At 40.5% G+C, this 72,089-nt stretch overlaps 1 long non-coding RNA gene across 1 annotated transcript; it reads right to left on the bottom strand.

The window, feature by feature from the left end:
- Nucleotides 1-26,937: 26,937 nt before the first annotated feature.
- On the bottom strand, nt 26,938-55,159 carry LOC138852750 (uncharacterized). The gene is made up of 3 exons (XR_011392052.1): nt 55,113-55,159; nt 34,576-34,723; nt 26,938-27,619 (listed from the first exon to the last, which is right to left on the bottom strand). It is a non-coding gene; the product is annotated as an uncharacterized lncRNA (long non-coding RNA).
- Nucleotides 55,160-72,089: the final 16,930 nt, after the last annotated feature.

Genomic DNA, 72,089 nt, shown 5'->3' with positions numbered 1-72,089 from the left:
ATATCTTTAAACACATTTTCAGTGACGAGATTCCACTGCTGCTAACCGGAGCTCAACAACTGTCTTACTCTTCAGCAGTTCGAAAGTTCTGATAAAGTCATTTACTTCATTCTGACTTACATGTGCAGCTTATAAATCTAGTTATGAGCATATTCAGAGTTTAGTGAAGTTGAAGACTCAAATTTTCCAGTTTTTTTCATCCTCCTCGGCCCCTAACTGAAGGGAGAATGAGTCTGAGGGCTCCGGAATGGGTTGTTCTTCGCGGTAAATTATGGGCATATAACAGAGGTTTTATTACGGTATAGTGCAGTCCAGTTTGTTCCTTGCAAATACCTTCCCCGACTGCAGGCATCATGCAGAAGTACTGCTTTGAAGATATCTTGGTTCCCTCCACAACACTGGCGCTGCAAAAGCCATGTATTTCCTTTTCTGTTTCAACTACTAGCAAAGGTTTGTTGCACAAGTATTGCAACATATGTATGCTGCCTAGCTATTGGACTGACCTCCAGTCTTACAGACAAAATAAATGTTATATGATTTTCTAATCAGGTCAGTTCCAGCGGTGAAAATGTTAATTTTCAACAAGCACAAAAATATTATTTGCAGTGTTGACACATGTGCAACATCTGGGCATCTTTATTGTAGACGTTTCGCCATCCAGTGGCTTTATCAATACAAATTCCAGGATATAACTTGAAGACAGTAGAACTATGTACAGAAAACGAGGTAATCAGTCCCTCAACCTTGGAGTTGGTGTGAAGAGCACCGTAGTCGTGGAGATTCTGAAGCAGAAGCAAGGAGCCTGGCGTTTTTATAGTAACGTCAGGTGAAAAGGGGACGTGTAGCAGACGAGGGCATAGTCACTGGTAGGCGGGATTCCCCAGTGGAAGTAGGTCCTACCCAAAGAGATGGGTTAGTTGTAGTAGTAGTTGTCGTAGTCGTGAAGGTTATGTACATGTCCTCAGAATCAAGACACTGCAACATCATGGAGTCTTGATTCTGAGGACATGTACATAACCTTCACGACTACGACAACTACTACTACAACTAACCCATCTCTTTGGGAAGGACCTACATCCACTGGAGAATCCCGCCTACCAGTGACTATGCCCTCGTCTGCTACACGTCCCCTTTTCACCTGACGTTAGTATAGAAACGCCAGGCTCCTTGCTTCTGCTTCATGTCTCCACGACTACGGTGCTCTTCACGCCAACTCCAAGGTTGAGGGACTAATTACCTCATTTTCTGTATATAGTTCTACTGTCTTCAAGTTATGTCCTGTTGAACGCCAACAAAGCAGATGGAATCTGAGCTAAACTCGGTCCACCGCCACTTGACCTTATTACTCGCGGATTATTAGGAAAACATTAAGTAGTATTATCAGCACCATTATGAGCAAGGAAACGGAGTGAGAAGCCTTGGATGAATGAGCGTCAGATGAATCACACGTTAACTTGTCGAGAATTAATTCACGAAGGTGTGCATCAGTTAAAGTACGAAGATATTCAATGCCAGTAGAACGAGCAATCCACCAACAGTGCCGTAGACATAGTCTGCGCTAGGACTACAAAGTATATGTCGTCATCAAACGCCTAACAAGCGCTGAGGGCATTAACAGGCCAGCACTAAACGCAACAAGCGCCACCTGGTAGCTCTATACATTATGCATGGCAGCAGCCATGTAAGCAGTGCAAACAGAGCGCAAGGTAACTTAACCAAATAACACAAATGTTTCCGGACTCTCTCCGATATTATGAAAAAGATAAAAATTAACAACTTATAGCGACTGCCTGTAAATTAAGTCACCAGTTAAGGAAAGTACCAGGAGTAATAAAGGCCAAGACAAATACCAAGGGTAGTTTGTAAAGATAAGATTTGCTTGGATTTTTAATCCAGAGGGTTAGCCACCCAGGATAACCAAGAAAGCCGGTGCGTCATCAAAGACTCTTATTTCCACTAAGGTTTTTTAATTTTGTTCCCCAGCATGCTACCCACACCAGTCGACTAATACCCAGGTACCTACTTCTAGGTCAACAGGGACAGCAGGTGTAAGGAAACATGCCCAACGTTTCCACCCGGACGGCGATTGAACCACAGACACTCGGCATGTGAGGCAAGAGCGCTGTCAAGCAAGCCATGGGACCTGATCCGATAGTTCCACCACCAATATTTAAAACATGTATAGAGTACAACAGAGCATATATATATATAATGTCGTGCCGAATATGTAAAACTGGTCAATTAGCAAGAACTCATTTAAAATTAAATCCTTTCTAAAAATGTCTCTTATACGTTTAAGACTAGATTTTTTTCATTATTGTTGGTGTAAAAATTTTTAATTTTGCAACAAAAGAATCTTAGAAAACTTACCTTACCTTATTATAACAGCAATTTATTTTAGCCTAACCCAACTAAATATTTTTTAGTTTTGTTTACAATAATTTAATACTAAACAAACACAGTGAAATATGTTTTTTTCGTTAGGCTCAGAATGATTTTGGCTTGTCCTATATGGCAAGATGAGCGTTGCTATTTAAGCCAAGTTCGCAAGTTCTGCCTATTCGGCACTATATATATATATATATATATATATATATATATATATATATATATATATATATATATATATATATATATATATATATATATATATATATATATAACAACCACTCTGAAAAAATAGAGAAATTCCAAGCGCTTTCGTGATTACTCACGTGACTACTCCTTGATAATGTGAGAAGTCACGAAAGCGCTTGGAATTTCTCTATTCTTTCAGAGTGGTTGTTTTGCATATTCTGAAATCACCTGTTTACTGTGATCTTATTGCATATATATATATATATATATATATATATATATATATATATATATATATATATATATATATATATATATATATATATATATATATATTTATATTATCACACTGGCCGATTCCCACCAAGGCAGGGTGGCCCGAAAAAGAAAAACTTTCACCATCATTCACTCCATCACTGTCTTGCCAGAAGGGTGCTTTACACTACAGTTTTTAAACTGCAACATTAACACCCCTCCTTCAGAGTGCAGGCACTGTACTTCCCATCTCCAGGACTCAAGTCCGGCCTGCCGGTTTCCCTGAACCCCTTCATAAATGTTACTTTGCTCACACTCCAACAGCACGTCAAGTATTAAAAACCATTTGTCTCCATTCACTCCTATCAAACACGCTCACGCATGCCTGGTGAAAGTCCAAGCCCCTCGCACACAAAACCTCCTTTACCCCCTCCCTCCAACCTTTCCTAGGCCGACCCCTACCCCGCCTTCCTTCCACTACAGACTGATACACTCTTGAAGTTATTCTGTTTCGCTCCATTCTCTCCACATGTCCGAACCACCTCAACAACCCTTCCTCAGCCCTCTGGACAACAGTTTTGGTAATCCCGCACCTCCTCCTAACTTCCAAACTACGAATTCTCTGCATTATATTCACACCACACATTGCTCTCAGACATGACATCTCAACTGCCTCCAGCCTTCTCCTAGCTGCAACATTCATCACCCATGCTTCACACCCATATAAGAGCGTTGGTAAAACTATACTCTCATACATTCCCCTCTTTGCCTCCAAGGACAAAGTTCTTTGTCTCCACAGACTCCTAAGTGCACCACTCACCCTTTTCCCCTCATCAATTCTATGATTCACCTCATCTTTCATAGACCCATCCGCTGACACGTCCACTCCTAAATATCTGAATACATTCACCTCCTCCATACTCTCTCCCTCCAATCTGATATCCAATCTTTCATCACCTAATCTTTTTGTTATCCTCATAACCTTACTCTTTCCTGTATTCACTTTCAATTTTCTTCTTTTGCACACCCTACCAAATTCATCCACCAATCTCTGCAACTTCTCTTCAGAATCTCCCAAGAGCACAGTGTCATCAGCAAAGAGCAACTGTGACAACTCCCACTTTATGTGTGCTTTTTTATCTTTTAACTCCACGCCTTTTGCCAAGACCCTCGCATTTACTTCTCTTACAACCCCATCTATAAATATATTAAACAACCACGGTGACATCACACATCCTTGTCTAAGGCCTACTTTTACTGGGAAATAATTTCCCTCTTTCCTACATACTCTAACTTGAGCCTCACTATCCTCGTAAAAACTCTTCACTGCTTTCAGTAACCTACCTCCTACACCATACACCTGCAACATCTGCCACATTGCCCCCCTATCCACCCTGTCATACGCCTTTTCCAAATACATAAATGCCACAAAGACCTCTTTAGCTTTATCTAAATACTGTTCACTTATATGTTTCACTGTAAACACTTGGTCTACACATCCCCTACCTTTCCTAAAGCCTCCTTGTTCATCTGCTATCCTATTCTCCGTCTTACTCTTAATTCTTTCAATAATAACTCTACCATACACTTTGCCAGGTATACTCAACAGACTTATCCCCCTATAATTTTTGCACTCTCTTTTATCCCCTTTGCCTTTATACAAAGGAACCATGCATGCTCTCTGCCAATCCCTAGGTACCTTACCCTCTTCCATACATTTATTAAATAATTGCACCAACCACTCCAAAACTATATCCCCACCTGCTTTTAACATTTCTATCTTTATCCCATCAATCCCGGCTGCCTTACCCCCTTTCATTTTACCTACTGCCTCACGAACTTCCCCCACAAATCACAACTGGCTCTTCCTCACCCCTACAAGATGTTGTTACTCCTTGCCCTATACAAGAAATCACAGTTTCCCTATCTTCATCAACATTTAACAATTCCTCAAAATATTCCCTCCATCTTCCCAATACCTCTAACTCTCCATTTAATAACTCTCCTCTCCTATTTTTAACTGACAAATCCATTTGTTCTCTAGGCTTTCTTAACTTGTTAATCTCACTCCAAAACTTTTTCTTATTTTCAACAAAATTTGTTGATAACATCTCACCCACTCTCTCATTTGCTCTCTTTTTACATTGCTTCACCACTCTCTTAACCTCTCTCTTTTTCTCCATATACTCTTCCCTCCTTGCATCACTTCTACTTTGTAAAAACTTCTCATATGCTAACTTTTTCTCCCTTACTACTCTCTTCACATCATCATTCCACCAATCGCTCCTCTTCCCTCCCGCACCCACTTTCCTGTAACCACAAACTTCTGCTGAACACTAACACTACATTTTTAAACCTACCCCATACCTCTTTGACCTCATATATATATATATATATATATATATATATATATATATATATATATATATATATATATATATATATATATATATATATATATATATATATATATATATATATATATATATATATATATATATATATATATATATATCTAGAACTTTACTGAGGACCCTCATCCTCAGAGAAGACAATAAACATACCTCAGGGAAAACTCAAGGTTCTCCCCGGAGCTGTTTGAATATTTTCTTCTCCTACCACCCCCTATAATTTATATGTTATATATGTACTTTATTAATAGACAGAATACATTGATAGAAAACACAAACATGAATACATTAGTACAATATATCAAAGATTATGAATCTCCTCCAGCTCCTCCAAAGCCGGACGCGAGCCCAATATGCAGCATGCATTTACCCTCTGGATGGCCACGCTGAGGCGTTGGAACATGAAAGTGGCTGCCCTTGGGTCCCTGGTGGTGTCGATGAGTCTGGAACCCAGTTCTTTAAGGAAACGTGTGGCATGTTTTCCCCATGATTCCAAGGTCTCTGATCCCACTAGGACAAATTGATACTCTTGGCTTATGTCCCTGTACTTGCTGATCTTGCACTCCTCCCTGTCGCCCGACACTGTGATGGATATAGGTGTCAGCCAGAGTGGACACACAGGTATAGTCCCATGCTAAGAGCTTGCCATTCTTCCAAGGATAGATGGTGATCCCATCGGGGCAATTTGCTAGGTTGTGGGTATTGTTGGCTGCTAGTGGTCGGGGCTCCCTCTCGGCTATGAATCCAGCAGTAGCAAGGGTTCTCTTTATGATGTCGTTGACCTCACTGTCTTGCATGCCAGCCCTTTGTTTTGGAACAGTTAAGACCATGCAGACCATGTTGGTCGGCTTGGGCCTCGCCGCAAATACACGTATATTCCGTGTGAATTGGAGCAGCAAGGCGCAGAGCCACTGCAATACAGAGGGTCTTAGGGTCGAGGCGCATTCCCATTGCCGATATGGTAACTGTTTGGACGAAGTCCCCGGAGTGAAGTGCGCTCAAAGCCTGGAGACGGGCAGTCTCCCTGTCTGATGTTACAGCCCTGAGCATGTTGGCAAGCACCTTTTCAGCGATCGGGCCATCCCAACTTGACTGTTTGTGAGCCAGTGCTGCACTAGGGTTTGGTGCTGGAGCAGCAAGTCTCCCATTCAGTGATGACACTGGCATAGTTAGCGTCCTGTATTCCTGCCGAGTCACTGAGGTTATCAGGAAGAATTTGTCTTGTTAACTCGTTTGATGCTATGGAAGAGAACAGGAAAGCTGGTAGAGCAATCTGGGAGGATCTACATACTCCCAGCCCCTCAAGCCTGACTTGAAGTGAGGCTTGCAACCACTGTCCATCGTCAAGGGAAAGATTCAATACACTCTCTAGCATGGTCTTAAGGAGAGAGTCATATTCCTTGAGTTTTGGACTGCTGAAGGTTGGGGAGCATCTCAGAAAGTAGGTAAGTTTTGGGATTGACAGGCACCTGGTGAGTAGGTAGAAGGCATCATGTGTGTCAATGTCTTTCATCCTGCCTTCCATCGTCCAGAGGTCTGAGACTTTTTTTCTAGGATCAGAACGATGGCATTGAACCCAAGAGGAGCGCCAAGGAACGTGCTATTGGCTGGATCAATGGCTCGTGCTCCTGGTAAAACAACACTAATATTCTGGATCATCTGTCGATTGGGAGAAACTATTTCACATTTTGTGGGTTTAAAGATAGGCCCAGGCTTTCTCCCATGTCTTTAATTTTTCTGATGTCCTCTAGGAGAGATTCTGTTGTGCCAGTTAGGGTACCATCATCCAAGAACCAGATATTGAGCTCAATGGAGAGTGCTTCTGTGACTTACTTGATGACTAAACGGAATAGAAAGGGGGGCGAGAGGGTCCCCCTGTTGCACACCCTCACACGAGTCAATTTCATGGTTCCCAAACAATAGTTTGGAAGTCACACTAACACGATTCTATGAAGGAATATATATATATATATATATATATATATATATATATATATATATATATATATATATATATATATATATAGAGAGAGAGAGAGAGAGAGAGAGAGACAGAGAGAGAGAGAGAGAGAGAGAGAGCAATGAAATCACGAAACAAGTGATTTTAAGTCATTTGCCAAACTGCAGCAGGCCAGGACTCGACCCTACGAACCTTGTACAGCCTCCAGAGACACAACAATGCACGCATCACCTTATCACTATCGGTGGCGTAGTGGTAAGGTGATGAGTACATTGTTCTGTCTCTGGAGGCGGTACAAGGTTCTTAGGGTCGAGTCCTGTCCTGCTGCAGTTTGGTAAATTATATATATAATATATATATATAATATATATATATAAACATATATATATATATATATATATATATATATATATATATATATATATACACCACGAACGAATGGTATTGATCAATAACAACACTGCACTAGCCAAGGACTCGAACCCATGCTGCTTTGGCCTGCCTCATGGTGGACGAAAACACATGACGCCCTAATCCACTGGACCATAGGATCATATGGTCCAGTGGATTAGGGCGTCATGTGTTTTCGCCCACTATGAGGCAGGCCAAACCAGCATGGGTTCGAGTCCTTGGCTAGTGCAGTGTTGTTATTGATATATATATATATATATATATATATATATATATATATATATATATATATATATATATATATATAATTATTATTATATATTTAATTATTATTGTTACAAAAATAATCTTTATTTGTGCAAAATACATGATATAACAAATACAGGCTTAGTAGACATTGCTGGCAGACATAATAGTAAGTCTCTAACTAAACAGAAAATTTTAGGTAGCGTAAGTAAATCTTGTCCCCCAGGATGACAACCACAACAGCTGGCTAACATCCAGGTACCTACTTAATGGTAGGTGACCAGGCTGCAGCAGCAGTTTAATGTAACACCCAGATACCTGTTTAATTCAAAGTGAGGAGGAGCAGCAGCAAGTGTAAGGTGACCAGCACCTAGTCGCTGATAGCTGCAGGATACTTCATCTATCAGTAGGGTGATCGAGGCAAGGACTTTGGGCAGCTTTAAAAAGAGATTGGACAAATATATGAGTGGGAGGGGCTGGGTTTGATTTGTCATTGGGTACGGGAGTAAATTCTTGGGTGACTTTGGGTAGAGGTCATTTTGATAAGGACTTGCCTTGTTTAGGCCAGTAGGCCTTCTGCAGTGTTCCTCCATTCTTATGTTCTTATTTATGGTGTGTGACTTGAAAAAGCCCACTGTGTGGGTGAAACGTTGTCAATAAAGGATCACATTATACTGCATTTGTGTTTATATTTCCATTGTGTCGGTATTTTATACCATTTATTTCCAATGTTCTTATCTAATTGAAATTTAGTAATGGTATGACACGTTGCAGAGAACATAGCAACTATGTACAATAATACTTATTTAGAATTCGATCCAAGACAAAGGTTACACGACACACAACAAAGGCACCACTAGTTGCAGTGTCAGTGGAGGTGGCTGGGGTGTCAGTGGAGGTGGCTGGGGTGTCAGTGGTGGTGGCTCGGGTGTCAGTGGTGGTGGCTGGGGTGTCAGTGGTGGTGGCTGGGGTGTCAGTGGTGGTGGCTGGGGTGCCAGTGGTGGTGGCTGGGGTGTCAGTGGTGGTGGCTGGGGTGTCAGTGGTGGTGGCTGGGGTGTCAGTGGAGGTGGCTGGGGTGTCAGTCGTGGTGGCTGGGGTGTCAGTCGTGGTGGCTGGGGTGTCACTCGTGGTGGCTGGGGTGTCACTCGTGGTGGCTGGGGTGTCACTCGTGGTCGCTGGGGTGTCAGTGGAGGAGGCTGGGGTGTCAGTGGAGGAGGCTGGGGTGTCAGTGGAGGAGGCTGGGGTGTCAGTGGTGGTGGCTGGGGTGTCAGTGGAGGTGGCTGAGGTGTCAGTGGAGGTGGCTGGGGTGTCAGTGGGGGTGGCTGGGGTGTCAGTGGTGATGGCTGGGGAGTCAGTGGTGGTGGCTGGGGAGTCAGTGGTGGTGGCTGGGGTGTCAGCGGTGGTGGCTGGGGAGTCAGTGGTGATCGCTGGGGAGTCAGTGGTGGTGGCTGGGAGTCAGTGGTGGTGGCTGGGGTGTCAGTGGAGGTGGCTGGGGTGTCAGTGGTGGTGGCTGGGGTGTCAGTGGAGGTGGCTGGGGTCAGTGGTCGTGCTGTGGAGTCAGTGGTGGCTGGGGTGTCAGTGGTGGTGGCTGGTGTGACAGTGGTGGTGGCTGGGGTGTCAGTGGTGGTGGCTGGGGTGTCAATGGAGGTGGCTGGGGTGTCAGTGGTGGGGGCTGGGGTGTCAGTGGTGGTGGCTGGGGTGTCAGTGGAGGTGGCTGGGGTGTCAGTGGTGATGGCTGGGGTGTCAGTGGTGTTGGCTGGGGTGTCAGTGGTGCTGGCTGGGGTGTCAGTGGTGATGGCTGGGGTGTCAGTGGTGATGGCTGGGGTGTCAGTCGTGGTGGCTGGGGTGTCAGTCGTGGTGGCTGGGGTGTCAATCGTTGTGGCTGGGGTGTCAATCGTGGTGGCTGGGGTGTCAGTCGTGGTGGCTGGGGTGTCAGTGGAGGAGGCTGGGGTGTCAGTGGAGGAGGCTGGGGTGTCAGTGGAGGAGGCTGGAGTGTCAGTGGAGGAGGCTGGGGAGTCAGTGGTGGTGGCTAGGGTGTTAGTTGAGGTGGCTGGGGTGTCAGTGGTGGTTGCTGGGGTGTCAGTGGAGGTGGCTGGGGTGTCAGTGGAGGTGGCTGGGGTGTCAGTGGAGGTGGCTGAGGTGTCAGTGGAGGTGGCTGGGGTGTCAGTGGAGGTGGCTGGGGTGTCAGTGGTGGTGGCTGGGGTGTCAGTGGAGGTGGCTGGGGTCAGTGGTCGTGCTGGGGAGTCAGTGGTGGCTGGGATGTCAGTGGTGATCGCTGGGGAGTCAGTGGTGGTGGCTGGGAGTCACTGGTGGTGGCTGGGGTGTCAGTGGAGGTGGCTGGGGTGTCAGTGGTGGTGGCTGGGGTGTCAGCGGTGGTGGCTGGGGAGTCAGTGGTGATCGCTGGGGAGTCAATGGTGGTGGCTGGGAGTCACTGGTGGTGGCTGGGGTGTCAGTGGAGGTGGCTGGGGTGTCAGTGGTGGTGGCTGGGGTGTCAGTGGAGGTGGCTGGGGTGTCAGTGGTCGTGCTGGGGAGTCAGTGGTGGCTGGGGTGTCAGTGGATGTGGCTGGGGTGTCAGCGGTGGTGGCTGGGGTGTCAGCGGTGGTGGCTGGGGAGTCAGTGGTGATCGCTGGGGAGTCAGTGGTGGTGGCTGGGAGTCACTGGTGGTGGCTGGGGTGTCAGTGGAGGTGGCTGGGGTGTCAGTGGTGGTGGCTGGGGTGTCAGTGGAGGTGGCTGGGGTGTCAGTGGTCGTGCTGGGGAGTCAGTGGTGGCTGGGGTGTCAGTGGTGGTGGCTGGTGGAACAGTGGTGGTGGCTGGGGTGTCAGTGGTGGTGGCTGGGGTATCAGTGGTGGTGGCTGGGGTGTCAGTGGTGGTGGCTGAGGTGTCAGTGGTGGTGGCTGAGGTGTCAGTGGTGGTGGCTGGGGTGTCAGTGGTGGTGGCTGGGGTGTCAGTGGTGGTGGCTGGGGTGTCAGTGGTGGTGGCTGGGGTGTCAGTGGTGGTGGCTGGGGTGTCAGTGGTGGTGGCTGGGGTGCCAGTGGTGGTGGCTGAGGTGTCAGTGGTGTGGCTGGGGTGTCAGTGGTGGTGGCTGGGGTGTCAGTGGTGGTGGCTGGGGTGCCAGTGGTGGTGGCTGGGGTGACATTGGTGGTGGCTGGGGTGTCAGTGGAGGTGGCTGGGGTCAGTGGTCGTGCTGGGGAGTCAGTGGTGGCTGGGGTGTCAGGGGTGGTGGCTGGTGTGACAGTGGTGGTGGCTGGGGTGTCAGTGGTGGTGGCTGGGGTGTCAATGGTGGTGGCTGGGGTGTCAGTGGAGGTGGCTGGGGTGTCAGTGGTGGGGGCTGGGGTGTCAGTGGTGGTGGCTGGGGTGTCAGTGGAGGTGGCTGGGGTGTCAGTGGTGATGGCTGGGGTGTCAGTGGTGATGGCTGGGGTGTCAGTGGTGATGGCTGGGGTGTCAGTGGTGATGGCTGGGGTGTTAGTCGTGGTGGCTGGGGTGTCAGTCGTGGTGGCTGGGGTGTCAATCGTGGTGGCTGGGGTGTCAATCGTGGTGGCTGGGGTGTCAGTCGTGGTGGCTGGGGTGTCAGTGGAGGAGGCTGGGGTGTCAGTGGAGGAGACTGGGGTGTCAGTGGAGGAGGCTGGAGTGTCAGTGGAGGAGGCTGGGGTGTCAGTGGAGGAGGCTGGGGTGTCAGTGGTGGTGGCTAGGGTGTTAGTTGAGGTGGCTGGGGTGTCAGTGGTGGTGGCTGGGGTGTCAGTGGAGGTGGCTGGGGTGTCAGTGGAGGTGGCTGGGGTGTCAGTGGAGGTGGCTGAGGTGTCAGTGGAGGTGGCTGGGGTGTGAGTGGAGGTGGCTGGGGTGTCAGTGGTGGTGGCTGGGGTGTCAGTGGAGGTGGCTGGGGTCAGTGGTCGTGCTGGGGAGTCAGTGGTGGCTGGGGTGTCAGTGGTGGTGGCTGGTGTGACAGTGGTGGTGGCTGGGGTGTCAGTGGTGGTGGCTGGGGTGTCAGCGGTGGTGGCTGGGGAGTCAGTGGTGATCGCTGGGGAGTCAGTGGTGGTGGCTGGGAGTCACTGGTGGTGGCTGGGGTGTCAGTGGAGGTGGCTGGGGTGTCAGTGGTGGTGGCTGGGGTGTCAGTGGAGGTGGCTGGGGTGTCAGTGGTCGTGCTGGGGAGTCAGTGGTGGCTGGGGTGTCAGTGGTGGTGGCTGGTGTGTCAGTGGTGGTGGCTGGGGTGTCAGTGGTGGTGGCTGGGGTATCAGTGGTGGTGGCTGGGGTGTCAGTGGTGGTGGCTGAGGTGTCAGTGGTGGTGGCTGAGGTGTCAGTGGTGGTGGCTGGTGTGACAGTGGTGGTGGCTGGGGTGTCAGTGGTGGTGGCTGGGGTGTCAGTGGTGGTGGCTGGGGTGTCAGTGGTGGTGGCTGGGGTGCCAGTGGTGGTGGCTGAGGTGTCAGTGGTGTGGCTGGGGTGTCAGTGGTGGTGGCTGGGGTGTCAGTGGTGGTGACTGGGGTGCCAGTGGTGGTGGCTGGGGTGCCAGTGGTGGTGGCTGGGGTGTCAGTGGTGGTGGCTGGGGTGCCAGTGGTGGTGGCTGAGGTGTCAGTGGTGGTGGCTGGGGTGTCAGTGGTGGTGGCTGGGGTGTCAGTAATGTGGTGGGAGCGACATAAGGCAATTAACTATGACTCAAGTAACATTTATACGCCTTATCAAGTTTTTTTTTTTTTTTTTTTTATATAAGCTGCAGCAAATTTTGACGAAAAGGAAAATTTCCCAATTGGCTAGGAGGAGGACGCTGAGTTCTTTGTCAGACAAACCCTCTCAGACATCACCACCATTGTAAGATGACCAAGCATCGGGGGTACAGGAAGGCAAGTTGTGAGTGAGAGGACAGGGAGGGGAAGCAAAGGGCAGGGAAGAGAGCAGAGTGAAAGGATAGAGGATTTTTTTCATTACATCATTAGGTACCTGCCGGCAGGTACAAGCGATTTCTTACGCAGAATTGAAGTGTTTCCTTACAATTAGAAATGATATTTCACAAAGACTGGAGATTTTCTAACATATATTTTCCCACTAGATATGATCCACAGTAGTCGGCTAACACATGGGTGTCTATATTCACTGCTAGGTGGGCAGAGGCAGGATGGTGTAAGGAAGCTTACCCTTTTGTGTCGTCTCTTTGACATGGAGTCGAACCTGAGACCAAGGGAAGAAAGTGAAAGGAAAGGGAGGTGAGCAATAGCAAAGAAATGGAAGTAACGGGAAAGAGAGAGGTTAGAGGAGAATGGTGTGTCTAAGAGGACACAGAGAGGAGTGAGGGAACTGAAAGAGAAGTAGAAGGAAAGAGAGTGAAGTGTGAGATGAGGGAAGAGAGGGAGATACAGGAAGGGAAGGGAACAGGGAGAATGATGGGTCAGGTAGAAAGTGGGAGGAAACGGAGGGGAGAGAGGGAAGAGGGATAAGAGTGATGGATTATGGAGTGGGAGGAGAGGGAAAGGATTGAAGGGAACACGGAGGGGAGTGATGAAGAGGGAAAAGTAGGAGGAAAGGGACAGGGGTAAGAGGACTGGGAGGGAGTGAGATGACAGAATAGAGCGAGAGGACAAGGGGGTAAGAGAATAAAGTGAAAGTATAGCTAAGGTTTGGGGAGCTTTATAGAAGTCATGTTATTGGTCATATTTAGGAAAACCAGTGTACAGTAACCCTATTTCATTGTTAATTACGTTGTAGGAACACAGGTCACCTATTTCCCTGTCATATTTCACCACACAGGATAGGTTTAATTCAAGAAATAATAGAATCTGTCAGCCTGAGCCTGGAGAATTTAGTAAGGGGATGATGGTATTGTCATGCATTTCATAATATATTCTGTATCTACGGCAGCTTTCAAAATTTCCTTCCAGAAGAATTGAAGTGAAATTTACTTGGAATTAATATGCTTCAAGACGGCCCTACACAAACAGGGAAGCGAAGCTTCTGAGAATATCTTCATTTACAGACACAAATACATGAGTGATGACAGAGTGGAAGAAGTGAACAGGAGGCGAAAGTGAGGAGTCAGTAGGAGTAGAAGAGGCAGGAGAGAAGTGATGGATATGGAGTAAAAAGAAGGGAATAAGTGGATAGGAGTGAGAGGTTAGGAATGAAGAGAAGGGAGGTAGGAAGAAGTGACCAGTAAGAAGAAGTGAGGGGTTGGGAAGAGAAGTGAAGGGTCATTAATAGTGACAGGACGAGGTTAGAAAGAGAAAATGAGAGATAAGGAATAATGAGAGGAAGAGATAAAAGGAGTGAAATGAATTCAAAGATAAGTCAAACGTATTCAGCAACAAAACCTCCAAAGCTAAACGTACAACTGATATTAGAATTTATATCAGCAAGAAACGAAAAAAAATAATTGCAATACTAATTGCAACATTAAATACATTCTTTCTTGCACTATATTCTGCAACATTGTCAGTAGGTTGAGCCCTGGCACTAGTTACTACCCAGTGACTAGTTTACTAAGTCTTCCCAAATTCATGTATCAACTTATATAATAAAAAGGCATAATACCGTGACTGGAAAAATACATAAATAACCCGCACATGGGAGGAAAAATACTTATGACGACGTTTTGGTCCGACTTGGACCATTGACTAGTCCAAATCGGACCGAAATGTAGTCATAAGTTTCAACTACGTGCGGGTAATTTGTGCAATGTATCAACTTCTTCCTTTCAGTCACCTTCATAGTCAGAATCAATGTAATCTACACCAACCCTTACAGGTCTAGCTCTTTCTGCAAGCCTTTTCCTATTTTCCAAAATTCTCTTTATTTCCAGCCTATCTTTACTTGAAGTCTCATTCACCATAAGTCTCCTTTTCACTTTTGTTACTTTCACTTCCAGTCTTCTCTCCCACACTATTCTTCACTTGCAATCAAATCTTCATTCCTAATCTCGTCATCAATTCCAGTCGAGTATTCATTTCCAATTTGCTCAATACTTCCTGTTCATTTTTCACTTCAGAATTTTTTCATTTTCCACAACTTTCCTTGACTCATTCAGCCTTTCCTCACCTTGCATCCTTTCTCCTTTCAGCATCTCTTCCAGATTCATCTCACTCAGCCATCTACTCGCATCCTCCCGTCCCCATCTCCGATCTTTTCCCATTCAACGCGTCACCATAGTAACGTCAAGCAGGAGCCGCAGTAGCGCCAGTACAAAACCATACATCAAAACTTTCAGCTTCTGGACAAAAAAATGTCTGGAGAAGTTTGTGCTTCCCACACAGTGTTGCCAAACGTCTTATTACCAGTGTTGCCAAGTGTTTGCGACAGTGGTGCCAAGTAAATATTCCAAGTGAATGTTGTCAACGAGAAAAAGTAAGAACAAAAGAGAGAGTTCATGAAAAAAATATATACACAAACAGCATTCACAGTAACAGTAAAACTTGAAAGGAAATGAGAACACTGAAGCATTACTACACTAAACACACACACACACACACACACACACACACACACACACACACACACACACACACACACACTCACACAAGAAATTAGATTATTATTATTATAATCAAGGGGGAAGCGCTAAACCCGGAGGATTATACAGCGCCTGGGGGGGGGATGTGGAAGGCATTCAGGCTTAATTCGGGGAACTGGAGCACAGATCCAATTCCCTAAATCAAGAGCCCCTCACCAACATCAAGGAACCTTCCTTGAGGGGACAAGAAATTAGAGAAAGTGCAAAGGTTTGCAACAAGGCTAGTTCCGGAGCTCAGGGGTATGTCCTACGAAGAAAGGTTGAGGGAAATCGGACTGACGTCATTGAAGAATTGGAGGGTCAGGGGAGACATGATAACGACATACAAAATACTGCGTGGAATGGATAAGGTGGGCAGAGACAGGTTTTTCCAGAGATGGGACACAGAAATAAGTGGTCACAATTGGAAGTTGAAGACTCAGACGAGTGACAGGAATGTTAGGAAGTATTTCTTCAGTCATAGAGTCGTCAGGAAATGGAATAGCCTAGCAAGTGACGTAGTGAAGGCAGGAACCATACATAGCTTTAAGACGAGGTATGACAAAGCTCTGGAAGCAGAGAGAGAGGAACTAGTAGCGATCAGTGAAGAGGCGGAGCCAGGAGCTGAGTCTCGACCCCTGCAACCACAATTAGGTGAGTACACACACACACACACACACACACACACACACACACACACACACACACACACACACTGATCAGAAGCGCCTGGGGATCAGTTCTCAATTGAAAATTATAAAAAAACATGTCTTCTAACATGTTATTTTAGGGAGTAGAAATTATCTAAATGATATCCATAAATGTACAAAGAAATTTTTTGTAAAGTAAAAGGACACAAGTGCAACTAATGTGACATTTTCATTGTGACAACGTTTCGCTCTCCAGGAGCTTTATCAAGCCGTTACAAACACTACATTATTATTATTATTATTAAAGATTCGCCGGTATTCTCCCTGCCCGGGCCTTTTCCAAGCGGTGGCCCGGCACTGGTTCCCTGTCTTGAGAGTTTCTGAGACCTAAGTCTCTCATGGGAAGAGGCACAAGTACCCCTTCATCTTGTGAGCTACAAGGTCGAGCTCAGGCACCAACCCTGCCCTAGAAGGGCTGGGCATGGTGTCGACCGTACCCCCTCATCTTCGGGACCAACTGTCCCCAGGCCTAGCCACAATCCCCAACCTCATGGAGCTCATAGGGAGAAGCTAGGCCTCTCTGGTCTGCCATCCCCGCCCCAAGGGGGCTAATGGGAATGATAGTCTTGTGAGCTGAAAGCTCTGGCTCAGGCACCTACACAAACAGTACATGGACACAGAGGGTATATATAGGCTCAGAGTGAGGTGCAATACTAGTGGTAGTAGTAGTAGTGAGATATGTTGTAGTAGTAGCAGTATAAGTAATACGATATGTTAGAACAATTGACTCGCACAAGAGTAAAAGGATATAAAAGCTATAACTTGGGTAACATAAAAATAGGTTAGACAAATATTTCAATTGGAGGCTGGATAGAGAAGGCCTGTTTCAATGTAATGTACTTTGTGTAGTATTAACAGGATGGCAGGGTTTACTGTTTTCAGGAGGATTCTTGCTAAGACTTCAGAGATGGTGAAGCTGCCTTTGTTTTGTTTAATTGTATTAGAAACAGCTATTATTGAAGATTCAAGACACTTGCATTTGCGGAAATTGGTTTCTTTGATCACTAATTAGGCGTCCCTGAATTCCATGAGATGATTGGTGGAATTTCGGTGTTTTACACAGGCGTTGTTCAAGTTATCGTTCCTACATACGTAAATGTGTTCATTGAGACGGGTGTCGAGGTTTCTTGCTGTTTCACCTACATAAATCTTGTCGCAGCCTCCACAGGGTATAGTGTAAACCCCTGTGTTGACTGGTTCGTGGTGCTTGGATTTTGTTCTGGTTAGATCCTTTACTCAAGTGTTGGAAGCGATGGCGACTCTGGTGTTAGCTTGTGAAAGTGCTTTAGAAACATTCAGTGCAACCTGGCTGTTGGGAAGAATTATAACTTTGTTAGGAGTGGTGTTGGTGCGTGGAGAATTAATGATCTGAAGATCTCTTTTCTTGCAGTCTTTGATGAAAAAGGAAGGAAAATGTAAATCAGTGAAGGTTTGGTGAATGTATGTACATTCCTCGTCAAGAAACTCGGGACTACAAATTCGGTATTATGCTCTTAGGAAAAACCCGATGATGATGCCACTTTTGGTGTTAGTATCTTGACTGGAATAGAAGTGTGTGAGATTTTTATTTGTAGGTTTCCTATAAACTTGAAATCTTAGGGTGTTGTCTATTTTGTGGATGAGGACGTCGAGGAAAGGTAGCTTGTCATTGGACTCTTCTTCTAGTGTAAACTGGATCGCCGGTTCAACTGCGTTGAGCCTTGCCTGAAGATTCCGTACATCAAAACGTTTGGGAATTATTACGAGAACGTCGTCCACGTAACGTAACCAAGTGACGCTTGAAGGGATGATGTTGCCAAATTTCGGACTCTAGGTGTTTCATGTTCAAGTTGGCTAGGACGGCACTGATGGGGGACCCCATTCCCATGCCGTAGGTTTGTTTGTAGAGCTTGTTATTGAAAGAAAAACAGTTAAAATTAACACAGAGTTCAATCAAGTCAACAAAATCTCCGGGAGGTAGAGGAAGATTAAGGTCCTGATTGATTTTACGCCGTAGAACCTCGATGGCTTTTGTGGTAGGTACTTTTGTGAAGAAGGAAGTCACGTCCAAACTGCTTAGTTTCTTGTTACGGATGGAGAGGTTTCGGATGCGGTTGAGAAGGTCGCCTGAATGTTTAAAGTGAGCGGGGCTGATGGTCCCCAGAAGGTAGGAAAGATGTTTGACAAGAAATCCGGCAAGTTTGTGTGGTGCACCGCCTATACCTGACGTGTTTGGTCTGAGAGGAATATTATGTTTATGGGTCCTGGGTAAACCATACATGTGTGCTGGTTTACGGTTGCTGGGTAACAAATACTGAAGTTTCTTCCCTTCTTTAGTGCGTTTGAGTACTTGCCTGGTTTTATATAGAAAATCCTTGGTGACTCCCACTGTTGAGTGCTGATGGGTTCGTATGTAGATTGATCATTTTAAAGGTCCATCATTTTGGTGTTGTAGTCACTGGTGTTGAGTATGACGACTCCACGACTCTGTGTTAATTACAACTGTTTTTCTTTCAATAACAAGCTCTACAAACAAACCTACGGCATGGGAATGGGGTCCCCCATCAGTGCCGTCCTAGCCAACTTGTACATGGAACACCTAGAGTCCGAACACTTCGCCAGCATCATCTCTTCAAGCGTCACTTGGTTACGTTACGTGGACGACGTCCTCGTAATAACTCCCAAACGTTTTGATATACGGAATCTTCAGGCAAGGCTCAACGCAGTTGAACCGGCGATCCAGTTTACACTAGAAGAAGAGTCCAATGACAAGCTACCTTTCCTCGACGTCCTCATCCACAAAGTAGACAACACCCTAAGATTTCAAGTTTATCGGAAACCTACAAATAAAAATGATCTCACATATTTCTATTCCAGTCAAGATACTAACATCAAAAGAGGCATCATCATCGGGTTTTTCCTAAGAACATAATACCGAATTTGTAGTCCTGAGTTTCTTGACGAGGAATGTACATACATTCACCAAACCTTCACTGATTTACATTTTCCTTCCTTTTTCATTAAAGACAGCAAGAAAAGAGCTCTTCAGATCATTAATTCTCCACGCACCAACACCTCCTAACAAAGTTATAATTCTTCCCAACAGCCAGGTTGCACTGAATGTTTCTGAAGTACTTTCACAAGCTAACACCAGAGTCGCCACCGCTTCCAACACTTCAGTAAAGGATCTAACCAGAACAAAATCCAAGCACCACGAACCAGTCAACGCAGGGGTTTATATTATACACTGTGGAGGCTGCGACAAGATTTATGTAGGTGAAACAGGAAGAAACCTCGACACCCGTCTCAATGAACACATTTACGTATGTAGGAACGATGACTTGAACAACGCCTGTGTACAACACCGAAATTCCACCAATCATCTCATGGAATTCAGGGACGCCCAATTAGTGAACAAAGAAACCAATTTCCGCAAATGCAAGTGTCTTGAATCTTCACTAATAGCTGTTTCTAATACAAATAAACAAAACAAAGGCAGCTTCACCATCTTTGAAGTCTTAGCAAGAATCCTCAGATATTCCTTATAAGGATAATATTGAGAAGGAAACTTAAGGGGAAGATAGTTACGCAGGAGTAACTAAGCGTACGTCATAATTAGAAGAGCAGGTGCAGCTAGCACAGGATATTTCTGAATGTGTCAATAAAAGCTTAGAGAAGGAAAGATCTGGAAGGATATTAATTTATGACTGAAGATATGTTTGCAGAATTTACTATAGAGAAGATAGAGATTAAACAATAGGTGGTATTAGCTGACGAATTCACTGCTAGAGCCAATATTAGTCAAGAAATTAAACAGAAGGATGAAGATAACTAAGTTATTGAGTCTCTCTCATGATAGTGACAAAATAGTTACTGTTTTTTGGTATGTTCATTAGGAACTATAATTATGAAGAGAAAAAATCAAACAAGAACATACAAATTTGATGACAAAATGCAATCTGGATTTCGGATTTCAAGTACATATTATAGCATATCGGTCTATTGGAAAATATGAAGGAATTAAAAAAAACGTTTTTCACTGAAAATAACATATACTAATAATACGTATTAGGATATTAGGTATTTTAAGGATATACTCATTAAATAAGATCTCTCGAAGGATGGTTGGGTGACAATAAGAAATATAATAAACACTGTTAGAGGTTCACTTAGGGAAGAAATGTGGAGGGAAAGAAAAATTTTCGAGGAGAGTCACAATTTCATATAGACCCATCAAATATTTGTTTTTGTTTTTTTTAAGAAACAAGAGATGAGTGAAAATCAGATTGAAACAAGTGTGGAAAGTGCATCAATGATAATAACACTTTTATGAAGATTTTTCTACACTAATACAGATAATCTCAAAACGATCGGAACTTAGGGATATTATAAATGAAAAGAAACCTGATATATTCTGTCTGACTGAAAGTAAACTGGAAAAACATATAATATCTGACGTTTTATTTCGCACTAATTATTTAGCTAGACGGAAAAGAAATTCATAAGTATTAATGATTAGATCGTAAGGCAGAGAACTAAAACGTTTTAAAATAGCATTTTAGATAAACTAAGAGGAACGTGGGGTTAATATAAATAATATGAACAGATTTTTGTTATATATATGAAAATTAAATTAATCATCATATTCCAAATAAGAATATAAGAAGGAACAAAAAAGAAGGATTTAATGGAAGGTTCTGGGGAGTTACGAAAAAAAGTGCTTGGAATTATTACATTGGCCAACATTCATTTTCTGGAAATTATGTGATACCGATTTCAGGGTAAATTTGTGGTGCTGATTCCGAATATATCATCGATTTGACTCTAGCTTTTGATAAATTTGGTATCCCATTGAAAAACATAAAAGTTGTGAAAAATGTATTTATCAGGCGGGACTACCTTACAAATCGCATCCAAATTATTTTTTTGATCACGCAAGTAAGCAAGAAGTTTACCATCTTCAGATTAACACTAATAGACATCTTATGATCATGAGAGAAAAGCTTCTACAAGGCCTTTATGTTATTTTCGTATTCTTTACGTTTTGTTAAGTGGACAATTGGAAGAGTTGCATATTGGTTACCACCACTCACGAAATCTTAATGACACGATTACAAACAAACCATACCACGAGTAGGGATAGAACCCGCGATGACTCTCTGATCGCGGGTTCTATCCCCGCTCTTGGTATGGTTTATTGGTTACCATTCTGCAATAAGACACATTTTAAGCTTCTAATGGAGCTGTCTATAAACAGCCGCTTATCACCTGGTCGATATTCAAGTCCTGTTCGAAGAAGTCCAGGGATGTTATTGCAGTATATAAATTCTTCATCTTGGCTGAAGGCTACCTAAGGAAGTAAGGAAAGAGTTCAACCTCTCTTGTCCATTAAGCTGTTATTTTAACTTTTTGTTTTAGACTGTTATTTTATTTTAGTCTGGAAGCTAAAAATTCATAAGTTTCTGTTGACAGACTTTAGTCACGTATCAGATCACCGAGTTCTTCTTGGGAGAACTACTGGTTAGTTGAAATGCTATCACCTGTGTTACATCCTAGACCTTGAATTTCTTTAACATCTGACAACAGAAGGTCAGTCAGTGTTTACAACACTGCTTGAGTTTCCGTTATCAGATAGTATGGGAACGTCGTCGCTGTGTGACACAGGTCTCCTTGCTGACTCCAAATCAAGATATTTTCATTTGACTTTCTTGTATCGATTGAAGCCTTTTACAGTCACCATACAGAAATAACAATTGTCGTGGTGTTTTATCTGACCTCTCCACACCATAAACACGCCAAAATTTCAACTTTTCCTTTGCCTATTTTTCCAGTGTCGTAAGCATTTTACAAAGGTTTTGTAAACCTATGGGGAGCCCAAGACTTGTCTTGTTCTCCAAGCGCCACTCCAAAATAAGGAAGATAAGCTTGTTTTACCAAATGTGTGATTTTTCTTTATTTTTGCAAAGAGTATTCGCCACAAATGTAGCAAAATGCATGGGGATTGTTTAAGCAGACTCTTCGTGAAGAACTCATGTTTCTCTGGAGAAAGACAAAATAAAGGTTAAAATATTGTCACGTGGTCGTTGTTGATACAACTCCTTTCGTTAAATGTTAAATAATTTAAAAATAAAATTCTAATCTTTATTAAAACTTTCTGTATATACAAATTGTCACAACATATACATAAACACGCGTTATGGCTAAGTTCCCTGTTAATTGAGAGTAGGTATGCAATATTTCACAAACAAGCGCCAATTTGTAAAACCTACTGCCTTTTTCGAATTCAGCCACCCCAAAATACCCTAATTACGCTTAAATATCTTCGATAACTAATTTTTTTTTGTTTACAAGTGATTTTACGAAGCGGGACAATCAAGAAACTTATGAAATACTCGAAGAAGTTAGAAATGAATATGCATATATAAAGAGAGAGGAGGAAAGAAATTTTGAAAAGGAAATGGAAAGTAACATGAAACCGAACCTGTTATTTAAGCTAGCAAAATGTAAACTAAATGTTAAAGATGGAATACAGAGAATGGATGACGACGGGAAAATCACAGAGAAAGTGGAGGAAATGTGCGAAGTTTGGAATAGAAAGTTACAGTGTCTTCACAAAAGAAGATATTTTCCATATAGGAAATTTCAGTCCTTGACAGACAGCTGAATTAGATAACAATAACAGCTATAGAAGAAGTACAAGAATGGTACATATACAATATCGACAAGATGGAAACTGAGACACATGTGCAACATCTGGGTGTCTTTATTGCAGACGTTTCGCCATCCAGTGGCTTTATCAGTACAGATTCTAGGACATAACTTGAAGACGAGAACTATATACAAAAGATGAGGCATTCAGTCCTTGGAATTGGTGTGAATAGCACCGTAGTCGTGAAGATTATATAAGCGCCAGTCTCCTTGCCAGTGCTTTAGAATCTTCACGACTACGGTGCTCTATACACCAAATGCAAGGACTCAATGCCTCATCTTTTGTATATAGTTCTACTGTCTTCAAATTATGTCCTACAATCTGTATTGATAAAGCCACTTAATGGCGAAACGTCTACAATAAAGATACCCAGATGTTGCACATGTGTCTCAGTTTTCAACTGCAGAAGAAGGAAATAAATTGTTACTAGATGCTGATAAGAAAAAAAAATCTATAGAACCAGACGGGATAGCATCTTCTGATCTTAAAGGGATGTGCTGAATCTTATCCAATCTTTCATTTTTTTTTCTTTAGGATTTCACTACAGAAGGGATTTTCAACTTTTCCTCCATAATTAACCACCTCGGCTTCATGTATTTTTTCATTTATCCCCTTACTTCCATACAAGAAATTTGTTGCCACCATAAAGGGAGAGAAAAATTAATTGAATTATTATTCAGTTATCAGGTACATCAAATATTTACCCCTTGATACATTATCATTTATGTTCCTATATTTAAAAAAAAAAGTGAAGGGGAAAACACTGCAAATTACAGTCCGGTTTCATTGACAAGTGTTTATTAAAAATTATTGAGAAAAACATTAGTGAACACTGGATTTAATACTCACAGAAAAATAACACACTAACTGGTAAACAATTTGGTTTCCAGTCTCTACATGAAATATGTTAATCAACTATGACGGAGTTACAAAAACTGTTCGAGAAATAAATGGGCTAAATGCATTTATCTAGACTTGAAGAAAGCTTTTGATATAGTTTCCCATAAAAGATTAATTTGAAAACGGCAAACTTAAATGATGAAATAAAGATAAATTATTACAATAGCTAAGAGACATTTTGTCTGAGAGGAAAATGCGAAATGTTATAAAAGGAAAAACCGCTTGTATGGGAGACTGTGACACGTGGGGTGCCAAAAGTGTCTGTACTTGCCCCAATAATGTTTCTAATTTATATAAATGATTTACCATAAGGAATTAAAAATTATATGTATATGTTTGCAGGTGATGCAAAAATATTTTGAAAAGATAATAATGATAATAACTGTAAATCCTTACAAGAGAATCTGATTACATAGATTATATGCAAAAATAGTTGTATGATGGAAATTAATGAAGATGAATGCCATGTTATAGAAATGAGAGAAAGAACAATCAGGCGACATAAAAAAAAACGCAGAATGTGTGACAAAATATTGAAAGAATCATATACAAAAAATGGCTTAGAAGTTATTAATAAAAAATTGTCTCGGAAAATTAATACTATTATTAAAATTGTAAGAGACTCCTGCGCTGCTCTGACAAAATATGAAACACCTGACAAAAATATGAATGGCGAAATGTTAAGAAAGTTGCTGATAATTATATTAAGCCAAAATTGGAATTTGCAGCTGTTGTGTGGTGCTCTCACACACACAAAAAAAAAAAAATTAGAAAATGTTCATAGAAGAACCACAAAATCGTTGCCAGAGTTGAGCAATGAAAGGTTGACAACATTGAACGTTTCTCATGTTGGCTGATACGAGGGAAAAGAGGAAATATGATAAGTAAAGAGTAGACAAAGAAGATTTCTTGGTTGCTACAACAGGGATAACAAGAACCCATCTTGCAAATTGGGGAAAAAAATGGAGTGGAAGGGATAGCAGATTTTTTTTGTTATCAGATTGAGTGGTTGATCACTGGCATGCATTAAAGGAGAATTAGTAAGTGCTGCAACCACTGGAAATTTTTATAAATCGTATGATGAACGTGAGTATACAAGACAGAACAAGAACAACAACTCTGCTCCTGTACATGAATGGTTCAGAGAACCGAAAAGTTGATAAATTAGACACATGTGCAACAAATTGGTATCTTAATGAGGAAACGTTCCCCCACACAGTGGCTTCATCTGTCCATACAAAGGAGAATGGTGAAGAACAGGAGGAGTTGAGGTAATCAGTCCCTCAGCCTTGAATTGATGTAATCAGTCCATCAATCTTGAAAAGAATACAGCATATTTAGTGGAACAGTCTACCTAGTTAGTGGAACAGTCTACCTAGTTTAGTGGAACAGTCTACCTAGTTGGGTTATTGAGGCTGGGACTTTGGGTAGTTTCAAATTTAGGTTGGATAAGTACATGAGTGGGAGGGGATGGATTTGAGTGGGACTTGCACATCAGAGCTTATTTCTTGGGTAGCATTGAAAATTGGGTTGGTCAAATGCTTGTTAGTGGGATGAATTGTAAAGGACCTGCCTAGTATGGGCCAACAGGCCTGCTGCAGTGTTCCTCCTTTCTTATGTTCTTATATAAAGATACCCAAGTGTTGCACGTGTGTCTAATTTGCCATCTTCATTCCTGTTAAGCACAGCAATATTTTGGGATCTTAATACAGGGATTTCTTCACTTGCCTAACCTTCAGGCATGACCTGCTTCCACATTTGTCATGTGAGAGAGTTTAAACATCCAATTGGTTTTCAAAAGACTGAGAAAGTTGTATCAGGCAAGTCCATGGTTGACAGGAATATAATAGAATCATGTTTCATAAAAATCAGTTTTGAAAATGAAACGAATATTTGCATTAATGTTGATAGAATTACTGACAATATGTAAAGTAAAAGGACACTAGTGAAACTAATGTGACATTTTATTGTGGTAACGTTTCGCTCTCCAGGAGCTTTTTCAAGTCACTGATCTACATTTTTCTTTCTTTTTCATCAAAGATTGCAAGAAAAGAGCTCTTCAGCTCAAATTCTCCACGCACTAACACCACTCCTAACAAAGTTCCCAACAGCCAGTTTCATTGAACGTTTCCAAGGTGCTCGCACAAACTAACACTAGAGTCGTTATCGCATCCAGCACTTCCATAATGGAACCAGGACAAAATCGAACCACCATGAACCAGTCAATGCAGGAGTTTACACTGTACCTTGTGAAGGCTGTGACAAGATATATGTAGGGGAAACAGCTAGGAACCTCGAAACACATCTCAATGAACACAACGCATGTAGGAATGATAACTTGAACAACGCCTGTGTACAACACCGGAATTCCACCAATCACCTCATGAAATTAAATGACGCCCTACTAGTAATCAGAGAGCCAAATTTCCGCAGACGTAGATGCCTTGAATTATCATTAATTAATCGCTGTTTCTAACACAATCAAGCAAAATAAAGGCAGCTTCAGCATCTCTGAAGTATTAGCAAAAATCCTCTTCAAAACAGTAAACCCTGCCATCACACATCTGCTACACAAGAACACAACAGATGAACACTGAAACAGACCTTCTCAGATCCAACCACCAACAGATATACTTGTCAATCCTATTATGTTACCCAAGAAATAGCTTTTAATATCTTTTACCCATGTGCAAGTTGATTGTTTTACTACATTGTATTGCTACTACTACCACAACTTACATTACTACTACTACTACCCCCACTAGTATTACGCCTCACTCTAATCCTATATATACCCTCTGTGTCCATATATTGTTTGTAACGGCTTGATGAAGTTCCTGGAGAACGAAACGTTGCCACAATAAAATGTCAAATTAGTTGCACGTGTGTCCTTTTACTTTAAATACGAATATTTCTTGTGGTTTATTTAAACTCGGCTCATTTATAATTAGTGAAATTTGCGAGGAATTTAATGATGCATTAGACAAGTAAAAAATCTTAATGCTTTGGCAGAGAATCAGGTGTGTTTCACAGAGTTGGGTGTTGTCACGCGACTGTGAGGTGTAGTTTTGTTGTTGTGACGTGACTGTGAGGTGTAGTCTTGCTCCTCTATATGCCTTCTTGTTGACGTTTTGTTTTTGTAGTTCCTTGATAATGTGAGAAATCATGAAAGCGATTCGGAATTTCACTATTTTTCACAGTGTTTGTTCTGTATATATATATATATATATATATATATATATATATATATATATATATATATATATATATATATATATATAAAGGAGAATGAAACAGCGAATAGGCAATCTTGACACCCACGATGCCTTGTACCTTCTCATAATTTGCTTGAGTCTACCCAGGTTGACATATTTCCTAAGATGTGCACCTTCATATAACCCTATACTGCACGAATATGACAGTATCCTAAGGCAGATTTTAACAATAATACTTAACCTTACTCTAGATGGGGAGTGGGACCAAGCTACTCTTCCAGTCAGACTAGGAGTGGTGTCCTCAAGTCATCACAGATTGCACTACCTGCTTTTCTCTCCTCATGAGCTGCATCCAGAGGGCTTGTAGCAGCGATTCTCCTTGAACAACTTAGGGACAAGACTGGAGTCCAGGACCAGAAGTTCATTGACGGAGACATGATCTGGGGTAATCTAATGGGCGCTGAAACGAGACCTGCTCTCCCCAACAACTACAAACAGTCGCACTGGGATGGCCCAGTAGTGGAGAATATAGCCTCAACAATGCTTCAGTGTGTGTCAGAGAAGGATAGAGCCCGTCTCCTGGTAGTGAGAGCTCCTCATGCAGGGGACTTTCTGTTGACTGTTCCCAAATGCAGCCTTGGCACACGGCTCGACCCACAGACCATCCGCATTGGTGTTGCCCTTCGACTTGCCGCCCCTATTCTCGCCGAACACAGGTGTATTTGTGGCAGTGAAGCAGCAGACCGATTCAGGTATCACGGTCTCGTGTGCCGTAAATCTGAGGGAAAGATTGCAAGACATGAGGAGGTTAATGACATTATCAAGCTGAGCCTCACAACAGCTGGATGCCCAGCAGTTAGGGAGCCACCCCAGTTATGCAGATCTGATGGCAGCCAAGATGGTATCCTTCAAGCCTGGACAGACAGTAAGCAGGTGGTGGAGGACTACACATGTGCATCTACCTTGGCTGATACCTATCTCTAATACACCAGGGAGGAAGGAGGGGCAGCCGATAGCTTCATGGAGTCCCAAAAGTCTAGAAAATATGGAGAACTTGCCCATCATTATATGTTTGTTCCCATAGGCTTGGAGACCCTTGGCTCATGGGGAAAGAGCGCAACTAAGTTCCTTAAGGATTATTATTATTATTACAATCAAGGGGGAAGCGCTAAACCCGGAGGATTATACAGCGCCTCATTCAGGGTGGAGCATAGATCCAATTCCCTAAATCAAGAGCCCCTCACCAACATCAAGGAACCTTCCTTGAGGGGAGTTCCTTAAGGAGCTAAGCAAAAGACTCATCAGGGTAACTCGGGATCCCAGGGCAGCTAGTTTTCTGTTCCAGCGACGTAGTGCGGCTGTTCAGAGGGGTAATGCCTGCTGTATTTTGGGTACGCGTCCCAGCTCTGAGCAGCTGGATGAAATTTTCGCATTATAGTCAGTGACAAACTCTTAACAATATGTACTAGTCAGGTATCTCTCACACCTCATGTACTTTATATGCCATCTTTGTACCAACGATGTATCTCTTAAATATTTTGTATCGTATTACGTAACAAAATAAATCTATTAGTAAAAAAAGAAGCCTTTTTGAAGCCGAATATGTAAAACTGGTCAATTAGCAAGAACTCATTTAAAATTAAGTCCGTTCTAAAATTTTCTCTTTTACGTTTAAAGATATATTTTTTCATTTATATTAATATAAAAATTAATAATTTTGCACCAAAAGTACCTTAGAAAACTTGCCTAATTATAACAAGCGCAATTTCATTTAGTCTAATTCAACTAAATATATTTTAGATAAGTTTACAATAACTTAATAATAAACAAACGCAATGAAATAATTGTTTTTGGTTCAGTTTACAATGATTTTTGCGAAATTATTGCGTACATAAATTTTCTCTTGCCTTATTCGGCAAGAAGACCGTTAATCCAAAATCACAAAGTTTACCTACTCGGCTATTATATATATATATATATATATATATATATATATATATATATATATATATATATATATATATATATATATATATATATATATATATATATATACAGAGAGAGAGAGAGAGAGAGAGAGAGAGAGAGAGAGAGAGAGACAGAGAGACAGAGAGACAGAGAGAGAGACAGACAGAGACAGAGACAGAGAGAGAGAGAGAGAGAGAGAGAGAGAGAGAGAGAGACAGAGAGACAGAGACAGAGACAGAGAGAGAGAGAGAGAGAGAGACAGAGACAGACAGAGAGAGAGAGACAGAGAGAGACAGAGAGAGAGGCAGACAGAGTGTCTGGCTACATTCCAATACTTCACCGTCCGTCATTCATATTTCACACACATTTCTAGAGGTCGGTGGTCCGCGTAAGACAATATAAACTGGTTCTTCCCATTTCTCTTGTCTCCTTTTATGTTATCCTTCACTTTCTTTTTCATCCTATCCCCATGGTCACCTATATCTTACCTTCCTTTCCATACCTCCGTCTTTCTTACTCCTCTAGCTTCATGGAGGAAGTGAGGAAGACGCAGAAAACCAGAGGAGCAGCATTTCAGAGTACGTCTCCAGGATTACAGTGGGAACTTACGTATTTAACACGCTGCGAACCCCTTGTCGTGTCGAAGGCCTTCTCCATGTCCTTGGCAACGGAGACAGTCGCACATCCTTGCACCTCGTTGACTTGGATGATGTTCAGGATGATGTGAAGGTCTTACCTGGGTCGAGCGTATTTACTGAAATCCAAATTATCTTTCATTAAGTGTTACTTGAAAGTGTTGCTCACTAAAGTGCTTTTCTTCTCTTTTTTAAAATGACAGAATTCTCAAAATGAGGATCCATTCACAATGCCAGAATTATCGATCAACACGCAGGCTTAGCTAAATATTTTAATGAATGCTTAACTAGTAAGTTGACACTACGAGTTAGTAGTTAAAGGGGCAATGTTATGCTCGGGGAGTTCCGTCTTCATAATCGTTTGACCTTTACCCAGGATGCGACCCACAACAATCGACTAACATTCAGGTACTTAATTATTGCTAGGTGAACAAGGGCAGCAGGTATAAGGAGACTTACCCATACGTCTCGCCTTGTACGGAATTCGAAGCCTCGTGCAAGCGCTCGCGCATATATATATATATATATATATATATATATATATATATATATATATATATATATATATATATATATATATATATATATATAATGTCGTGCCGAATATGTAAAACTGGTCAATTAGCAAGAACTCATTTAAAATTAAGTCCTTTCTGAAAATTTCTCTTATACGTTTAAAGATATATTATTTTCATTAATGTTGATGTAAAAAATTTTAATTTTGCACCAAAAGAATCTTAGAAAACTTACCTAACCTTATTATAACAAGAACAATTTATTTTAGCCTAACCCAACTAAATATATTTTAGATTTGTTTAAAATAATTTAATACTAAACAAACACAGTGAAATATATTTTTTTCGTTAGGTTCAGAATGATTTTGGCGAAATTATTACATAAACAAATTTTCGCTTGTCCTATATGGCAAGATGAACGTTGCTATTTAAGCCAAGATCTTAAGTTCTGCCTATTCGGCACGACATAATATATATATATATATATATATATATATATATATATATATATATATATATATATATATATATATATATATATCGTGCCGAATAGGTAAAACTTGTTATTTTGACTTAAGTAGGAACGCTCTTCTTGTTGAATAAGGCAAGCGAAAATTTGAGTTTGCAATAATTTCGCAAAAATCATTCTGAACCTTACGTAAAAAAAAATATTTCATTGTGTTTATTTTTAAATTTTTATAAATTTATATAAAATATATTTAGATGGATTAGGCTAAATTAAATTGCGCTTGGTACAAAATAATTAATTTTTATAATAACTCATTACTTGTTACACTTGTCGCCAGTAATACTCGTCAGTCACTCCAACAGCCACTGGAACCACCTAGGATTCTTTTCCCTCTCCTAAATTACTTTGAAAAGTGCGACAGTTCGAATTACATAACGGGAGCGCATTACTTCTCCAGGAGAATGAAATAATTATTCAGAATTATTCAGCAAATTCATTTCCCCCTCAAGGATTTATACACTACGTGCTTAATTATTTACGTCATTCTTCTGATATTTCATGAGAATTAAAAAATGAATTCATAACATTAACTCAATGAACGAGCATTAAATTTATTGTGCTGTTAACAAATAATTAGAATAATGGCTAAATTTCCTGGTTTGTGGAGTAATTAGATGATTTACAGTTAATTGAAAGCAAAATAAAAATCAGTATGAAATCTGCTGCAATCTCTCTCTCTCTCTCTCTCTCTCTCTCTCTCTCTCAAGTGTCCGTAACTTCTTTCAGTTGTTGTTCCCTCATTTATTAAGGTTCTTCCTTTCTTCCACTCTTTCCACTATTATTGCCCATGTACTAGTAAGGTAACAGCGGTATCTAACAATGGCATGGTGTGGTGCACCAAACGGAATAATGTGGTCGAGTAGGACGTAGATTGAGGTTAATCAAAGTGCAATGTTTGGTCGGTCAAGGGCCTGGCGTGTAGATCAGTATTGTGAAGTCGATCAGGTTTCATGGTGTGGTCGATCACACAGTACAATAACGTGGATCAGGTGACAAGTTGTGGTCGATGAAAAGCCATGGTGTAGTCGATCAGGAGTTACAGGGTTGTCGATCAGGAGGCATAGTGGTCGAGCACAGCGTGTCCAGCAACAGGCATAGTGAGATGGATCAAGAGTTAAGTGTGGTGGACTCGTGGATTTACTGTAGTCGAACCTGAGATAAATTATGGCTGATAGTGTGCATGATGTGGTCCATCAGGAGTCATAGTGTGGTCCATCAAAAGGCGAGGCATGGTGAGGTTGATCAGGAGGCATGGTGAGATCCATCAGGAGGCATGGTGAGGTCCATCAGGAGGCATGGTGAGGGTGATCAGGAGGCATGGTGAGGGTGATCAGGAGGCATGGTGAGGTCCATCAGGAGGCATGGTGAGATCCATCAGGAGGCATGGTGAGGTCCATCAGGAAGCATGGTGAGGGTGATCAGGAGGTATGGTGAGGTTAATCAGGAGGCATGGTGAGGTCGATCAGGAGGCATGGTGGGGTCGATCAGGAGGCATGGTGAGGTCGATCAGGATGCATGGTGAGGTTGATCAGAAGGCATGGTGGGGTCGATCAGTAGGCATGGTGAGGTCGATCAGGATGCATGGTGAGGTCGATCAGGAGGCATAGTTGTAATATCTAATATCTTGATACTGGGTACCAGGTTTATCTGTGACCGTAGTATGGAGCGCTATTTCTCCCCTACCTTCACAGTCGCACCGTAGTATAGATAGGGGATTCGTTGTATGAAGACAGTATATTCTAGTAGCTAGTGAGCTAGAGTTCGCAACAGCCACGCTGGCGGGAGATTCATCTGTAAAAACTAACATTTATGATCACAATGGGGCCAATGCCAACTCGCTATGTATAGAAATATACCTAGTTAGATGAATCTTATTCTATCGCTAGCTAGCCCAGTGGATTACGCCGGCCTGGAGTTTTACGATTCACTCGTCATTGGTTTAAACCCCACCCGTTCTGTGGTTAGTAGTGTAGTATGCTGTAAAGTTTTTTTTATATGTATAAATATCTGCCCTATCTCAAATTTCTGATTTTGAAGGGTTGGGGTAGAACTGTTTGAGAAAAATCATGCAGTGGTTCCCAAACTTTTTCAGCTTGTTACCCAATTTAACATGCCACATAAAGCATGTTACCCCTTTCACAAAATGTTGTTATTATTGATATATATGGCTAAACGTGAACGTATACAGCCTCGCATACTCTGCTAATCCTAGCAAAACCATTGAAAACGTAAGAACCACACATACATTATATATAAAATTAATAATAGCTACAAATTCACAGTAACAGTGGGTAAATACTAACTATATACTGCACAGGGCAGTACACATACATACCAGCTTATGTCTACCTCGGCTGATGCTCACAGATAAACTGACAGTGTGAAATAGAGGCAGCCTCAGGAAGTGAGTGACGCGTACTGGACAGGTCGATCTGGGCTACTGAGTGACTTTTGTCCTGAAGCATACTTGTCAAAATACTTTTGGGTTTCCACACACTTAGCTATATATTTCTTCTTTTCTAATACTGTATATTAGTTTTTGATGTTTATTGTTATTTGGTTTAACTTTATTACTTACTTATAATAGGTTTACTTTACAACTTTATATACTAAGACAAAGTTAACAATAATCCTCATACCGGGTACCGCATTGTTTTCTTGATTTTCAGAATTCATAACTTTTTTTCTGTCACCCCTCCATTACCCCCCAAAAATGGTTAAATTACCCCCAGGGGGTAATTTACCCCCAGTTTGGGAACCACTGATCTAGGGGATGACAAAGTCCAGTTGCGAGTACTGGAATGAATGTGACCCTTTGGAGCTGTTGTCAACTATCGTAGAACTCAAGGAAAAGGTTTGACTCAGTAGTTAATTTCCAGAAATGAATAGTGGAACTATTTTTGTATTCCTTATTAAGAATGGGAGAGCACTGAAGCCAGAAGTAAGTTTTGAGGAGAAATGAGTGAAAAGGAGAGTTTATACCGAAGAGTTAATCTTGTTCTGTCCCACTGAGAATGTTTGCTAATTATGCTGCTCTTTTGATAGTTGAAAAATTTTTGAGAAATCTCTTTTAGTGTGTTTAGGTATTGAAAAGTATTTTTTTTTTGTGATTAGAAAATTAAGTAAAAAGTAAAATGACAATTTTGATATGAGAGAAAAATAAAATAGAAATCTCTTTTGCTTTGAAAAATTTTATTATTCTTTTAAGTATTACAATACCTTGGATGTTTAATTTTGAACGTTGTTTTACTTGAGTTAGTATTTTTTGGTGTATTGTAATTTTGCGATAAAGTTAATAAGGGTTAGGATAAAACTTTCTCAGAACTTAAGACACCTAAAAAGTGCTCTAGTTATCAATTGTTTTAAAAAGGGGAGAAAGGAGGATGTGTTACATTAAGACCAGGTCTCAGGTTGCTATCTCTGTGACAGTAGTATCTTGTGCTATTTCCCAGATACCTTCACACCCCAGTTTTGCCAAGGACTCGAGCCCTATGGAGATCACGTGGTGAATTTTCCCGCTGGAGCTGACTTATTGCCGGAGGTTAGGGAGGGGGGAATTATGGATTACTTTTCCAGCTAAGCCCTCGTAGATTAGAGGAGGACTTGGTGAGGAGCCTTAGTTGGGCGCAGAGATGGAGTTCGATTTGAGGATTCGGTGGCTAGAGTTTGTCGGGGAGATACCTGAGACACCGTGTGATGTCTTGGGACCTGGTGGTAGTAATATGTCAGGTTTTCTAGGGGTGATCTACTAAGGACTCCATTTGATATGGTAAGGGAATATTCATTTAGATTCAGTTTACTGTATTCTCCTATCTCAATTATTTTATGCATCTTCCCCAGTTAACGTAATGTCAGATCTCTTTCTCATTAACAAATTATAGTATTGTAATAAATAATAAAGCAATAATACATTAATATTAAATGGAATAATATATTTAGCTAATTTCCTTATCTATATTTTATTGTTGCATATAATACTCATTTGTGAGTAATTTAATGAAAGTGAGTAAAATCCCAGTAGTGATTAGTGTCTGCGCTGGCTCTACTCATTACTTACTATACTGAGGGTAAGAAGGGTCTGTCTTACTTGCAACTGATATGGCAGTGTGGTCACTGAGGAAGTATACTGTGGTCTAGCAGGAGGCACTGTGTAGACGAGGTGATATTATGTAGTTGATCAGGATTACCACTTATCAGCAGGCATGATGTGGTCGATCATGAAGCATATGGTTGATCTGGTGGTAGTGTGTGTAGAGAGGGATATATAACTATACATAACTATATATGTCGTGCCAAATAGGTAAAACTGTCAATCAGCAAGAATTTATTTATATATACATATATATATATATATATATATATATATATATATATATATATATATATATATATATATATATATATATATATGTCGTGCCGAATATGTAAAACTGGTCAATTAGCAAGAACTCATTTAAAATTAAGTCCTTTCTAAAAAAAATTCTTATACGTTTAAAGATATATTTTTTTCATTAATGTTAATGTAAAAATTTATAATTTTGCACTAAAAGAATCTTAGAAAACTTACCTAACCTTATTACAACAAAAGTAATTTATTTTAGCTTAACCCAACTAAATATATTTTAGATTTGTTTACAGTAATTTAATACTAAACGAACCCAGTGAAACATATTTTTTTCGTTAGGTTCAGAATGATTTTGGCGAAATTATTCCATACACAAATTTTAGCTTGTCCTATATGGCAAGATGAGCGCTGCTATTTAAGCCAAGATGGCAAGTTCTGCCTATTCGGCACGACATTATATATATGCAAGGAATTCGCAAGAGCAGGCGAAATATACACAAACACTGATCTCTGGCTGAAGAAGACTCGAACCTACGAACCTTGGAACAAGGCACGCAGTGCTTTACCAATCTACCCACACTGGACCAATACCTTGGAGTCCAGCTTGCGCTAGACTTTGATCCAAGGCAGCCAGCTTTCAGGGAGAAGGCTTTTCATCTCATCCCCTGAATGCATCAGCCTCACTAGAGATAGTAACAATGCCAGAGATCAGTGTTTATATATATATATATATATATATATATATATATATATATATATATATATATATATATATATATATATATGTGTGTGTGTGTGTGTGTATATATATATATATATATATATATATATATATATATATATATATATATATATATATATATATAGTGCCGAATAGGTAAAATTGGCCAATTAGCAAAAACTCATTTAAAATAAAGTCCTTTCTAAAATTTTATCTTATACGTTTAGACATACATTTTTTTCATTTATGTTAATGTGAAAAGTCATAATTTTGTACCAAAAGTACCTTAGAAAACATTCCTAACCTTATTATAACAAGCGCAATTTATTTTAGCCTAATCCAACTAAATATATTTTAGGTAAGTTTACAACAATTTAATAATAAACTGACAGAGCGAAATATATATTTTTCGATAGGTTCAGAATGATTTTTGAGAAATTATTGCATGCACAAATTTTCGCCTGCCTTATTCGGCAAGAAGAGCCTTGGTTTTTAAGTCAAAATTTATATATATATATATATATATATATATATATATATATATATATATATATATATATATATATTATCACACTGGCCGATTCCCACCAAGGCAGGGTGGCCCGAAAAAGAAAAACTTTCACCATCATTCACTCCATCACTGTCTTGCCAGAAGGGTGCTTTACACTACAGTTTTTAAACTGCAACATTAACACCCCTCCTTCAGAGTGCAGGCACTGCACTTCCCATCTCCAGGACTCAAGTCCGGCCTGCCGGTTTCCCTGAACCCCTTCATAAATGTTACTTTGCTCACACTCCAACAGCACGTCAAGTATTAAAAACCATTTGTCTCCATTCACTCCTATCAAACACGCTCACGCATGCCTGCTGGAAGTCCAAGCCCCTCGCACACAAAACCTCCTTTACCCCCTCTCTCCAACCTTTCCTAGGCCGACCCCTAACCCGCCTTCCTTCCACTACAGACTGATACACTCTTGAAGTCATTCTGTTTCGCTCCATTCTCTCTACATGTCCGAACCACCTCAACAACCCTTCCTCAGCCCTCTGGACAACAGTTTTGGTAATCCCGCACCTCCTCCTAACTTCCAAACTACGAATTCTCTGCATTATATTCACACCACACATTGCCCTCAGACATGACATCTCCACTGCCTCCAGCCTTCTCCTCGCTGCAACATTCATCACCCACGCTTCACACCCATATAAGAGCGTTGGTAAAACTATACTCTCATACATTCCCATCTTTGCCTCCAAGGACAAAGTTCTTTGTCTCCACAGACTCCTAAGTGCACCACTCACTCTTTTCCCCTCATCAATTCTATGATTCACCTCATCTTTCATAGACCCATCCGCTGACACGTCCACTCCCAAATATCTGAATACATTCACCTTCTCCATACTCTCTCCCTCCAATCTGATATTCAATCTTTCATCACCTAATCTTTTTGTTATCCTCATAACCTTACTCTTTCCTGTATTCATCTTCAATTTTCTTCTTTTGCACACCCTACCAAATTCATCCACCAATCTCTGCAATTTCTCTTCAGAATCTCCCAAGAGCACAGTGTTATCAGCAAAGAGCAGCTGTGACAACTCCCACTTTGTGTGTGATTCTTTATCTTTTAACTCGACGCCTCTTGCCAAGACCCTCGCATTTACTTCCCTTACAACCCCATCTATAAATATATTAAACAACCACGGTGACATCACACATCCTTGTCTAAGGCCTACTTTTACTGGGAAATAATTTCCCTCTTTCCTACATACTCTAACTTGAGCCTCACTATCCTCGTAAAAACTCTTCACTGCTTTCAGTAACCTACCTCCTACACCATACACTTGCAACATCTGCCACATTGCCCCCCTATCCACCCTGTCATACGCCTTTTCCAAATCCATAAATGCCACAAAGACCTCTTTAGCCTTATCTAAATACTCTTCACTTATATGTTTCACTGTAAACACCTGGTCCACACACCCCCTACCTTTCCTAAAGCCTCCTTGTTCATCTGCTATCCTATTCTCCGTCTTACTCTTAATTCTTTCAATAATAACTCTACCATACACTTTACCAGGTATACTCAACAGACTTATCCCCCTATAATTTTTGCACTCTCTTTTATCCCCTTTGCCTTTATACAAAGGAACTATGCATGCTCTCTGCCAATCCCTAGGTACCTTACCCTCTTCCATACATTTATTAAATAATTGCACCAACCACTCCAAAACTATATCCCCACCTGCTTTTAACATTTCTATCTTTATCCCATCAATCCCGGCTGCCTTACCCCCTTTCATTTTACCTACTGCCTCACGAACTTCCCCCACACTCACAACTGGCTCTTCCTCACTCCTACAAGATGTTATTCCTCCTTGTCCTATACACGAAATCACAGCTTCCCTATCTTCATCAACATTTAACAATTCCTCAAAATATTCCCTCCATCTTCCCAATACCTCTAACTCTCCATTTAATAACTCTCCTCTCCTATTTTTAACTGACAAATCCATTTGTTCTCTAGGCTTTCTTAACTTGTTAATCTCACTCCAAAACTTTTTCTTATTTTCAACGAAATTTGTTGATAACATCTCACCCACTCTCTCATTTGCTCTCTTTTTACATTGCTTCACCACTCTCTTAACCTCTCTCTTTTTCTCCATATACTCTTCCCTCCTTGCATCACTTCTACTTTGTAAAAACTTCTCATATGCTAACTTTTTCTCCCTTACTACTCTCTTTACATCATTCCACCAATCGCTCCTCTTCCCTCCTGCACCCACTTTCCTGTAACCACAAACTTCTGCTGAACACTCTAACACTACATTTTTAAACCTACCCCATACCTCTTCGACCCCATTGCCTATGCTCTCATTAGCCCATCTATCCTCCAATAGCTGTTTATATCTTACCCGAACTGCCTCCTCTTTTAGTTTATAAACCTTCACCTCTCTCTTCCCTGATGCTTCTATTCTCCTTGTATCCCATCTACCTTTTACTCTCAGTGTAGCTACAACTAGAAAGTGATCTGATATATCTGTGGCCCCTCTATAAACATGTACATCCTGAAGTCTACTCAACAGTCTTTTATCTACCAATACATAATCCAACAAACTACTGTCATTTCGCCCTACATCATATCTTGTATACTTATTTATCCTCTTTTTCTTAAAATATGTATTACCTATAACTAAACCCCTTTCTATACAAAGTTCAATCAAAGGGCTCCCATTATCATTTACACCTGGCACCCCAAACTTACCTACCACACCCTCTCTAAAAGTTTCTCCTACTTTAGCATTCAGGTCCCCTACCACAATTACTCTCTCACTTGGTTCAAAGGCTCCTATACATTCACTTAACATCTCCCAAAATCTCTCTCTCTCCTCTGCATTCCTCTCTTCTCCAGGTGCATACACGCTTATTATGACCCACTTCTCGCATCCAACCTTTACTTTAATCCACATAATTCTTGAATTTACACATTCATATTCTCTTTTCTCCTTCCATAACTGATCATTCAACATTACTGCTACCCCTTCCTTTGCTCTAACTCTCTCAGATACTCCAGATTTAATCCCATTTATTTCCCCCCACTGAAACTCCCCTACCCCCTTCAGCTTTGTTTCGCTTAGGGCCAGGACATCCAACTTCTTTTCATTCATAACATCAGCAATCATCTGTTTCTTGTCATCCGCACTACATCCACGCACATTTAAGCATCCCAGTTTTATAAAGTTTTTCTTCTTCTCTTTTTTAGTAAATGTCTACAGGAGAAGGGGTTACTAGCCCATTGCTCCCGGCATTTTAGTCGCCTCATACGACACGCATGGCTTACGGAGGAAAGATTCTTTTCCACTTCCCCATGGACAATAGAAGAAATAAAGAAGAACAAGAGCTATTTAGAAAAAGGAGAAAAACCTAGATGTATGTATATATATATGCATGTGCGTGTCTGTGAAGTGTGACCAAAGTGTAAGTAGGAGTAGCAAGATATCCCTGTTATCTAGCGTGTTTATGAGACAGAAAAAGAAACCAGCAATCCTACCATCATTCAAAACAGTTACAGGTTTCTGTTTGTTTCACAGTCATCTGGCAGGACGGTAGTACTTCTCTGGGTGGTTGCTGTCTACCAACCAACTATATATATATATATATATATATATATATATATATATATATATATATATATATATATATATATATATATATATATATATATATATATATATATATATATATATATATATATATATATATATATATATATATATATATATATATATATATATATTATATATATATTATATATATATATATTATATATAATATATATATATATATATATATATATATATATATATATATATATATATATATATATATATATATATATATATATATATGTAGATAAACAGTATAGAAGCTGCTAGTTGTGGTTGCTACACCTAGTCTCACTTCACCGGATACAGAGAGGAAAGTTATAACTTCCAGTTGGTGGAGGTCACCATGAACATCTTTTAATTAATTCTTCCCAAAATCGTAGCTTTCAGAGATCTATAGATTAATATTTGCATTATAAATAATTAATGCGGCACATAAAAACGGGATTAATATATTAAGTAATTCAATTTAATCAATTATCAAATATTATTTATCAAATTTCACCTTTTATTTTTTATGCATCCGAGATATTTTTAAAACTTAAAGCATTTTCGTAGTTTCTGATCACCGTTCCCAGTGGATAATCTGTGCAGGTTTAGTGTCCCATAATATTTCATAAGCTTTATGTTCATAAGATCTAACACAAATGTACTGCATTCTGAGAACCTAACCCGAGCTTTGTAAAAACCGTCGCATTCGGGTAACCGGGTAACCGGGTTCGGCTAGAATAGAGTAGGTAAATTAGGCACATGTGCACATGTGTCTAATTTATCAACTTGTCGGTTCTCTGAACCATTCATCTACACGGAGTAACATCTTACATATTTTCTCTCACGTAAGTCTACTATCTAGGTAGCGACCAACTGCTACAGAGAAGCTTGAATTTCCTCAGTGAAAACATCCTTTTCTAAAAGATCGTTTACATTAGTATCTAAATTTATTAATGTTATATACATATATGACGTTAACAGGAAGAATAAAAATTATTTTTAACAAAATTATATTCCTACTGAATGCATCCATAAGCTCTTGTGCTCCCGTCCACGGGACCGTAATGGCGACAAAATGTAAAATCTAATGCCTTATATATATCATAGTGGGCTATATAAGATTTCCATTATTTTGATCGGAATATAAACCCAATGTAAATACATTTTAAAAATGGACAAAAATAATGGCTCAGTATAAATCTCCTTCGCGACAAGAACATAACTTCAACTTTTCTTTTTAGCCATTTTATTGACCTTGATATATTGGACGAACTTTTCACAATATTCGTAATAATAAGCGGCAGACACCCACTTTTCCAAACCTCTGAACACAGTTTCGTAAGATGTAATACCTTAATATATCAGTAAAATAAGGAAATACACAACGTATCATGATACAAAGAATACCAAGAAATTAATTTTTGTTATTAGCACCAAATCCTTCACTGGGATTTCTTTCAAATAATCAAGTACACCCCCAAAAAATCACGAAAATTTACAAAATGATTACACAAAATTTATTCCACCCCTTAATGCCTTTTCCAGCACTACTTGGTGAACTTATAAGCACTCTTGTTAAGTCTTCCACTGATTTCCGTATCGTTGTTTCCAAGCTGTTAACAAACCTTGTTCTCTCGGTTGTCGTTCCAGAACGACATGATGCTCCTTGGCTATGCTAACGAACCTCGGTCTCGTAGCAATTATTATCTTGTGTATACCTCCACTAACAAGTAATTGTGATAAACTTTGTAAGCTGAACTTCTTTCCCTTTTTCTTCCTGGATGCTTAGCGTTGGAGATTTTAGGAAGTATTGCGGTGCAACATAGTTACACCAGCATAGTGTGACCATCATGTTGCTGTGAATGAAAGAAGTTTCGATCTCTTGCACTATTTGGATCTATTGCACTTTGTTAAATTTAGCACGCACATTTATGTGCTTTTTGTCTGTACACAGGTGTACGTACTCTTGTCATTACGAGGTAATTTGTTGCTAAGAACCGAAACATTGCCCGTCTCTCTCGACCTCGGATCTGCTTCACTATTCCTGCCCTAATATCATACATACTCATAAAATGTCGAATAAAATTACGTATCTTCCACTGTTTCCTATTCCCTAGCTACCCTCAAACTGTCGAAGTACTTTCTGGCATTTATGTAACTGTATTATCCGGCACATGCACGTTTCTGGTGAGGTGTTTGATGTCATGCTTACCTATAGGTCTTTTACTTTCTGTGAGCCCCGCCTACATACGACAACATCTGCTACTGTTGTATCGCTACTCTATCACTCGTAAAACTATCAGATGCTCTCGTCTCGCATCTCTATTATATTCATAAAAAAATCTCTCTCAGTAAAGATACGTCTTATTTTTCAATGTGTGTAATTTATGATCTCACATCTTTGTTATAGCCAATAAACTATACTCGTTCCATCCTGAGTATTGTAAATTGATCCTTTACTATCGACTATATAGGTTTAGCTCTGACTTGGCTGTCTCAGAAATATGGCTGTTACACTTATTCCACCACTTTTTTAGTTCTCCAATATTCATTTCTGGGTTTACTACTGCTTTTTAATTGACCTCCTCCACTTGCTTTCAGTACTTTTTCTAAACAAATGTGGTTTGTTTGTAGTTTCTACTTAGTTTTTCCTGCTTCTTCTCTTAGCACATAAGATTTTCTTTGTCTCTCGTCACTTTCCTTCTAGGCACCTCATCATCTCTTCCCTTCTCTTTCAAATCCTCTTCCTAAAGAATGAATTAGAAAATCTCTAATTTGTACTTTGTCTTCTTTTCTGCAATCTGGTTTATCTCTCCAATCTCCTTCCAAGCTTCTTCAGAGGATCATTTTCATTAGGATGAAAGTCCAAGACATCATGATGTCGCGTTCCCAGTGATAATTCATTATTTTGCCTCTTTGGTATGTGATGTTTTAATTATGAAGACCTTGATCAGTTTTACGATTTTGTGAGTCAAGTTTCTCATACAGATTTTATTTCCAATTAAGGATAAATTCTCCTATGAGCAGTAGTATAGCCTTGTTTAACATTGGATTGATACTAGCATGTAACGGTCTCTGAAAGAGCCAGTAATGGTGACTAATGAAGGTTGCAACATAGGGCAACGTCTATGTGATGCAGTCACGTGTGATGGTGGCTGATTGATGCTATAGCATGTGACGGGTAGTGATTTGTGTTTCAACGTGGAACAGAAGTAGTGTGACGCAGTAACTTGTGACGCTCGCTGAGAGCGTGTCAACCGGATGAGTTCCAGAAGAGAAGCAAATTTTTTGAGGACCCACAAGAACACTTCCGCAATGTCAACATGTTCACCAAATCCTTTGGTAAGCTACTGAGAGCTCAAGCGTGTAACTAAACAGCCCAAAGAGAAAAAGACGTTATGGACGACTTTCTCATTGAATTTATATTCACACCGCGACCTTACGCCCTCATTTGGCTTGACCTTACCTTGCTCCGTCGTGGATGCACCAGTTTAATCATAGCTCTGAGCTATAATTTGGCACTAATACAAAAATCCGTGGTGATGACCCTGGCTTAAGGATCGTGTGTCTTAATGATCTTTTTATCTCGAAGAATTTCTGCTGCTGCTTCTTGAATTACTCGCCGGAACTCATTTGCATATGAGAAGGAGGAGGGTTTCGGGATTGGGATGGGGGGAGGGGCGAGGTGTCCTGTTTTCTTGAGGAGGGGCATGAGAGGACAAGAATTTTCCCGGAAGTTACCAGGACTGACAATTTCGAGGTGGAAAACATTAATTTCTTTGGCTTGTTGGTAGAACTTGGCTACTTGAGATGTTTTCCTCTGGTTCCTCCAGCACACGTCTGTCGCTAGGAATGTAACTCACTAAGAGAGATTAAGCTGTAAATTGATTGAACTTGTCAATAAGATTAATAAAACGGATGTGAGAAAATGCTTCTGAAATAAATACATAAAACGATATCAATAATTACTCATCAATAAATTATTTCTCCATTTTCTCTTCTTGATAACATAAATGATCAGTTTAATCTGCCTAATACAGATTTTCTGATTAATTTCAATGACTGATTAATTTACTTCTTGAGGACACATTTTTTAAAAAAATATAATACTGATGTAAACAAGAAAAATGCTGAACTTTTAGCAGCAGTTTAGCAATAATAATAATAATAATAATAATAATAATAATAATAATAATAATAATAATAATAATACAGTATACAGTCCTAGCTGACATCAATGACATACTACTATATAGAAAGCCTCTTGTTATGATGAGCATTTCGGACAAATTAGGTCAGTTTTGTCCCAAGATGCGACCCACATCAGCCGACTAACACCCAGGTACCCATTTTATACTGATGGGTGAACATGGAAGGTAGGTGTTTTATGGATACACGTCCCTAATGTTTTCCAGCCGTACCCGAGGAGATTTGAACTCCGGACCTGAGTGTGTGAGCTGAGTGCACAAGTGATCGAAGTTTGATGGGATGTCATAATAGGTAACGATTGGTTTGATAGTTTTAGCACTGGTTGGCCTTGGGCTGGACTCCTCACGTTCCATCAGTCTATATTTAGGAACTTTACACAAGGTTCTTACTTTGGAAGCGTTGCTCAAAGAACTTTAAGAAATGCTGTACAATGAGCATTACCTATGTTAAGATTTACCAAGAGCATTATTGATGAACATTGCACAGTGGTTTGTGTTTGGATATGTTCAGAGAATTTTATTGAACAATATTTGACAAAGAGGATTTTTACGTAACACTGAACAAAAGCCTTACTTGAGAGTGTAATGTGCAAAGTGAATCACTAGCTTGATAAATATTCTAAAGAAAATTAGTTCCAAATGCCTTTGATATTATTCGATATTATTCGAAATATAAACGAGCCGTACGGTTAATGCCAATTTGAAATATTACAATGGATTTAATATCAGTATTGTGTATGTCTAAAGAAATTTCTAAATGGCATTACTCTGTCTATAAAATATATTCACATGGACTCCAGACGTTTATCAGAATGACAGTAAAAATTTTGCGCTTAAGTGAGTACTCGTATTGTAGATGAGTGGTTCAAAGAACCGACATGTTGTCAAATTAGACACATGTGCAACTCTTGGGTATCTTTATTGAGGAAACGTTTCGCCACACAGTGGCTTCATCAGTCCATACAAAGGATAAACTTGAAGAACAGGAGGAGAATGAGCTAATCAGTCCCTCAACCTTGAGTCGATGTGGACAGTCCATCAATCTTGAATAGAATACGGCATAGGAGCGGAGAAGCAGCTTATAAACCGTATGGCAGGAGAGGTGCAGCAGTCGTAGGTAGTGTCACATTTGTCCACTGTGGAAGTAGGTTGTGCCCAAGGGTTAGGCAACCCTTAGGCACGACCTACTTCCTGTATGGACTGATGAAGCCACTGTGTGGCGAAACGTTTCCTCAATAAAGATACCCAAGAGTTGCACATGTGTCTAATTTGACAACGAGTACTCACATTGTTGTACTCTGTGTCTCTAACATTATCTTTTATTCCACAGAGAACAGCTTCAAGTGTCTTTCATTTCTTTATTTTTTCCTTGGAAGATTTTTGGTCGTCCTTTCATGAGATTATTACTTAGTCTTCTTTAGTTGTCTTCTGCATTAGAAGGTGGGGATTTTGGATGTTTTGACCTCATGGAAGTCATAAAATGTAATTCACTTCGTTCTTTATCCTTGCCTGTTTTTTCTCTGCTCTCATACAGAGTCAGCTGTTGTTCCAAATCTTCAGTGGAATGCATTTGTGGACAAAAAACGTTTGTTCCGTTCTTCTCACTGATTCTATTTTTTGCCATGAATTTCTCCTTCACCTCCATCATTTCATTTTAATATCGTATTACACTTAGGATGTTTCTTATCCTTGTGTAGTGACATGACTTAAAGATTAGTTTCATTTGCCTTTCTCCTTTCCCTGTGTTCTTCACTCTAGATTCGTTTCCTGATGGTCGCTATCACCAGGAAGTTTCCAATAGTGTTTACAGTGCAATCAACCTCTCTCTCTCTCTCTCTCTCTCTCTCTCTCTCTCTCTCATCGTGTTCTTGACCACCTGTTTCACGAAGCTTTCCATCACCACCCACAACACATTAGCCATCCATGTGTTTGATCCTCTTAGTTGTTTTCAATTCTCTCAGATTATTTCTTGTGGTTAGTCTTCAAGTTTTACATTGGCCCAGTAGGTTCTGTCTGCTACTTCCAAGATAGTGTATATCATGTCTCTTTGTCATCCTTCTCCGATCTCGGTCTCTTCTTGTTTGCTGTTATATAAAAGATCATAGCTACTACATCCTAGGTTTCGTTTTTATATTTACTTTATATATTCTGACCTTGGCGCTCTGCCTCCTTCTCAGCTCCTTCAAACTCCTCGCATTCCTGCCACTCTTCTACCTCTTCTGTTGGCTACTTATGTTACCTTATACCCTAATGGGGATATATAGTTTGCAAATGTTTATGATTTTCTGCTTATTATTTTATTTCACCACTTTTGATGTTCGTTCCACTGGAATTTGTGTGTAATATTTTACGTTTTCCGTTGCTTACGACAGCTAAAAGCATCTACTGTTCCGTGCATGAAGTCTGCATGCTTGTAGTAAGAAGGTTAGTTGGGTCATGCTTGTAGTAAGAATTTAAACCATTTTGTCAGTATCTGTTACCAAGGTTCATAACAGTAGGAATTTTAGTTGGGCTATGTTTTGGGATGTGTGTGTAATGTTCTTTAATAAGTGATGGGGTAGAGGGTTATTAAGGAAAGTTCTGTAGTGAATGTGGAGAATATTTTTTTTGATGTGTCCTAATATCTTTGTTAATGACAATATTTTTCAGAGTTCTTAGTTATTTCCTCTATGCCAATAATTCTTTGTTTATGTGAACTCAAAAGTATCTCAATGTTTATTTTAGATCTGCTGTACGTCCGAAGACTATGTCATCTTACGAAACTTTTGATGCCAGATTAGGTTTCAGCAGAGGATGATTGTCACCAATATTTGCTGAACCTGAGAAAAAAATAGCATTTGCCTCTTTTCAAGATTTCCTTTGGTGTTTACACAGGAATCCTTATATTTCCTCAACAGCATTTTTTTCCCCATTTCGATTTTTCAGCATCGGTTAGGGTAGATTTGTGTGTATTCACACCATATTTGCGGTGGCAGGGGTTGAGTTTTTACTGGTGGCTCCTCCTCTCAACTGGTCCACGCCAACTTCACCCCCTCCTAGCATTGACGACCTCATCCTTGCTCTTCCTACAATTATGAATGGAGACCTTCACCACTTTTCCGACGAAGTCATTCCACTTCCGGTGTAAGTGTATGTGTGTATGTGACTTAATATTTTAAGAAAAGGAGACAGACAATAAATGTTAAACTATAAAAACAGTATCACTGACGTGCATAACATGTAAGGCAATGAAAAGATTGTCTGAAGGGAAGTGATATAGCACGGGTTTACAGATGTCAAATTTCGTCTTAAAAACCCGTTGGAGTGCTATAACAATGTAATTAATGTGAGGCAAGAGAGTATTCAACAGGTGGATTGCATGTAATGAGAATGCAGGATACCATCTGATACCGAACCTCATAGGAAACTATGGCAAGAACTTTGAGAGCAGACAGGAATAACAGAAAATATAATACGGTGGATCAAATAGTATCTTACTGGAGTATACCTGGAGGGTGTTCCGTGGGGCAACGTCCTTGACCTTCAGGAGAGAAGAAATATCGGTATGGGAAACAATAAAGAGGGGGAGGAGTTCAACCAAGGATCGATACTATGACCAGTTTTGTTTCTGATATTAGTGAATGACAAAACAGAGAAGATATAGCAACATGTGTCCTGATTTGTAGGTTCGGCAAAACTAATGAGAAGAAAACCTATGGGCACAAGGAAAAGCTACAATTGGATCCAGGCTTACTGCAGGATTGGTTGGTTAAGTGGCTGATTGATTTCAGCCCTGGCAAAGGCAATGCTGTGAAAATTGGGGAAGGGACAAGAGGATCTGCAACTGGATAAAACCACAAGGAGAGGAGAAGAAGCAGACCTTACTCAAGGAGAAAGATCTGTGGGTAAGAATAGTGCTAGAGGCATACAATAACAGAATAATCCTTGCATTCAATGCTCGTTTTGCAAGGCTAATGAATCTTTTAGGAATGTCAGCAATGAATATTCATATCTCAGACTCATCTTGTCGTATTCAGCATGGAACTCATGCCTGATAAACCTTGCAATGATACTGAAGAAAATGCAGAGGTATACAAGAAGACTAGATCCAGAGATAAGGGAAATATACATTGAAGAAATGCTAAAGGAATTGAACTTGATAACATTAGAGGACAGAAGATGCTGGGGGCAGATGATAACCTACAAATTGCTAAAGCAAATTGAAAGGATGGACAGGTAGAGACAAAAGCAGGAAACAGGTACAAGAAGACACGGTTATTAAACAAAGGCACAGTTGAGTCACAAGGATGTCATAAAGTATTTCTTTACCCTCAGGATGGTCAGGAAGTTGAATAACCAAGACGAAGAAATAATAGAAGCAACACCAATGGGGTGAGCGAATCCGGAAATCGGCAAGAGGCAAAGTCAAGAGTCGTGACGCGACCTTGCAACCACATATAGGTGAGTATATAAAAGGAGTACACATAAACACAAATAAAAAGAAACGAATAGATTTAAAGAAAATTGCAATGTTTTAAAATATTTTAGAGTAACTCGAAGAAACAACACATAACAAGTGACAGGTGAATAATGATCTGAGCAAAATATTACTGAATAACTTAATACAAAAAGTAATTTAAGAGTGAGTAATGAATAATAGTTTAATGGAAACTATAAAGGAATAAAAAAGAAAAGCAGGCAGTCGATCAATTTAGAAAGCACGTCAGTCAAGAGATTCAATGAGGCCAGAAATCAATTTACATGTGCATTGAAAGAAGGAGAAAGAAACTTTGAAAAAAACGGAAAACATATGCAGGGAAGCACCAAACATTTTATGTTTGTAAAAAATAAACTAAATATTAAAGAAAATAAAAAAGGCTAAATAACGATGACAAAATCACTAGAGTGGGAACTGTCGGTGGTATTAAACTGAAGGTTAAAGAGCATCTCCACATAATGGAAGGTATTTTCAATGTAGCAGATGTTAATCCCAGACAGACAACTGAACTGTAGGATCTAGGAATTACTGACAAGTGAAGAAATTATTAGACGGTGATCAGAAAATGAAATAGGAAGAGAATCGATAGCAATTTGGTTTTCAAAAGAATGCACAGAACTGTGCTATCAACTTTGGAAACTAAATGAGGTATCACTTATGACTAGAGCGCAGGCGAGATATATATATCATAATTTACACCTGGAAGATTCTGGAGGGACTGGTCCCTAATATGCACACAGCAATCACTCCATACGAAAGCAAAAGACTTGGCAGGCGATGCAACATACCCCCAGTGAAAAGTAGGGGCGTCACTGGTACACTAAGAGAAAACACAATAAGTGTCCGGGGCCCAAGACTGTTCAACAGTCTCCCACCAGCAATAAGGGGCATTACGGGAAGACCCCTGGTTGTCTTCAAGAGGGAGCTGGACAGATACCTAAAGACGGTGCCGGATCAGCTGGGCTGTGGTTCGTACGTTGGATTACGTGCGGCCAGCAGTAACAGCCTCGTTGATCAGGCCCTGATCCACCGGGAGGCCTGGTCGTGGACCGGGCCGCGGGGACGTTGATCCCCGGAATAACCTCCAGGTAGACTCCAGGTATAGGAATGTTTTATGGGGAGCGCTAAACCCGTTGGATTATACATCGCATGTGGGGGAGGGATGGAAGGTATTCAGACTCAATTCAGGGAATCAGAGCAAAGATCCAATTCCCTAGATCAAGAGCCCCACACCAACATAAAGGAACCTTCCTTGAGGGAGGGGGGGGGAGCTATTCTTCAAGCTCAAGCTCCTCAATAAAAATTTCTAATTTCACTTTGTGTTTTTGCACTTGTCCAAATTAAATTCACAAATTCTGAACGTAATTCATGACATTGTTGAACTTGAAGTGTTTGCTTACTAAATGCTCAAGGCGGATGATACAGTGGATATACATCCAGGAGAGTTGAGATCATGTGACAATTGCCCAACTCGGCCAGTATTTTGACCTACCATAGCTTGTGCTCCGTCTGTTGCAATGCTAACAATGGTAGTTGAGCATTTAATGGGGCTGTTAGGTAATTTTTATCAATAACTTCTATGGTTTCCTTTAAGGGGCATGCAAGTCCATTTTTCCACTATAATCTACCTTGTCCATAATTACTATCACATTTGCTTTGTTTCGTAAGGTGAAGTTCAGGATCTTTCTTTAATTCGTGGTATAACGCAAATGCAATAATATATATATATATATATATATATATATATATATATATATATATATATATATATATATATATATATATATATATATATGCAAAACAACCACTGTGAAAGAATAGAGAAATTCCAAGCGCTTTCGTGACTACTCACATTATCAAGGAACAATAAAAGTAAAGCATCAAAGGAAGGTATATAAATGGGTAGCCCACACCTCACTATCAGATCCCACAACAAAGAAACACCTGACGCGAGACAGCAACCTCGCCGGCCGAACTAGACAGGTCCTTCACACAACCCACCAACAAACTAATCTACCCAAGAAATAAGAAATTTGAAAAATTATTATTTGTCCAATGTATTAAATTCTTCCCAAATTCTATTAATTATAAATGGATCTAATTTATATAAACCAAAGGAAATATTCATATTATTGTCAAAACTGCTTTTTATGAAACAAGATTCAATTATATTCCTGTCGACCATGGACTTGCTTGATACTACTTTATCAACTTTTTGAAAATCAATTGGATGGTTAAAATCTCTTACATGAATAAATAGAGCATTGGAATTTTGTCCAGTTCTAATGCTATATTTATGTTGTTTTAATCTTAGTTCGAGATTTTTACCAGTTTGACCGTAATAAACTTTATCGCAAATTTTACAAGGAATCTTATAGACACATCCATCAGTATTTTGGGGGGAATTCTTTATCAAAAGATTTTTTTACTGTATCAAGATTTTTGAATACAACTTTAATATTAAATTTTTTTAAGAAGAGAAGGCATATCAACCAAGTTTTCATGGTAAGGGAGAACCAACATATTTTTAGATGAATAAGGCTGGATTGTAAAAAGTATTTCTAGCAACTTTAAAAGATTTATCAATTACATTTCTTGGGTAGAAATCATTACCTATTTCATAAATTTTGGATATTTCCTCATCTATGAACTCTGGACTACAAATTCGTAAAGATCTCAAAAACATTGATGAGAAAACAGACAGTTTAACTCTATCTTGATGGAAAGAATAATAGTTGATGCGCCTATAAATTCCAGTTTGACCGTAATAAACTTTATCGCAAATTTTACAAGGAGTCTTATAGACACATCCATCAGTATTTTGGGGGGAATTCTTTATCAAAAGATTTTTTTACTGTATCAAGATTTTTGAATACAACTTTAATATTAAAAGTTTTAAGAAGAGAAGGCATATCAACCAAGTTTTCATGGTAAGGGAGAACCAACATATTTTTAGATGAATAAGGCTGGTTGTCCCTTTTTGGATTGTAAAAAGTATTTCTAGCAACTTTAAAAATTTATCAATTACATTTCTTGGGTAGTTCAAATCATTACCTATTTCATAAATTTTGGATATTTCCTCATCTATGAACTCTGGACTACAAATTCGTAAAGATCTCAAAAACATTGATGAGAAAACAGACAGTTTAACTCTATCTTGATGGAAAGAATAATAGTTGACATAGGAACAGTTATTTGTAGGTTTTCTGTAAATTTTAAATTTGAAATCATTATTACCCTTAATAATTAAAACATCTAGAAAAGGCAATGAGTTATTTTTTTCAAATTCAACAGTAAAATTTATAGAATGGGCTAAGCTATTTAATTTGCCAAGGAAATGGTGTATATCTACATTTTTGGGCATAAGAGACAAAATATCATCAACTTATCTGAACCATTTAGCTCTATTAGGGAGGATTGTGTTAAGCAACCTTGTTTCAAAAAATTCCATGTATAGGTTACTAAGAACAGGTGAAAGAAGATTTCCCATTGCCATACCAAACTTCTGAGTGTAAAACTTATCATTAAATACAAATTTTGCATCAACAATGCAAAGTTTAATAAGTTTAATGATAGTAGGAACTGGCAATGGTAAATCATAATTAACGAGTTCTTCAGATAAGAAACTTAATAAATCATCAACAGGAACTTTCGTAAACAAGGAAGTAACATCAAAACTAACCATATTAAAATCATTTAAGTCAGTCAAGGAGCTTAATTTATCAACTAAATCTATGTTGTTTTTAACATTAAAGTTAGAAATTTTGCCAACAATAGGGCTCAAAATATCAACAAGCCATTTGGATAATTTATATGAAACTGACCCTATGGAGCTAATAATTAGTCTGACTGGATTCCCTGGTTTGTGTGTTTTTATTAGTCCATACATGTAAGGTAAAGATGGATTAGTGGAAGTAAATTGTTTGACTAATTCATCTTTGCCTTTCAGTAGAAGTTTTATTGTTTTATTGAAATTGCTGTTAACGGTTTCTAGAAATCAAGTCCATCAATCTACAAGATTGATGGACTGAACGCATTGACTCCAGGCTGAGGGACTGATTACCTCAAACTCCTCCTCTCCTTAGGCCTTTCTACTTTGTGTTGGACTGATGAAGCCACTGTGTGGCGAAACGTTTCCTGAATAAAGATTCCCTTTAGCCATTGGCTTGAGCCGGTGGGTGAGTTGGACTTGCCTCGCATGGGCCAGTAGGCCTGCTGCAGTGTTCTTTCTTTATGTTCTTAAATCTTAGACCTTCATAAAACAATGGAAAAAATATTTCCATGATGCAGTGGAGGTGAGATTATCAGTTGTAGAACTGAAACTAACCTTTGATGATGGAAGATGGTGTATGGATGACTGTAGCCAGCTGGTGGTGGGGTAGTCAGCTAGTGCTGGGGTAGTCAGCTGATTCTGAGGTAGCCAGCTAGTGATGGGGGTAGCCAGCCAGTGCTGGGGTAGCCAGCTGGTGTTGGGGTAGTCAGTTGGTTCTGAGATAGCCAGCTAGTGCTGGGGTAGCCAGCTAGTGCTGGGGTAGCCAGCTAGTGTTGGGGTAGCCAGCTAGTGTTGGGGTAGTCAGATGGTGCTAGGGTAGCCAGCTAGTGCTGAGGTAGTCAGCTGGTGCTGGGGTAGTCAGATGGTGCTTTGGTAGTCAGATGGAGCTGGGGTAGCCAGCTGGTGCTGGGGTAGTCAGCTAATGCTGGGATAGCCAGCTAATGCTGGGATAGCCAGCTAGTGCTGGTGTAGTAAACTGGTGCTGGGGTAGTAAGCTGGTGCTGGAGCCAAGCCACCTGTTGTATCCTTAACAGTTGTGAGGCAATGTTAATTTGTTGTTTTCTGAGAACACTCCCGCGGCGACACTCCCGCGGCGACACTCCCGCGGCGACACTCCCGCGACGACACTCCCGCGACGACACTCCCGCGACGACACTCCCGCGACGACACTCCCGCGACGACACTCCCGCGATGACACTCCCGCGACGACACTCCCGCGACGACACTCCCGCGACGACACTCCCGCGACGACACTCCCGCGACGACACTCCCCCGATGACACTCCCCCGATGACACTCCCGCGACGACACTCCCGCGACGACACTCCCGCGACGACACTCCCGCGACGACACTCCCGCGACGACACTCCCGCGACGACACTCCCGCGATGACACTCCCGCGACGACACTCCCGCGACGACACTCCCGCGGTAACACTCCCGCGATAACACTCCCGCGATAACACTCCCGCGATAACATTCCCGCGATAACACTCCCGCGATAACACTCCCGCGATAACACTCCCGCGATAACATTCCCGCGATAACACTCCCGCGATAACCCTCCCGCGATAACACTCCCGCGATAACATTCCCGCGATAACACTCCCGCGATAACCCTCCCGCGATAACACTCCCGCGATAACACTCCCGCGATAACACTAACCCTACCGCGATAACACTCCCGCGATAACACTCCCGCGATAACACTCCCGCGATAACACTCCCGCGATAACACTCCCGTGATAACACTCCCGCGATAACATTCCCGCGATATCCCGGGATAACAACACTCCCGCGATAACACTCCCGCGATAACACTCCCGCGATAACACTCCAGCGATAACACTCCCGCGATAACACTCCCGCGGTATAACACTCCCGCACTCCCGATAACACACCGCGATCCCGCGATAACACTCCCACGATAACACTCCCGCGATAACACTCCCGCGATAACACTCCCGCGATAACATTCCCTCCCGCGATAACACTCCCCCGGGATAACACTCCCGCGGTAACACTCCCGGGATAACGCGATAACACTCCCGCGATAACACTCCCGCGGTAACTCTCCCGGGATAACACTCCCACGATAACACTCCCGCGATAACACTCCCGCGATAACACTCCCGGTAACACTCCCGTGATAACACTCCCGTGATAACACTCCCGTGATAACACTCCCGCACTCCCGATAACACTCCCGCGAACACTCCCGTGATAACACTCCCGTGATAACACTCCCGTGGTAACACTCCCGTGATAACACTAACACTCCCGTGATAACACTCCCGTGATAACACTCCCGTGATAACACTCCCGTGATAACACTCCCGCGATAACACTCCCGTGATAACACTCCCGCGATAACACTCCCGCGATAACACTCCCGCGATAACACTCCCGTGATAACACTCCCGCGATAACACTCCCGCGATAACACTCCCGCGATAACACTCCCGCGATAACACTCCCGCGATAACACTCCCGCGATAACACTCCCGCGATAACACTCCCGCGATAACACTCCCGCGATAACCCTCCCGCGATAACACTCCCGCGATAACACTCCCGCGATAACCCTCCCGCGATAACACTATGAACTTATAATCACTTATTACAATTCACTAACTTTATTATCATTAGTTATAATCATTATGTGAGCATCGATAAAATAAGTACTGAATGCGCTATTATTGAGAGTGCTAAATCCTTAAGGATTATACATAGTCTGAGCATATATAAACATTTTATATACACTGATATACACCAGTATATACACAGATGTATATACAATGAGAAGTGTACACTTCTCAGTGTATATACTCTAATACCAAAAATAGAAATTAAATCATATACACTGAGTTACACACTGATGTGTGTATACACAAATACACATCTCTGGGTGTATATATACTGAAGGATATACACATTTCAGTGTATTTTACCTGTAGATAGGAGAGTGTAGTGCAGCGACCGTCCTGTTGTAGCTGCTCCAACCACAGTGAGGGAAAATAAGCTTCGTCATGCTCAGCTTCGAGGCTTCGAAGCTTTTCATGAAGCCTTTGAATGAGAGATTTCTTCACGGAGGTTTTAACCTCTTCATGAACACGGGATTCATACACCCAGAGGTGTATGTTTCTCCGTGTATACACTCAGAATTTAATTCCCATTCTTGGAATTAATTAAAGTATTCCTGACTGGTGGTATACAGGTTGGTTAATAGGGTTTGAAGCCTATCGACTACACAAGTGTTGCGAAGTAACCTATCCACTGCCAGACAAGAATTTTTAATACCCAAAGAATTCAAACAAATTCTTAACATTTATACCCTGAGAGTTATGCTGCTGTCAGGGTATATACCAGGTAGGTATATAGATGACTTGCAGCCCTGATAACCCTCGTGTAGTAGATAGACTTGAAACCCCTCATTAAAAATATTAATAATAACAATCTTTATTTCTACAAGTAGATGTACAAGGTATACAGACCATAGCTGACATCAGTGACATACTATTATATAGAAAGTCGCTTGTTATGCTGAGTATTTCCCGCAAATTACGTCAGTTTTGTCCCAGGATGCAACCCACAGCATTTATTATGAGTTGCTTAATGAAGATTCGATGTATCCGTGACCCTCCCCCCCTTTCTCTCTCTCTCTCTCTCTCTCGCTTCTCCTCTCTCTCCCTCTCTCTCTCTCTTCTCCCTCCCTTTCTCTCTCTCTCCCTCCAGACATATGTATACCGTGCTAAATAGGTAAAACTGGTCAATTAGCAAGAACCCATTTAAAATTAAGTCCTTTCTAAAATATTCTCTTATACATTTAGAGATATTTAAGAAGTGAAATGGCATCAAGAGGTTGCAATCATCCTCCAGATGCATCTTGCTACGTATGTGGTCAATTCATTATTACAAAAATAAGGAAGTTCTCTGTAATAGCATCTAAAAAAATGTGTGAAGCTTACAAAGCATATTTTGTCATGTCAGTTGTTGGCCAAGACAAGACCTGGGCGCCTCATGTTGCTTGTGAACATCGTAAGAAAACATTGGAAGGTAAGAAAATCATTAGTTTTATGATGGGTAAAATATTGAATATAAAGATTTTTTAAATAAAATGTATGTAACAGAAACTAATTCTTTTGTTTTTTTTTACAGGATGATATAGAGGAGAAATAAGAGCCATGAAGTTTGGTGTTGCTAGAATATGACGTGAACCCACTGATCACTCAACCAACTGCTGCTTCTGTCTGGTGGTGGATCCTTGCAAACTCCGAACTGGGAAAAATGCACCTGCTATTTCTTATCCAGACCTTCCCTCCTCTATTGTACCAGAACCACACAGTGCTCATCTTCCTGTATCTGCACCTATAGAAAAAAGTCAGAAGAAGAAAGCAGCAAATCAGAAAATGAAGAGCAGTGAACAAGATTATGATCTCACAGATGCAGCTTTTGGGAGGAATCCTTACTACCCAGACCAAACAGACCTCAATGGCCTTTTCAAAGGTCTTGGTCTGACAAAGTCAAATGCTGAGCTTTTGATTTCAGGGCTCAAGGAGTGGGACTTGGTGGATGAAAGTGTGCAAGTGACAAGCCAAAGAAAACGTCACCAACATTTCTCAAGCTTCTTCACTAACGAAGACAGGTCGTGTTTCTGCAATGATGTATCAAGCCTGTTTGATGCAATTGGAATTGCATGCAATCCAGATGAGTGGAGACTCTTCACTGACAGCTCCTCCAGAAGCCTAAAAGCTGTACTTCTGCACAATAGGAACAAATATCCATCTCTTCCCTTGGCTCATTCAGTGCATCTTAAGGAGGACTACAACACTGTCAAACTTCTCCTGGAAGCTTTGAACTATTATAAGCATTGTTGGGAGATTACTGAAGACTCCAAAATGGTGGCATTTTTAATGGGACTCCTAGGAGGTTTTACCAAGTTTCCTTGATATCTGTCACTGGGATAGTAGAGACAGACCAGCACATTACCAGAGGAAGAACTGGCCTCAATGGACTGAGTTCTCAGTAGAAAAACATAATATCAAACATAAACCATTGGAGGATCCTCAGTAGGTTCTGTTCCCTCCATTACACATCAAACTAGGGATAATGAAACAGTTTGTAACAGCTCTTGACTAAAAGTCTGCAGCCTTCAAATGTCTTCAAGACTTTTTTCCCAAGCTATCAGAGGCAAAGGTGATGGCTGGCATCTTCACTGGACCATAAGTCAGGAAAATCATGGAGTGTTCAGAATTTCCAAAGAAGCTCACAGAGAAGGAAAATGAAGCCTGGGAGAGTTTTGTTGCTGTAGTACAGGGCTTTCTGGCAAGAACAAGGCTGACAATTATGTGGAACTTGTTGAGTCCTTGGTAAAAAGCTATGGTCAGATGGGCTGTACGATGTCTCTTAAGGTCCATATCCTTGATGCTCACCTTGACAGTTTCAAGGAGAACATGGGAGCATACTCAGAGGAGCAAGGGGAGCTCTTCAACCAAGATATAGTGGACTTTGAACACAGATCTCAGAGATCTTATAATGAAATGATGGCAGACTACATTTGTGGGCTTAAACGGGAAAGTGATTTGTTGCATTCCCCACAAATCTAGAAAAACTGCTCATTTTTAACTTTGTAAATATGTTTCAAAAATTTTCAAATAAAATTTGTGTAAATTTTATTTTATTTATGTAAATTTTATTTTATTTATGTAAATTTTATTTATTTTATTGAAATTTAGCCATTTTTTTTATAAAAAAAAATCACCCTGTAAGCCACAAATCAAAGTTAAAAAGGAATAATGGGCATTTTCTACTGTTTTGCAATGAAAGGTGTCGGAAAATAGCACTTACTTGCCTGGAACAAAAACTGTGTTACATAGTGTAATGATTCTCTTCAGATCGCTTGTTCTCTCTATGCTGGACACTATCGGCCTCTTTCAAGGCGGGAAAAATTGCAGACCTTAAAATTATACAGAGAACTTTTACGGTACGTGTAAGTACGATAAAGCACCTGAATTACTGGTAACGGTTGACGTCCCTTGATTTGTACTCCCTGGAACGCAGTCAAGAAAGTACATGATAATATACACTTGGTAAATCCAAAGGGACTAGTCCCAAATCTGCACACGAAAATCACTTTTTACGGAAGCAAATGACTCGGCAGGCAGTGCAACAACCCTCCAGTGACAAGCAGGGGCGCCACGAGTACACTAAGAGATAACACAATGACTGTCAAGGCTCAAGACTGTTCAACTGCCTCCCAGCATATATAAGGGGGATTACCAATAGACCCCTGGCTGTTCTTCAAGGAGTTGGACAGGAACCTAAAGTCAGTACCTGACCAGCCGGGTTGTGCTTCGCACGTTGGTTTATGTGCAGCCAGCAGTGACAACCTGGTTGATCAGACCCTGCTCACGGACCGGGCAGAAGGGGCGTTGACCCTCTGAAACCCCCTCTAGGTATACTTAGTTCTGGCCCAGAGTCAACTGGAATAGCTATTGTTTCTGACATCGTAGACTCAGGAGCAGTATCATCAACAATAGCAGACCTGTGGACAGTGGAGGCTCCAGTTTATTAGACTCTGATACAATAACATCCTCCACTACATCAGAGGATCTAGATAGTCAGGGATGTACGGTCCTCTTCAGACTGGAAGGAAGCGCTCTTGACATTTCCGATTACAACAGAGCAGGAAGTAATGGGGAGAGCCAATGTCCTAGTCCAATTTGTGAACCAAGTGGGTCACAGGTAGCACCTTACCATAGGGAAGGTGCCTACTCATTCCAAGGACTGTGGAGACGTCTTTGACACTGGAGTTTTTGGAAAGGGCTATGCATTACTCTCTAGGTGAGCTGTAGATGTTATGTACGCTCCGTCCACAATCACTGATGAAATGATGAGGATAATAAATTTTAGAAAGCTTTTGGTAGAGGAAAGAGAATTCTTCCTGGAATTCACTGCAGCAGATACGGAGTTCACGTAGGAAGTAACTGATGATAACACCACGTTTAGTCTTGGAATAATGGTGTGAGTAGAAAACATCTCCATAACCTACTTGCTAACCTATGACCCAACTCATGGACATACCCTACTTCTATGGTGGGTCCCGCCGACCTATGATAATACCATCATCTGCTGCACCTTATCTGACTCCATTATATAAGTAATCCTCCTGCCCAGGCCTAACACTCTTAAAAACTACAACAGAAAATATTATATACAGTCTTCTGTATATAATTTTGTCTGATTGCCTTCTCTTTTACAGTCTTCCATTTATGTTCACGTATCACATTGAAAAAGCTAATGGTTAGCGAAACGTCTACAAAAAATACCCAGATGTTGCACATGTATCTAATTCATCAACTTTCGATAGTGTATACAATTGATGTTACCCTGCTCACACAAAACTGTAAAAATCACTTGAATATACATATGTGCTCACACAAATCTGTTGGATATCGTTCAAGTCCGTCACTCGAAACTCCTGTGAATGTTTGAATAAAAAATACTAAAACTTTTTTTATTCTGGATCATTTTTCCTGCTCATCACGCCTTTCCAAAATTTCTGTTGTTATTATCCTTCTCTTTGCGTGAAATAAACTGATATATTTCCTTGATAACCGTTATTTCTAGTCTCTAGTATCAGAATCTTGATAATTTATTCTAACCCAATCTGTAATACTACTATTTTTTATTTGCCCACAAACACCCGAACATCTAATTAATTTTAGTTTAAAGACTGATACACTGCATTAAACAGCTCCTCGTGTAACTTCTTCAAGAGAAATGGTCCCAGTTGTCATTAATTGGCATTCTTGACGGCATTTTTCTTAAGACCTTTTTCGTTTTCAGATTCAATTCTTTCCTGCCTATCAGTTTCAAGCTGCTGCATCTGATCTCCGTATCCTTGTTCTGGAGATGGATCTTTCACTCCTCTCTAAGACACTGCATCTCATTTCTAGTCTCCTCTAACTCTGCCTCTACCTAAAGGTATAGTTGTTCAAAGTTGAGAAATTGTTAAGCAAGTCTTCAATGAACACAGGTGAAGCTATGATGTTGATGTCTGGGGATGCTTCTTCAGTTTTTCTTTCGTTTCATCACTCTTGCTCGATAATGATCCGTCTGTATCAGTGGACCATATTTAAAAGTTTCTTTCTCTTATTATGTTGTCGTTTCTAGTATCCAACCACTACGCTCATTGCTCATATTTATAGAAGGGGGAGAGGTCAGGCCGAGGTTGGTTTGAGCATTGTTACTGGGAAAGGAAAGGGGAAGGTGTGGATTTGTTATTGTAGAGGAAGTGGGTGTTGGATCTGCGTTAAGCCCTCTGAGAGATTGGCAAGGAGTGGGCACTGAGATGATATTTTTTGGAGACTGAATTTTCCCCTCACACTGCCAACCTATTCTCTCTTCTTTCTAGAAATTACAGACTCTTTACTTGCTTCAATTCTCGGTCAAGGTTGGCAAGGTAATATGTTATAATTATCAAGAATTGATATTTAGACACATGTGCAACATCTGGATATCTTTATTGTAGACGTTTCGCCATCCAATGGCTTTATCATAATAAATTCTAGGACATAATTTGAAGACAGTAGAACTATATACAGAAGATTAGGTAATCAGTCCCTCAGCCTTGGAGTTGCAGGGTCTTATTCAGTCCCACCCTCCCTTGCAGGGTCTTCTGCAGTCCCTCCCACCTTCCCAGGTACTCATCCCTCCCTCCCACCTTCCCAGGGTGCTCATTACTCCCTCCCACCTTCCCAGGGTACTCATCTCTGCCTCCTACCTTCAGAGAATACTCATCTGTCTTTCCCTCCGTTCCTCCTAGGCCACACATCCATCTATCTCTCCCTCTCTCTTCTTTACTCTCTCAAAGAGCACTCACTCATCCATTCTTTCCTGCCTTCCATGGTGCTCACCAATCTATCCACTTTCCTAATCATCCCCTCCTCCTAGGGTACTTACCTATCTTCAGTTCAATCCCAGGGCACCTCCCTATTCACCACTTATCACCAGTGAACTCGCCATTTTCAGATTTTCCGAAGACTCTCCTATCTCTCCCTCCTAGGGCACTCACCTATCTAAATACATTTCTCGGGGCATTTACCTTTGTATATTTCCCTCTCAGGGTACACCTCTATGTTTCTATTTTCCCAGGGCACATACTTATCCATTCATACATCCTGCCCTATTACCCCTTATATGTTACCTCACCCTACCTGTCTTTCTCTCAGAACACACCATTCCTCTTCCTCTAGTCTCTTTCCGTCCTCCTCCTCCTTTTTCCTGTGTCTCCATATCACTCCAATCCTTGATTCCTCTTCCACTGCCCTCCACTAGGACATCTGCTGCAAAAAACCTCCCCAACAGAGGCACTGACATTGTTTACATGAAACACCAAATATTTACCGCCACTGAATGCATCCACCAACTCCATGCATGTTGCACGGGGGAATATTGGAGACCTCGTTGGGAATGCATTGGTTCTTTCAACCCGTGCCAGGGCTGCTGCATCCCACCTGTGCATTTTACATAACAATGCCTGTCCTGGAAATGCTCATATGAAATTTAGTGGTGGTCCTGTAGCCAGCGGAGAGAAGGGGTCGAGAATGAGAGCAGTGCCGATGAGCAAGGAAAACATACAGCTCAGTTTAAGAGCGTAATTTAAGCGGGTATTCCCTTGAGAGATTGTGATATTTGGCTTCATGCGTCTAGTCCCAGGAGAGAGTTCCCCTTGCAAGGGCACCGTAAATAAAGTCTGTTGTTTTTAACCCCACTTGAGAACGTCGTATAGGGAGTCAGCTGTGTCAGTACTGACAGTATGTCATGCAGAGAGTTTACTGTGTGAACGCTGAGAGCATGTAATATAGAGAGTCAGTTGGGTGATCAGTGAGGATGTAATGCAGAATCAGTTGGATCAAAACAAAGAGGATGTAATAGTCATGTGGATCAACACTGAGGAAAAGTGGATCAACACTGAGAATACATGATGTATAAAGTCAGCTGTTTCTTCACAGTGTGTTGTCAGGCATAGATCCCACTGTCTCACCACTATAGAAATCATGTTTATATTCAGCTACTCCAATGCAACCCAATGTGTAGACACCATGGTAAGATGGTGGGGATACAACCAGCTGCATCAACACAGATGACGTCAGAGACAGCTACATCAATGTCAGGTGAAAATGTCAGTAAAAGTTAAGTACACAATGCTTCTCATTAATAAAAGAATAACGTGTCACTCAGTGAGACTTCTGTTAAACCTCTTAATAAAGGGAAGATCTTACTGAGCATAGTTAATAATAAGGTACATTTATATCTACAACTATTTAATTTGCTACCATTTACTGATAAATGTCTTCTTCTTGCCTTTTGCAAGAAGAATGTTATCAGTGAAGTTTAATAATCTTATCACTAACATATAAAAATCTCTTTAAATTACCAAGGATTTCAGTATTCAAGAACACTAAAATCGAAAAAAATATTATCACTTTCACAATAACGTTAAAAGGCAACAATAATGTCACTATTCTAGATGAACACTAGTCATGCTAGAGCACCACAGAACACTTCACACTGCAAAACATTACACATCCACCAAGTAATCAATATTCCAGAAGAACACTATCCACTGTTCTTACACTACGAATTGACTCTGCAAACTTCATCACGAAAGTTAAGACACATGTGCAACATTTGGATATCTTTATTGCAGACGTTTCCAGTGGCTTTATTAATACAGATTCTAGGACATAATTAGAAGACAGCAGAACTATATACAAAAGATGAGGAAATCAGTCCCTCAGCTTTGGAGTTGGCGTTGAGAGCATCGTGATGGTGGAGAATCTGGAGCAAAGGCAAGGAGACTGGCGGTTATATAGGTGTCAGTGGATAGAGACGTGTAGCAGACGAGGGCATAGTCACTGGTAGGTGGGATTCCCCAGTGGAAGTACTTTCTACCCAAAGGGATGTGTTAGTTGTAGTAGCCGTGAAGAAGGTCTAGTAGATGTCCTCTGAACCAAGATTCCATGATGTTGCAGTGTCTGACAAGTTGTGCAAGAAAGGTATAAAATAATCAGGAAAGACAGTAAGCCAAATTCAGTGTTAAGCACCATCTTATGTCTGTGTATGGTACCACTCTGTGCCACACCGATAATTAGCTGTAGACATTATCAACTCTGGTGAAGAATAGAGTGTAACGAAAATATTTTTGTTGCAGGTACTCAAGAGAATATAACAAGAGCTGGGGCATGATTTATCATGCTGATATATAGATCAAGGAGAACAAAGTTATTAGAAGAACAGCCACATTATCTACAGTCCATCGGTAACACATCTTTGTTATATCTAACTTGTAACATCGAATCACTGCCTCACTGGTTAAAAGAAAAGCTCAGAAAGGTGAGTAAAAAATTGTGTCGATTTTCATAAATTAAGGTTCACTTATTTTGAGCACAGGAAACTGAAATAGTTGATAAGGTTCATCGCACTGATCAACAACCAAAATGCTTCCGAGACCAGAGTAGCAACTTCCAACTAATTTTAGGTCACTGATAATGGATATCTTGGTTATAATTGTTAGCTCTACTTTTCAATATAGACCTTCGTGTCACAACAGGTTCCAACAAGCTTGTGGCAGTGTGTTTCTTACCACACTCACAGTCTGACTGACCTTCATTATTGTTCCAGCAGTCATAGAAGATTATTGTGTTGCGCAAGTTTATATTCTGAGGTGAAAGGTTGGTGATATTCTTAGCCAAACACTTTTTAAATTTATAATATTCACTGAGAAAGCTATTGATATGCATGTGAGGCATATTATATCGATCTTATTTTCCTACTGAATGATATAAATACTTCTGCTCAGCTGTCATGCTCTGTTTTATAAAAGTAAATTAATGAATAAATTTTCTGTGTATCTTCTAATTGTTTGTTGTTTTCTTCTTTCAGATGCCTCGTACTTGTGTGAACACAACAGACAACTTCTGCTACATTTGTGGTGAGGTGACCTTTGCATCACAGAAGCGCCGTATAATTGTTATGATTAGAAAGGCATATCACCCGTACTTTTAATGCAAGATTGATGACCAGGATAAGAACTGGGTTACACACATGCTGCAACAATTGTGCTACTAACCTTCCCTAATGGTTGAACAGGAAGAGGAAAGAAATACCTTATGCTGTGCCAATGACATGGCGGGAGCCAACAGATCATACCAACAATTGCTATTTCTGCATGCTACCTCCACTACAAAAGGGCTTGTCAAAGAAAAAAAGGGGTTAATTGAATATCCAAACATTCCATCAGTAATTCACCCAGTTCCACATGGAGAAGGTCTACCTGTTCCTGATGCACCAACTTTGGTATTCTTCGAGTCAGATGAAGAAAGTGGTCACGAGGAAGAAGAGAAGGATGACAGTGCTGGATTACAGAGTGACCAAAACTCTGATGACGCACACTCCTCTAGGCCACATCTCATAACAAAAGGGGAACTCCAGGAGAAAGCTGCTTGGGAAGCATTCAAGTTAGTGGCAAAGGGATTTCTCGGAAACAGAAGGGAAGGCAACTATGAAGGATTGGTGGAAAACCTCATCAAGGCTTACAAGAACATTGGATGTAACATGTCACTTAAAATCCACTTTTTGGACTCACATTTAGACTTTTTTTTCCAGTGAGCTGTGGTGCAGTTAGTGACGAACATGGTGAAAGGTTTCACCAAAATATTTCAACCAATGCTGGACATTGGCAAGAGATGATTCTTCAGCCCACTACAAGCGCCAAGCAAAAAGGCAGAGAGTAGGTACGGATTAGAGTTTACAACATATTGGCACATATTGTACGTTATAATAAAATAATCAAATATTACATGTCTCGTATCTTTAAACCTATAGCCAATAAGCATTTTTCAAGGCGATATTCGGATTCAGGACAAGAAAATACATAAGAATTAACTAATCCCATTTAAGAAGCATACAACTTTTCAAAAATTGTTGAACAGTGATACAGAAGCATAGAGTTACTAGAGAAGATGAGAGTAAAATAAAGAGAGTAAAGATGAGTGAAGAGTTAGTTATTTCTTGGATGATAATTCATACCTCCATATCTTCTATAGAGAACAAAATAATTTTAGATGCAGAATTAATTAGGTGAGAGAAATAGAAAGATTGGAAGGCGAGGAAGTATAATGCAAGTGAGAATAAAATTAATGAATATTTAAAAAAAAAATAATTCATAAAGATTATTTAATTGATATAGCAAATAATTTCCAAGATATGTGGTTAATATATAATAAGAAAGAATTTTCCGAACCACAGCAGCCGAATTTCAGTCATTTCTCACCTATCCCACCGTGAAACAGTCGATTAACATTGAAACTACTCCCTTGGAATGGAGTTGGAGAGCGACAGCAAGTGTCACATTGGTAGCCATAGAGACAGATAAGTCAGTTGTTCCAACGTTGATGCCTTGTATGATCTGTGACTACAAAACCAAGTGTGGAAGGTTTTGCTACTGTTGAAAAGGAGGATGGGGTAAACTGCTCGGTTATATGTAGTCACTGTGACGTACACACATGTTCCAACACCCAGGCTGATTTTACTGTACCTGAGGTACTTGAAAATTAACAAGTTGTTATGTAACCTGTGCAGAGTGTACAGAATACACATATTGTGAACTTGGTAGTTTCATTCCAACGAATCCGCTGAATAAGCCACAATAATCATGTAATGACTAAGATAACTGGTGTTAAAATCGCGACTTAATCAGATTTCTCAATAGCTCTGTGAATACATTTCTACATTTTATATAAAATGGTAACTAGTAATCTTTTTATTACAGCGAAATAACGGTTATTGAGATCTTTTACTATCAGATCAATGTGTCAGCTATTTTACTTCGCCTTATTTTACTAATAAAAATTATCTAACTTTCCATATTTTTACACCAAAATAATGCCATTTTATTTAACTGTCCGGTTAAACGTGTGGAGGGAGTTTCAGTATTCGTAAAGGAATTCTAAACGATCGAAAGCTTATATACACAAGTATTTACACCATTGCTTGATCTTTGTTCAATATCAATACGAGGTGAATTTCAATGGTTTCCCAGTCCTGGATTCCAGGGAAGTTTTAGTATGTTATTTAGACCTTTCATTCCGAGTGAATCCTGAATAAAAAATCAGCTTACTAGGAATATTTTTCCAGCTTTAGGCTGAATTTGATTAAATTCTGTTACAGCGTAACACAACAGTGTAGTTTGATTGGTTTATGCTTAAGGGTACAGGTCTCTGTTCCAGGTGGACTGCCACTCTTCCCAAAGAGTGCTAGCCTGACTAAGAACCTGGCGTATCTTGAGGGGTGGAGTTACTTCTCCATTTATCTAAGCTTACTGGCGTTTCTAGATCGATAATCAAAAGTAATATTAGAACAAGAATAAGCGCTAATGCATGGTAAATAAAATAAAACGAACAAACAATTCCTTCCCACAAAAACCTATAGTATAATTTTCCATTAAAGAGAAACATATTAGACTCACAACGATGACTTCGCAAGGTCAAGGATACTGAGTGATCTACCAGGAGATTTTGAAGATTGGATAACAACTGAACCACTCTAGAAACAAAATATAAATCAACAAATCAATACCATAAAGATCACCTGTGGAAGAACACCTGGCATACCTAGTACCAGGCAGTGAGTCACCTGCAAGCCTATCTTAAGCCCACAAGCTTTCTGTGCTGTGAACTTCCGCTACAAAGAACTCTACTTCACGGAAAAGAGGATTTCCACACTTAACGCACGAGTTTTCACTTAAACACTTTTAGTGTAAACATGTGCACTAGTGGTGAGCAGTGCGGTACGCATCCTACTTAAATTTCATGACTCTGTAAACTGTAATGCGCACACCCATTATAAAGTATAAATAAAAAATGGTTTGGACACTTCTCTTTTATGCCCCTTCTCTTCTCTCCCACACCTCTTTCACCCATTTCCATAATTCCCTCGCCTTCTTCTTTCCCCTCCTTTCCAAGGCTCATGTCATAGTTAGCTTCGCTTGGCCTCAGTCCCTCCCCAACCTCTCCCATCTGGTTCCTCAGTTTCTCTACATTCTTTTCCTCCACCAGTAGCGGCAACTGGTCTCCCCAAAACCCTCCCACACTAGTCCCACTGTCCATTTCCTCGCCCCAGCCTCCCCACAACAACCTCCCTCCTCAACTACACCCCCACAAATCTCTCCCTACACTCTCCACCTCAGTACTCAGGTGTGGCACCTCAACAATCTTACTCTGACCACCTGAGTGGCTTAAGTAATTAAGGTGGCACTGAAGGTAATGGTGCCACATTGTCTCATTTTTCTTTCACCTCTCATTAGTTATCTGGCACGCCTTTTTTTATTCCACTTTGTCTTCCTCTTCACACTTCGTCTTCGCCCCTCTTTCCCACTGCCACTCACTCAGTCCTTCATCCTCTTCTTCTCCTTCCACTTCTTATTATTTGCTCCTACTATCATTTTTTCCTTCCTTTTACTCTCCCATTCAGTTCGTCTCTTCATACCTCCCTTCTGGTTCCTCTTCAATCCTTCCACTTCCTCTTCAGCAATCTCAACTCTCGTTCTTCCATCTTACTTCCTCCTTGCTCCATCTCAGTTCTTTCCCTATCTCACTTTCCCTTTTTCCATCTTGCTTACCTTTTCCTCCGTCGTATTTCTCATCTGTTACCATAGTCCCTCTAGCACAGCCTCCTCCATTATGTTTCCAGCACAGCCTCCTCCATTATGTTTCCAGCACAGCCTCCTCCATTTTCCATGATTATGACTTTTTTTCTCAACAGCCTCTATATATATAAATAAATGTATTTCGGTCACTGCTACCGAGAAAGCTGACACCCATAACCATAGCTCTAAAATAACAATAATTCTAGATAAAGTAGTTCAATAATCTCATAAGTGCCAAATTCTGGAGATGAGTACCTTCAGGAGGCAACTGAACTGTCAACTAACACTCTTAATAGGTAGTAGGCAAAAAAAAAAAAAGTTGATCTATGTAAACGCTACTAATACTTCAGGTGAATTATTTGAAACATTGTAAACAATGTTCTCGAGAGCCCAAAAAGATATAATTTATTTCAAAAAACTGTTAAATAATGTAAAAATTTAAGATTAATTGGTCAAGGGAATGTCACGATTTAAACAGGATTCTCAATGGTAACTCAACTCCCTTAACAACCCCATTTCCCTTGAGCTTCAACATTAGTAACTTCGTCAGTTATCATAAAAAAATGAGATTAGTTAGACGGGGCATTGTAAAGATACATTTCGAGGCTCAAGATCTAATATTCAACCCTCAAAATCATAGGTAATATTTGACAAATCATGCCGAAAGTATTGAATATTTTCCTTTAATATTTTTTCTTTCGGCTCTTGAGTTTCAGTGAAAAAGACCATATATAATTTCCAAGTACTTCATTCTTACACAAGAATTATTGGTTTGCAAACACCAGTACCAGCAGACACCAGTGCCAGCAGACACCAGTGCCAGCAGACACCAGTGCCAGCAGACACCAGTGCCAGCAGACACCAGTGCCAGCAGACACCAGTACCAGCAGACACCAGTACCAGCAGACACCAGTACCAGCAGACACCAGTGCCAGCAGACACCAGTACCAGCAGACACCAGTACCAGCAGACACCAGTGCCAGCAGACACCAGTGCCAGCAGACACCAGTGCCAGCAGACACCAGTACCAGCAGACACCAGTACTAGCAGACACCAGTGCCAGCAGACACCAGTACCAACAGTAGCAACACTAACACAAATCAATACCAACAGTCACCTACCTCTACTTACCATACTAAGAAGAATAAGATAAACAGACATCTGGACTTAAGACAAGCAGAAATCTGAAGCCTTGACAGTAGAACTTAAGTTTAACCCCTTAACAAAGCTAATAGACTATTTTGATTTATATCAAGAATTATAAGCGACAAGTGTCCATTAGTCATTCTGCAATTTTACACTTCATTACATTAAGTGGCACAGATCTGGTCTCAGTACTGCGTAATGTGTATGAATATGCTGAAAAATGCAAAGAAAAATAATTAAATTATTTCACTGTATAAGGAATTTTTCATTCGAAGACAGACTGAAAACCGGAACCACCATTCTCAGGAAAGATGTGGGATCAGTGGATATATATATATATATATATATATATATATATATATATATATATATATATATATATATATATATATATATATATATATATATATATATATTTATATATATACCTGGAGTTTACCTGGAGAGAGTTCCGGGGGTCAACGCCCCCGCGGCCCGGTCTGTGACCAGGCCTCCTGGTGGATCAGAGCCTGATCAACCAGGCTGTTACTGCTGGCTGCACGCAAACCAACGTACGAGCCACAGCCCGGCTGGTCAGGAACCGACTTTAGGTGCTTGTCCAGTGCCAGCTTCAAGACTGCCAGGGGTCTGTTGGTAATCCCCCTTATGTATGCTGGGAGGCAGTTGAACAGTCTCGGGCCCCTGACACTTATTGTATGGTCTCTTAACGTGCTAGTGACACCCCTGCTTTTCATTGGGGGGATGTTGCATCGTCTGCCAAGTCTTTTGCTTTCGTAGTGAGTGATTTTCGTGTGCAAGTTCGGTACTAGTCCCTCTAGGATTTTCCAGGTGTATATAATCATGTATCTCTCCCGCCTGCGTTCCAGGGAGTACAGGTTATATATATATATATATATATATATATATATATATATATATATATATATATATATATATATATATATATATATATATATATACATATATATTTGAAGTAATCAAGTAAGAATTAGGTATAATTAAAGTTGATATAAATAGGTATACCCATGATGAAAGAACCTGAAATATTGGATTCATGTTTTATAAGTTTTAATTTAGAAAATATATAGAACAATACTGATTTGGTGTTCCAGCAATCAATAACTATAGAGCCAGAGAAGTATAAATTAAGCAATATCATAAACACATGGGATATGGATATTAAGTCTGTAGACAGTGAAAATTTCATTCTATTAAATTTTTGCACAATAATTGCGTTCTAAATAGCAGGATTTTTTTTTTAAATCATTTATAACTGATTGAATTAAGTATAAGTTAATTAATAAATCTCAACACTGATACACAAGGGACCTTCCTTGTTAGACTTCTTGTCCTGCTTATACATACTGTCCTGCTTCAGTGAAGCATTTGTGGCAGTGAACAGTGATAACGAATAAAATGCTGTTTATTTGGATTTTAGTAAGGTTTTTGACAGCCTTTTTCACCTGTCTCTAATATATAAACTTTATTCCCGTACATATGTTGTATTTTTATCAAGGATGATGGACTGAACACAAAACCTCTTTCCTGAGGGACTGATTGTCTCCACCTCACTACCTGGAGTTTACCTGGTTGTTGTTTCAGGGGTCAACGCCCCCCTCCTGGTTCATGACCAGGCCTCACAGTGGATCAGAGCCTGATCATCCAAACTGTTGCTGCTGGTCGCATTCAATCCAACATACAAACCCCAGCCCAGGTGGTTAGGTACTGACTTTACACATCTGTCTAGCTACCTCTTGAAGACATCCAGGGGTCTATTAGTAATCCCCCTTATGTATGCTGGGAGGCTGTTAAACGATCTTGGTTCCCTGGTATTTATTGTGTTTTCTCATGGCTCTCTGCTTTTCAACGAGAGTATGTTGCACTGCCTGCCGAGTGCTTTCCTTTCATAAGGGGTGATTTCTGTGTGCAGATTTAAGACTAGTCCCTCTAGAGTATAGGATATTCCTGGTAAAAAATATGATGTATCTTTCTCGTCTGCGTTCCAAGGAGTGCAGGTGAAGAAATTTCAAATGGTTCCAGTAACTGAGGTGCTTGACTGTACTTATACCTGCAGTGAAAGTTTTCTGTATATTATCCTGATCTGCATTATCGCATGCCTTGTGATGAATGGGTTTGAAAACCGATAAGTTGAAGATTGAGACACTTATGCAACATATGGGAATCTTTATTGAGGAAACGTTTCTCCACACAGTGGTCTCATCAGTCCAATACAAAGCAGAAAGGTGTAAGGAGAGGTGGAGTTTGAGGTAATCAGTCCCTCAGCCTGGAGTCGATGTGTTCAGTCCATCAATGCCTTGTAAGGGGCCGTTAGTGTACAGCAATATTCCAACCTAAAGACCGAATGATTGATCACCTACCTACCCACTTTTTAAATAGTCTCCAGTAGTGTATTCATCTCTAAATTCGACTAATGGTACTTGTCTGATAAAGCAACACTACTGTACGACAAGATTACTACCATCGACCCCAGATTCTCTCCTCACACATTCTTTCACTGCAAACGAAAAGTCACTCAGATAAGCAATACTGTTAGAACTCAAAGTGGTAATGAACGCAGACTCATCCTATCATTCGCAAACCTAACAGCCATGTAGGTATAACTACTTCCAAGACAGGGACATATGAAGATCTTCCACACTCAACCTTCCATTCAAGGATGCCAGGTTTTACAGCAGTCTTTGTGGAGAATGTGAGGAGGTGTATGTTGGAGCCGCCAGCTGCCTTCCTACAGGCCTCTTTAAGAAGCATTGTTCTCGCATTTTTTGTGTATTTAATAAAGCCTTCCAGTTGGTGAAACGTTGATCCAATAGAAGCTTCAGTACTATAATGTCTTCTTACCGGTACCAGTAGACATGTACCGTCACCTGTACAAGACACCAGATCAAAGAGACATGAACAGACACGAGGATAAGATTCCAGCAACAAGAGATATCAACAAATGCAGAAAAAAATAATAGATAACAATACAGATACATAAAAAAAAACGCCAAACCAACAGATGTCGACAAGCACCGAATTCATCAAGACTAATTCCGGCTTCCAAACTCAG

The sequence above is a fragment of the Cherax quadricarinatus genome, chromosome 15 (genome assembly GCF_038502225.1).
Source record: "Cherax quadricarinatus isolate ZL_2023a chromosome 15, ASM3850222v1, whole genome shotgun sequence".
Classification (NCBI taxonomy): Eukaryota; Metazoa; Arthropoda; class Malacostraca; order Decapoda; family Parastacidae; genus Cherax; species Cherax quadricarinatus.
This window is presented reverse-complemented; position numbering and strand designations above follow the sequence as displayed.